Source organism: Ipomoea nil, unplaced genomic scaffold (assembly GCF_001879475.1).
Source record: "Ipomoea nil cultivar Tokyo-kokei standard unplaced genomic scaffold, Asagao_1.1 scaffold1833, whole genome shotgun sequence".
In the NCBI taxonomy this organism is placed as follows: Eukaryota; Viridiplantae; Streptophyta; class Magnoliopsida; order Solanales; family Convolvulaceae; genus Ipomoea; species Ipomoea nil.
In genome coordinates this window covers 1108716-1180804 of record NW_017618261.1, presented here as the reverse complement: position 1 = coordinate 1180804, position 72089 = coordinate 1108716, and the positions used below count along the sequence as shown (strand labels likewise).

Here is a 72089-nt window from a genome sequence, read left to right as displayed (position 1 = left end):
TTGTCAAAGGACGGCCGGCGGGAGGAAGAAGAAGAATGAGAAGAGGAAGACATTACTTACAGATTGAAGCTGAGGCTGGGAAGGCGATGAAAGGAGCAGAAGCTTGGTAGGAGAATTAAAAAGGAAAAATGGAAGGAAAAAGCCTTTTAAAGGGAGAAAGAAGTCCAAAAGGCTGCCACGCGGCGCCTCCGTAGTGGAGGAATCGGAGGCGACAAGACGTCGAAGGGATGCCGCATTTAATGCCTCGATGGGCGGAACGACGGTTCAGGCCTAGGGCTAGCCTGCAAGCGGCGCGTCTACCCTAGGCCAAGGCTGAGTGACGATGACCCGGCCTGCCAGACCAAAGGCCCATCAGGGCAAAAGGTATGGGGGCCCATCCAGATCACGCTAGAAGTTTCTAGAAGTGACCCGGCCGGGTCCGGCCAAATAAAGAGGCCCGGACAAGCTTCAGGTTGCAAGATCGGCCGACAAAATTCGCCGAGTCCCCCACCCACGGGACTTAGTCGGACAGAGTTTACAAGTCGGCCATAACGACCAAGAGCCGGCCAAAGGAACACGTAAAAACCAGGGACCGAAGAGTAAAAACAAGATTTTATTCCATAAAGACAGGGGTACAAGGCCGAGGACTCGGCTATAGGCATTACACAGAAAAGACAGGCCTAGGGCTTAACTTCCTCCTCCTCCGCGTGACGCGCCGGCTCCGGACCTTCCAAATAGTAGCGGGGGCGGAAAGGCAACGGACTCGGCTCAGGCTCGGGCTCGGGCAGTTCCTCCAGATACACAGCAGGCTTCCCATCTACGACCATCTGCAGGGGCCTCTCCAGAGCACTCGGTGACATGGCCACGCCAAAAAGCGGAGGAGCCTCCCAGTCTAGGTCCCCCTCTGGCTCTGGATCTTCTACCATGGGCACCATCTCGTCCTCCTCCGGTTCCACGACCATCGGATCAAGCATGTCAGGAGGCACCACGATGGGATCAGAAGCGGAGTCGCCCACCAGGTACCCTCCGCTAGCCGCCCTCTTCCGCTGGAGCTCCTCTTGCCGGGCATGCTCCTTGTTACGGATGGACCAACGACGATCACCGTCCCTGAAACTCATAGCTTGAGGTTTTTGAGGTGTAAAATGGTGAGAAAACACAGAGCTACCAAAAGCCCTTATATAGAGCCTCGAGGGAGCAACGACCGAGGCGCAAATCACGGAGGGAATCGTAACTGACATAACTGAGCCGGATTGGATGGGCAGCGTGAATCTCTGTCAGAGATTAATCCTATCCAATTAGCTCGGGAAGGGTGAGATTCGCACACTAAACTGAAAAAGCCTGGCTCGCCCTGGGAAGCGGGACTTACAGGTGTCAAGCGGAAGGAGGACTCGACGCCGCAGCCGACTCCTCGACAACTGAGACGGACGAGTGCACTAAATATACTGGAAAAGATGAAAACTGGAGGCCGAAAATATTTTATTATAAAATAAAGAAGGTGCAGGTTACAAGGAGCTTATTACAAAGTAAGCGAGTGCTCCTAACAGAACTACCCCTCTCTAGAGAATCCGGCCGACCCCAGTTCACACAGATCACTCACTCGGCGAGGAGGAGCCGCTTCCAAAGAACCCTCCTGATGGTCCAGGAGAGGGTGGGCAAAGCGAGTCCCAGAACGCCGGCATGAGTGGCGGCACAACCAGCTCTTCATCGTCCGGGTACATGACCTGATAACGAGCAAAGTCTTCCTCGTTCATTAGCCCGGTAACCGGACCGTCCAAGTCGTCCAGAGGAATAGAAAAGGTCATACGAAAGGTCAGCTGCTCTGGGACAGGCACGTTAACAACGGTCCCGCCTGGGGAAGTTACTCGAGCAGACCCCGGAGGGGGAGAAGGGCGAGAAGTCGGAACGACTTCCCGACGAGCAGGAGCCGGCGGATGAAGAGCCATAGAGGCAGCGCCAGCAGGTGATCTCCGTGGAGTCGGACGGGGAGCCTTCCTTTTAGGCTCCCTCTCAGGCCGAGCCCGTTTCAAAGGCAAAGGGCGCCGGGGCGATCCAAAATCAATCTGCTTCCCTTTCAGTGGTGAGCGACCCATGAGGAATTAGTAAGTTAAGAGAGGAACGGCCAAGGTCATTTATAGGTGCCAGGCCAGGCCAAGGAGATCAGAACGGTCCCGCGAGATCCGGGAGATAGCGAATAATCTGGGCCAATCCTGAGTCATTCAAGGCACGGATTCGGTGAGCAGGAGATGGTTACTACTTTTCCAAACCCAGGTTGGGGGACCGGGTACGGAAAAGTGAGGGACTAGTTGATGGGGTGAGAACCCCGGCCCAAGAAAAGAGGCCCAGGTTCGAAGAAGGAGGCCCAGTTCAGGGACCAGAAGAGCGACCCAATGCCAAACGGGGACGAGGAGTCGGCCCAGGCCCGGCCCAGGAGGGGGCTCGGTCCAGAAAAGCCGTTGGGGGAGTCTTCAACGCAGTTAAGACAAGGAGCCGTTGAGGCATTAAAGGCCGGACTCGGTCCGCCAGTTACTAGCCAAAGAGAGCCGTTGGCAGAGTCTGTAACGTTGCCCAACGGCTCGGCGCATTGAGTGTACCCTTTAAGTCGGCCATCATGAGCCTTTAAGACAGTAGAGGAGGAGCCACTATAAAGGGGGCTCCTCCACCATTGTATAGGGCAGATTCCAGAACCCGGAGAGGGAATAAACAAATACTATTAAGCATCATATTTTACTAAGACTCAAACCCTTTTGTGAAAGGTGTATCCTCCAGCTTAAGGTTGTGTTGGACCTCCTTGGGCCCGAAAACCCAAAAACCATCAACTATATATAAAAACAAAATCCAGCAATTTTAACTTCCCGCCTAATTCCTAAAAAATCTCTCTTCCTAATAAAATATATTGATTTCTACTTTCGTATTCGTACAATAATTCTGGGTTAAAATTCTATTGTAAGATCATAAAATAATGTAATACAATTCCTATTTTAATCAATCTATCTATCTATACATCTATACTATATATAAAAACAAAATCCTGCAATTTTAACTTCCCGCCCAATTCCTAAAAAGTCTCTCTGCCTAATAAAATATATTGATTTCTACTTTCCTATTCGTACAATAATTATGGGTTAAAATTCTATTCTAAATCATAAAATAATGTAATACAATTCCTATTGTAATCTATCTATCTATACATCTATACTATATATAAAAACAATATCCTGCAATTTAAACTCTCCGCCCAATTCCTAAAAAATCTCTCTTCTAATAAAATATATTGATTTCTACTTTCCTATTCGTGCAATAATTCTGGGTTAAAATTTTATTCTAAAATCAAAAAATAATGTAATACAATTCCTATTGTAATCTATCTATCTATCTATCTATCTATCTATCTATCTATCTATACATCTATCTATACTATATATAAAAACAAAATCCTACAATTTTAACTTCCCGCCCAATTCCTAAAAAATTTCTCTTCCTGATAAAATATATTGATATCTACTTTCCTATTCGTACAATAATTCTGGGTTAAAAACAAAAATAACATATATACATTTTAGGTTAATATTTCCCAAACCCCCCTAATAATAAATAATAATTTTTTTATCGCCCCGCTGGCCGCGACTAGGAAGTCCGGAATCGGCCTCCTCCGCTTCTGCTTCGCTGGCTTAACCGGCGATTAATTTAATTTAATTTTTTTAATTTTTTTTATAGGTTGTAAAGTATCAAAAGTTCGGCAAGGCATAACTTTTGATTCGGTTGTCCGTTTTGGACAAATGTTTTTTTGAAATCGCGTATTTTTTTGAGATCTATCCACTGCAAACTGTTATAGGCGGTTTGACCAACTAATTTTTTTAAAAAAATGCTTTATTAAATAGTTTCTAATAAAAAACTATGAGAACCTTATGTTTTATTAATGAATTTTTATAATTTTTAATTAAAAAATGTCCTGTGTATTACGCTTTACATTAACGAGTAAACCCCCCTTAACAATCCCCGGTGGTCAGGAGCAATGCAGATCCTTTGCCTCGCCCAAGATCAGAACGAGCTTGCCGGCGGACCACTGCCGTCCCATTTAATAATCTCTCTTTATAATTGGTTAAATTATTTAATTATGAGAAATTAGGGAATAATTAATGATGGTATTAGAAACCCTAGAAGAATATAGAATTGAAGAATATTTAATTATTGTTATATTATTATTGTGGCTCACGGTATACAATTCAAGAATATTTAATTATGGTTATATTATTATTGTGCCTCACGGCCATTGTATACTAACAGAACTTGAAAAGAAACTAATAATAATAATAATATAATAATATAAGTGGTAATAATAATATCTAGAAGTAATTAAGTGTTAATAATAATAGTAAGAATATTAACGTAAGAATTAAATTTGGAATTTTCAGAAGATAAGCGACCTCTGGTGAAATTAACTCTTAAATAATTATATATCAATTTAAATATTTTTAAAATATTACAACAATTTCATTACGTGCATCGCACGGGTGAAAATACTAGTATATATATAAAAAAATTATTGGCTAAAAATGAATCTGATATTACTAATTAACTGAAAATATAAAAGGATAACTAATTAAGTGATATTCTACCATTATATATTTTCACCCAGGTAACCCGTCTTGATGGATTGAAAGTGTTAGCTCTAGACGAAGATGAACAAGATTGTGTTGTCACTACCAATGTCGTCTACAAAGAGGTTTCAATAATGTGTAAATATAATCGGTGATATTAAGTTTTTTTTAAAATGAAAAAAAATGCTATATATCTTGACAAAAAATATATATATCTTGTTAGAATAATTATTAATGTTGGTATTCTATTGGCTCATAAATATTTATTTATATTTAATAATGAGATAGTTCTATGATTGGCCAGTTAAGGATAATAGCAGTTCCAACTCCTTATCAGATAATAACCTCTCAGGTTGATGGAACCGAGAGATAATGTTTTTACCATTATTCTGATTCTCTGGTCCTCTCCCCAACCTTCAGAAAAATAAAACTAAAGTCTCTCTCCATCAGAGTTTTTAAAGAAATGAATGTTGAAGGTCTGGAGGGAGAAACCAAGTCTCTAGTTCAAGCATTCACGGGACAACACCGGAACCAGGTATGTTCACTGAATGCCAATTGAATACAGTATGTGAAATCATGTGTTCTGAAGATCTGGTATTTTAGGATTAACTTACATGTGGTATCAAGAGCCAAGTTGTAGAACATATGTTTTTCCATATATTATGATGAAAGGTTGTATGTACGTTCTTTTGATGGCATGAAGCATAAAGATTATTGTAACTGTGGTTTACTTCGTTTATATATGTATGTATGTACTGTTGATTTATTTGCATATGTATGCACTGGTTTGGTAATCAAAGATTTGCCGCATGGTTTCGTAATGATTTACAATAACTTCGTAAAATGTTGATGGCATGAATTGAGTTTGTTTATTAACTTTTGCGTATGTATGTATGTATTGTTTATTATATAGTTCTTAAAATATTACAACAATTTCATTACGTGCATCGCACGGGTGAAAATACTAGTATATATATAAAAAAATTATTGGCTAAAAATGAATCTGATATTACTAATTAACTGAAAATGTAAAAGGATAACTAATTAAGTGATATTCTACCATTATATATTTTCACCCAGGTAACCCGTCTTGATGGATTGAAAGTGTTAGCTCTAGACGAAGATGAACAAGATTGTGTTGTCACTACCAATGTCGTCTACAAAGAGGTTTCAATAATGTGTAAATATAATCGGTGATATTAAGTTTTTTTTTTTAAATGAAAAAAATGCTATATATCTTGACAAAAAATATATATATCTTCCATACAAGTGAATAAGGATAGCAATTCATTTCTATAACTGAGTTGTTAGATAACGAGCACATTTGCCTAATTTATGAAAATACTAAACAATGATAAATAAAATCTTCAAAATATAGCACCGCATGCGTACATCTAAATATAGCTATTAATTTGAGCAATTATTTGCACAAATTCAAGCAATGATAACATCAAAATATAGAGTTAATACCCAAATTTGTCCTCGACTATAGTGGTTTTTCTCAATTTCATCCTAAATGACTTTGGTGACCTAATATAGTCCCAGACTTTTGTGTTTCGCTCAATTTAGTCCTCCGTTTGTTATTCCGTCAAATTGGTGTTAAATAAAGAGACAATTCAATAATATCAATGATTCAATATTGACATCTCTTTACTTTCAACCTGCGAAGTGAGAAATCCCTCTTTCTTGTACGAATTACACTCAGAATTACTCTCAGGCCTACAAATCAAATTTTATATTCGTAGGTTTAGGAGTGATTCTGGGAGTAATTCGTTTTAAAAAAAATGAATTTTACACTTTACATGTCTATGAGTAAAGAGATGTCAATATTAAAATTACTGAATTACCTATTTATTTAACAACAAATAGACGGATTAACAAATGAGAGACTAAATTGAGTAAAAACACAAAAGTCTAGGACTAAATTGAGTAAAAACACAAAAGTCTGGGACAATACTAAAACACCAAAGTCGTTTAGGACAAAATTGAGAAAAACCACTATAGTCGAGGACTATTTTGGGTATTAACTCTCAAAATATATAAACGATCCAAATCATATCTTTAATTGTACTATAATATATTTGATATTCTAATTTAAAAAATTATATATTGATTCATATATTATTAATATATTACAACAAATCCATTCCGTGCATCGCACGGGTGCAAATACTAGTTTCAAATAAAACCATATTAAAAAGTAAACTTGATTTTATCTTTAATAATTGAGAACTAATATAATTTAAATTTAAGTTGACGATAATAATCTTACATTTAACACTCACTTAACAGAAAAATTAACGGATGACTATTTATGATAAAAAATGAAAGTCGAGGTATGTGTTTTGATCGAATTGAAAATCAAAGACTAAAAGAAGTAGTACTACCTAATAGTCAAAGGACCATTTGTGGTATTAACACTTTCATAATCAATTTATTAACTTTAAAAAAGATCCAAATTACATGTAATGATATATTTATACGTTTGTTAAATATTACATATACTTTAAAATAATAGTGAATATTATATATATTTATACCATTGATCGTGTTTATACTGTGTCGCATATTAGTTAAAAATTAAAATGTCTTAGTAATTAGTTTAGGAAGAATTTCATTTTTAGTCATTTGACCCATTGTCACACTTAATTATGTTTAACTAAAAAGAGTAACTCAATTAGGAAATGAGCTTCTTGATTGTCGCATTTAATTATGTTTAATAAAAAAGGATAGCTCAAGTGAAAATTGAACTTCTTCATAGAGACAATCTCAAAAATAAATCCCTCAAAGCATAAAATTGGACGGAGATAAGCACAGAACACCTTATGATTTATACTAAAAAATATTTAATTATATTTTGTAAATTGTCACATTTGATTATTTATTTAAATATGACTAAAATGTAATTTAATTTGCTACCATGTATAGTTGCTTCAGTGCCAACTTCAAGTTCAGCAAACCTCATTTGTCCTGCATGTTAGAAATTGAGTGGAATAAAATGAACAGGAGAAATTGCTGGACTTCAACCGCCACAATGTATAGGCTGCAACATCTTCATAAATCATAATATTCTTGTTTTTCTACACTTGCGTATAAGAATTTTGTCAATATTAAATGAGAGCATGAATGATTATTATAGTGTAGGTAGATAATAGACGCCAAAAACAATACAAAACAAAAAAAAAAAACAAAAAAAAAAAACAAAAAACAAAAAAAAAAAACAAAAAAAAAAACCAAAAAAAAACAAAAAACAAAAACAAAAACAAAAAAAAACAAAAAACAAAAAACAAAAACAAAAAAAAAAAAACAAAAAACAAAAAACAAAAAAACAAAAAAACAAAAAACAAAAAACAAAAACAAAAAAAAAAAACAAAAAAACAAAAAAAAAAATAAATAAAACAACAACAAAAAAAAAAACTATGAATTTCCCTTTAGGATGACCTTCATGGCAACTCAGATTTGTTTGGATGGATGTGCTTCATTCCCATTTAAGAGTACCAGTCTTTACAGGTTCTTCAATTTTCATTGGTACACAGACCAATTTGCTGTCTTCTTACATGCTACAAAAAAACCAGACCTCACTTGCTTGCCAACTGCTCTACACCAAATCAGCAACACCTATCAGTTTCAACAAGTATATTAGATAATAGCCCTGCTTAAAAACCAAAATGCAGAAATTAATAGAGAAACAGAAGATCTATTCTAAGCACAGTAGCACACTAAAGGCTCCAGGATTTTAGGTAAAAAACCATAGACTGAAACATGCATCAATCCTGCCCTATGAACCAAAATTTACAACAGCTATACTTTTGGGGTGACGAGGGGAACCCGCAGCCATGACCCGAGGGGTGTGCACTGGGTAAACTCTGCCTTGTGACTCTAGCCGGCAAAGGATCACAAGAAGATAAACCAGCCTAGGTTGCCCATAGCTGACCGGCTCAAACCAAGAGGTTGTGTAATATCTTGTATAAACTTGTCTCTAAAATTCTTGCCAACTGGATTAAGCCTCTTCTTAATCATCTTGTGTCTGAATCCCAAACTGCCTTTGTCCCTGGTAGATTGATAACTTAACTGATAATGTTTGGTTGCGTATGAAATTAATCATTATTTGAATAAGAAGAGACAGGGGAACATCGGGTTTGTGAGGGTCAAACTAGATATGAGCAAGGCATATGACAGGGTCAGCTGAGAGTCGTGCTTAGCAGAATGGGTTTTTCAGGGCATGTGATTAAGTTAATCTGGGAGTTGGTTTCTACTATTGAGTATAGAATTATTTTGGAAGGGAGGGAAGTTGGGTGTATCTCTCCGAGGAGAGGGCTACGTCAAGGGGATCCAATTTCTCCTTATCTTTTTATCCTTGTGTTGGAAGCCTTTCATTCTATGATTCAGAGGAAAGTAAGAGAGGGGATGATTCATGGTGTTTCTATTGCTAGGGGAGCCCCTGTGATTACAAACCTCTTCTTTGCGGATGATTGTTATATGTTTTGTAGAGCTTCTACTTCTGAAAGTCTTGTGCTTAGAAATGTTATTGATACTTCCGCAGAGGCTTCGGGGCAGACTGTGAATTACTCAAAATCCACACTTACTTTTAGTAAAAATGTTGTTGGGGACATTAGAGGGGCTTTGGGAATGAGTGGGAATTATATTGGATTGGCTTCCTTGATTAGTAGGAATAAGAGGGAGATATTGGGTTTTATAAAGGACAAAGTGTTGGGAAGAACCAAAAGTTGGACAAACAAATTCCTTTCTAGAGCGGGGAGGGAAATTCTTTTCTTCTTACAAATGTCATCCAACGTATTCTTAATTCCTTTGGAAATGGGGAGAGAGATTGAATGGTTTTTGGTGGGGTTGTGAGGGTGATTAGATGGAAAGGGTGGGAAGCACTATGTGTTCCTAAACAATGGGGTGGGATGAGTTTTAGAAGGATTCGTGATTTTAATGTGGCTTTATTGGGTAAACAAGCATGGAGGACAATCCAAAGTTTATAAAGCTAGATACTTTCCAAGAAATTATTTTTATATGTATACTTTTCTTATATGCTAAAAACATCTGGCACCCTCATTGCTCTATATACCTTGCACTCTTCAAATCGAGGATGAAGACTCAAATTGAGCAATGAGGTCCAAGTAAAAGCAGAGTAAATAATAATAGTTTCTGCTCTAATTCATGGCACAGTAAATCAAGTACATTTCACAAATAAATTGCAATATCTATAATTGTTCCTAAAACCCTAGAGACATTACATTTCAGAAAGAAAGCAAAACTCGTACCTAAAAGTAGAATGAATTTATTAGCAGGACACCCAATTCTTGTGAGTACTGATGAGAGCCGAGAGAAGCCCGGCGGAGGACAATAGAAGCTTCCCAGAAACCAATCCCTTGCCATCTTGAATATCATCAACAGCCATTAAAGCATCGGCGAAATCTTGCACAATCGAAAGCCTCTTCATCAGCTTCTTCTCTCTCAATTTTCTTAGCTTCTCCCCATCCTCTAGACGCGCAACACCACCCACCGCCGCGATCTCAATACTCGAAACCACACCCGCCTCGTCCTCGCCAATCTTCTGTAGTTCCTTCACCTTCAAGATCACACTGCCTATGTACCCGATCAGCTCACACCAGGCGCTAATTCTCTGCAATTGACTCAAATGTTTCTTGTCGATGAGCCCCGCTTTGCCCAGCCAAACAAACTGTTCGACGAAATAGTATGCCCCCTCACCGCCGTAGACGACGAGGCCGAGTAACAAATGCGCGACGGAAGTGAAGGGGGACAGGCCACGAAAGGCGTTGACGACTTGTACGAACTTCCCAAGGCGGAAGGCTTTGCGGCTGACCCCGACGCTGGATTCGAAAGATTTAAGGCGGTCGGTCAGGGGAAGATTGGAAGGGAGGACGGAAGATGCGAGGATGAATTTGGCGGCATAGCGGGAGATTTTGAGCAGCTTGTCGACGCCGTCTCGCTTGGCTAGGTAGGCTTCGAGGTGGATGAAGAAGTCCCGGTTCTTGGGAATCGAAGTCGACGGGATATTGAGAGCTGAAGATTTGGGGTCCATGGAGTTTTCTTGATCGATGTGGAAAATGGAAATGGCCTTTCCATTTGTAGTTCTCTCCGTTTTGCGTGCCAATTTTATATCGCAAACGTTTATACGCAACTAGCAGTAGCACTATCTGACTTTTTTTTTTTTTTTTTTTTTTTTTTTAGGGTACAATGTGAAAACATATATGATCTATATTTTATATCGCAAACGTTTATGCGCAACTAGCAGTAGCACTATCTGATTTATTTATTTATTTTTTTTTATAGATGGTGTAAATAGAAAAGTGCTATTTACACCATATTCATTAAATGTAGTCAAACATTAATATTTATTATTCATTTTTTTAACAATCAAATTATTAATTAAAAAAAAATAAAAATGAACCCATCACCTTCTTCGGTGAGAAGGCGAGGGGCTGCCTTCTCACCGGAGAAGACAACTGGACTGCCTTCTCTCGTAAAAAGGCAATTGGGCTGCCTTCTCTGTTAAGAAGGCATCCCAGTGGGTCGCCTTCTCACCGGATATTAGGACTCTATGTATTTGAGTTTGATTATGATTCTCTATCTCAGTCTCTCTGAGATTTCCTTCTTATGTATACCTGAAATCTGTACATTGTATTATTCATTCAATACACAACTCTATTAGCTCTCATCTGGTACCAGTTAAACTAGGGTTTTCTTTACAATGACTGACGGATCTGTTAATTCCTCTTAATAGACCATCTCTAATGCTCATATCTCTTCCGCTACGTCAATGGTTAATTCTTTATCCACCGCTCACCACTTCATCAGCATTAAGTTGACCTACAAGAACTACCTATTTTGGAGAGCCCAGGTTGTTCCTTTTCTTGATGGTCACGATCTTCTTGGATTTGTTAATGGAACGAATCCATGTCCTCCAGCCACCCAAACCGGCGTCAGCGATGATACGGCAACTACGCAGCTCAATCCGTCGCATCGTGCGTGGGTCCGGCAGGACCAAGACTTATTGTCCATGTTGATGTCATCCTTCTCCGATGAGGTCATGCCTCTGGCCATCGGCCACCGCACCAGCCTGGCTGTCTGGACTGTTGTGGTTGGTGCACTCGCGTCGTCTTCCCGCTCCCGGGGTCTCAATCTACTCAGAAAATTGCAGACACTCGATCAAGGAGACATGTCTGCGACTGACTACATCGGCAAGGCTAGGGTTTTAGTGGAGGAGCTCGCTCTCACCGGCCGCCCTATGACACTCGAAGAACAAAATCTTTACGTTCTTCACGGGTTACGCCCAGAGTTCAGGGGTCTCGTATCGTCTCTCAACATACGCGGCCAGCCTATTACTCTCTAAGAGCTTGCAGATCTCTTGGGCGCGGAGGAATTTATGACGTGCGGTGGTTCTGGAGGTGGCTCGCCGGCCGCTTTCACGACGCAAAAGGGCAGCCAAAAGGGCCGCGGTTCTGGGCGGGATAACGGTGGCCATGGTTCCAGCCAGAGCAGCGGTCAAAACAGCGACCAAACCGGCCAGCCGCGTGGTGGTGGCGGCAGCCGCAGGCGTGGTGGCGGTCGCCGTGGTGGAGGACGGAATGGCAACTGGCAACCCAAGTGTCAACATTGTCATGTGTTAAGTGACTTAGGTCACAGTGTCACACTGCTTCCACATGCCATCTTTGGTGTGACAAAGATCCTCATGCTAATGTCATATATCAAGAAACTCCTTCGGGTCCTCAAGATTCCACACTTGGCTTCCAAATATAGGTGCCACCAATCATGTCATTCCGGACATGGCTGCTCTCTCCTTCTCGGAGGACTACAATAGTAATGACACATTACGTGTTGGTAATGGTATGAGATTACCTATTAGTCGTATTGGTCATGTTACCTTTAATTTCCCATCTAGATCTTTTCAGTAGTCTAATATCCTTCATGTTCCTAGTTTGTCTACATCTCTATTTTTTGTTCAAAAATTTGCATCAGATAATAAGGTGTTCTTTGAGTTTCACCCATCTTTTTTTTGTTGTGAAGGATATCAACACCAAGGAAATTCTTCTACGGGGTAATAGTTCTGGGGGGCTTTACAAGCTTCCCATTCTGAGTTCGTCACCAACTGCGTTTCTTTCTGCTAGAGCCTCAGCATCTGTATGGCATGATCGTCTTGGTCATCCTCATCAACGAGTTCTCAGTCAAATTCTTTCGTCTTGTTCGGTTAGTGGGTTTAGCAGTAATATTCATTGTTCTTCCGGTCTATGTAATGCATCTCAATTAGGGAAATCTACACGGTTTCCCTTACCACGTGTTGAGTCCTCTAGTTCGTGTGTCCTTAATTTAATTTACACAGACATTTGGGGACCTGCTCCCATTCTTTCTACTAATGGATATCGTTATTTCATTATCTTTGTTGATGACTACTCTCGTTATACTTGGTACTTTCCTATGTCACAAAAGTGTGATCTCTATGCTATCTTTGATAACTTTTGGGCTATGGTTGAACGTTCATTCAATCGCAAAATTAAATCCATTCAGTCTGATCTAGGAGCTGAATATAAAACGTTACACACCACCTTGGCTCAGTTAAGCATTCTTCATAGACAATCATGTGCGTATACTCATGAACAGAATGGTCGTGTCGAAAGAAAGCATAGACATATTGTTGAAACTCGTCCAGCTCTCTTAAGTCGTGCCTCCATTCCTTCTAAGTTTTGGGATTATACTTTTGAGACTGCGATTTATTTAATTAATAAAATTCCATCCGATGTGACACATAAATCCAGTCCTCATCTTCTATTGCATAAATCCCCCCCCCCCCCATCCTATTCTTTTCTTCGTGTCTTTGGTTGTCTATGCTATCCTTATTTGCATCCCTACAATCGTCATAAGATGTCTTACAGGTCCTCTCTATGTGTCTTCTTAGGCTATCCTGAGTCATTTAGGGGGTATAGGTGCATGGACCTTCAGACTAACAAGGTATATATATGCAGGCATGTTCGGTTTGATGAGAATGTTTTTCTTTTTGGCAAGACAGTTTTGCAGGCACCACTAGTTCAAACGACTCAACCATGGGCTGAGTCTATTCTTGTTCCAGCTTCATCATCCGTCTCGGCTCAACCGGTCTCGCCTGTTTCCGGTCCTGGCCAACAGCGAATCTAGCCAGCCAGAATCGCTGAATCGGCCCAGGATGGGCCCTCGGCGGACACCGAACCTACTGCCGCTCAACGACGCCGTGGCCGGCCGAGAGGTCGGTCGTCGCGCCCCATGGTTCAGACTCAATCCATGGCTACTCGAAGTCACGCTGATGGTCCTCTCTTGGTTCTATCAGCCCAGGTTTGCCCCCACTGAACCTACTTGTTATACACAGGCTGTTAAACATGATGAATGGCGCAATGCTATGGATGATGAATTTAATGCGCTCCTTCAGAATGAAAACTAGTATCTTGTCCCATCTCAGTCTAATATGAATAATATTGGGTGTAAATGGGTTTTTCGCACCAAAAGGGAAGCTGATGGGACAATCGATCGATACAAAGCAAGATTGGTAGCAAAAGGATTTAATCAGGTACCCGGTCAAGATTTTTTTGACACCTTCTGTAACACCCCGTGTTACGGCCTTTAATCCTGGATTAATTATTTAATTAATTCCGTTAATAATAATTAAAAAGGATTTAATTTGGTTAGGATTCCCTTTAAGTTAATGTGATCCACCATGGATCGTGGACCCTTGCCTAAACTAGAGTCTTAAGCCCATTAAGAATAAAACGGAGTAAACTTTTTACTAGTCAGATTCTAATTAGGAATTCCAGACCTATTAGGAATAAAGATAGTAGGCCTTTATTACTCAGATTCTAATTAGGAATCCTAGACCTATATACCTGTTAGGAATAGAATGTAGATCTTTACTATTCAGACTCTGATTAGCAGGGGCGGAGCCAGAGGGGGGGCAGCTGCCCCCCCTCACCCCACACCCACCCCCACCCCATATATAGTCTTTGTATAATTGTATGTATATATGTATATATAATACATGTTTTAGTATTAGTATAAAAAAACTACTAAATATTAATAAGAAGTGAGTTAGAGTAGTTAGTAGAGCATGTGTTTGAAAATATAATAAAGGTCAAGGGTTCACATCTTGGTATTAACATTTAATTTTTAATAGCTTTTTGTGTATTTAACACACACACACACACACACACACACACACACACACACATATATATATATATATTATATAACATTCTTTTATATTAATAATGAGATGTATAATTTATAATGTGTTGTCGATTCAAATTATTTTATCAAATTAATTATGTTTCATATTTTGTTATGAATATTTTTATAAAGTTTCGATGTGTTTTATTTTTCGTCCATATCCAACAATATTTATAACTATATTTCTTAGGTAAATAATGAGATGTATAATTTATAATGTGTTTTCTATTCAAATTAATTATGTTTCATATTTTGTTATGAATATTTTTATAAAGTTTTGATGTGTTTTATTTTTCGTCAATATCCAACAATATTTACAACTATATTTCTTAGGTAATTTATTTATTTATTTTGAAACTATCTCTTTTGTTTTAATGTTTCGCCTTTACTGGAAAAATTTTCTGAATCTATTTGTACTTTTTCCGCCCCCCCTCAACTGAATTTCTGGCTCAGTCCCTGCTGATTAGGATTTCTAACTCTATAAATAGGGGATTAGAAAGCAATTAGAACCCTTACCACCCATAGTTATATTACACGAAATTATTCCCAAGAGATTCCCCACCACCAAGCCTAGGGAGATCAATCGGGTGGAAATCTTAGGGAAGAACCTTAATAGTCAAGGGAGGATTAATTAAGGCTAAGAGGTAACCCATGTCTCTACAAAACCTATTTTCCTTGCTATATCTTATTCATTGACCCCTTTGATATATGATTCTGTGTTTGAGTCTTGATAGAGCTTTGCCTAGGGTTTATATTGTGTTTATGTGATAATCTTGATGTTCTTGATATTATGACTGCTTATATGAATAATCTTGTATTTTGATTATGTCTAGTGCCCTAGGGTTATATCCAATTTCGTATTGTGATGTTCTTGGTATATTTGGGTGGGATTATGCATGATCGGGTGTTGAGTCTAGCCTAGGACTTGTGGTTAGGACCTTGCATATAGATTTCTTGATATTCTTGTGGTTCTGGATGCTCCTGGACCGTTATATGATTTAGGTTTGGTTTTGGTATGTTTAGGGATCGTGTTAGAACGTATTTGGTGTGATTCTTGGTTTAAATCTGTTAATTGAATACGTGGTGTTGTCATTATGTGTTTGAATGTGTTTGCACATGGTTTCGGGTTCCACGAAAGATCCCGGGACCGAAAGTTGCCTGTGTATCAGTGGGGGTAGGTGGGGGGGGGGGGGTTGACCACCCGCTGCCCGGGACGCTATTCCAGCGGGCAGCTGGAGGGCGGTGGTCTGCCCGCCGGCCACCCGCTGGAATGGCGAGTAGCCGCCGGTGGGTGGCGACCACCCGCCACCTACCCGCTGGAAAGTTGGTGTAGTTCGTGATGTTATTCCCCGTGTTCCGTTGAGTCCCGTTGTATCCCGTTTGTCGTGTATGAGTCTCGTTTGGTGTTTTAGGTGTCGCTCTAGGAATTTATGTGTAATACGTGTCGTTGTGGATTATGTCTTGATTGTTATTTGATTATGTGTTGAATGATTGAATGTTGATGAGTATCGTGGTTGTAACACCCCCGATTTCCACGACATTTTAAAAGCTTAAATATGTAAGGCAAGGTAACTAACAGATATCATAAAACGTAAACGACAGCGGAAGACTTTAATTTAAAACGTGAAAACAGGAAGTGCTATGCCACATCCACCTCAATGTGGATACACAGGCAAGTCTAAAACCAACATACTATCTTGTTCAACATAACCACGGCACACAGGCCCAAAACACTATCTACAAAGTCTAAAGGAGCTACAGTACAACCAATAGCTAGCGCACTCGCCATAAGCTACTCAGGACCTGTAAAGCAACATAAAGAAAGGGGACGACGCCCGGTCAACGAATATTGCTGGTAACCCATTAATACGCGTTAAGTAGCATACATAGATAGTATAATTCAAAATCATTTTCAAAACGGGATACAGTATATATTAGTTCAAAAGTCATAGAGAGAAGTCAACTGCAAAGACTCTGTTTCATTCTCAAAAGAACAAGGGAAATCAACATCCCAAGACAACGTCAAGACAAGAACAACAACAGTAAACAAATACAACTTGAGGTGTATTCTACTGATCACAAAGTAGAATACCACTCGACATGCTCAACAGAAAAGAAACACATACACACATTGGCAACTACATGCCACAGTGACACTTCATGTCACAAGAATACACTTTCCAGTTCCAAGTTCCAACCTTATGCCCTGTTCCAACCTTATGGCTACCCCCGGCCTTATTATGGTTCCAACCTTTACCTCCGAGTGCCACCCTGTACTTCCAAGTCCAACCTTTTGCCTCTGGGAACTGTCGTTCCCCCTCTAACAACCGCCAAACAATACCGCCTAACGCTCAGTACACGAGGGTACAGTGCAATATCATGTCACAAAACCGCCAAACTCATGAGCAAAGCTCAAATAACAAACCACCAAACTCAATTCATGGCCACCACGAGGACCACATCTGTACCTTGGTGATTAATGTCCCATACCATTAACCGTGCAATCAAGGTACAGCCAATACACACATTTTCATCACGGTAATCAATCAATGGATCACAACAAATATATGAAACCATACTCAATCAAGGAAGGATTACAATTCGACACCAACGATGGTCAACACAAGTTGGCACTCCAATAGGAAAGAACAAACCACACACACTAGCATTTCAACATCAAACTAGCATGCTTATCAAACGGGTAAACCAAACATAGTTCCGTAGAACATACAAGACTCATCATGGTTCAACGAATCACAAAATTGAACACTTAGCACGATTCAAGACACCAAATCCTACATGGATTCCTAACATACCGTTCTAGACATACGAAACATCAAGAAGACACTCAAATAGCCCAATAAAACAACATCGGGAGGTTAAAACATCAATTACCGAGTCAAAAGAATCACGGGGAACAAATCCCCGAACAACCACCAACATGTACCCCGCGGGTGGGGCCACGGGTGGACCTCCACCCGTGGTTCCGCCCGCGGGTACCTTGGCCCACGAGGTGTGTACCCCGCGGGTGGGGCGGCGGGTAGGCCACTGCCCGCCGTTCCACCCGCGGGTACGCCCTGTACCACCAAAATAATCCCTTCGGGGATTTTCAACAACAAGTCCAAATTCAAGTCCAAAACACCCAAAATCTCACACAATACAACAATATGACTTGAATCCAAGAAATAGCCAAGCAATGGCATACAAGAACCCTAATAACAAGCTCTAGATATGCATTACCACAAGACAATGCATCAAAACTCACATTTCATAACAAAAATCACAAGTAGAAGTCAAGAAATCATCATATAGGTAAGAAAATAGATTTTGTAAAGCATGGGTTACCTTTGTAGCCTAAACCTTCACTTTTCATACCCCAAAAGCTTCTCTTAAGGTTCTCCTTCAACTTCATAAACACACCAAAAGACACAAAGATTCCATCTTTAGAAAAAAACACCTAAAAAGATACTCCCTCCGTCCCGAATTGGTTGTCTCATTTGCTTTTTGCACGCTTTTTAAGGAATTAAAGTAAATGTTATGTATTTTCCAATTATGCCCTTCACTTTTTCACTTTTGAGAATAAAAGCAAAAGTCATAAGGGTAATTTGGGAAAAAGTAGAATGATGGTGATGTTCAATTTTGGAAAGAGGACAACATTTTGGGACAAACTAAAAAGGAAAGTAAGACATGCAAAATGGGACAGAGGGAGTACTAAAAACACTAAGGGACCAAGGATCTTCTTACCCTCCCTTATGCTCAAGCTTAAGAAAGTATGAATCTTGGAGACCAACTTGTAGAATCTAGGATTGCCCAAAACTTGGCTTGAAGAAGAAGCTAACAATTTTCTAGAGAGAAGGTGGAGCTCTTGTGTTTAGGGTGTTAAGGAAATGAAATGAAGGATGATGTTAAGTTAGCTTGGGGCACAAACATAAGGTAAAAAGACTTCTTTGCCCTTACTAAAGTGGGAAGAGTAAGGAGACAAGGGAACAATTCATAAAGCATAGAGTACAACTCTTTGACTTGGATTGACTAGTCAATTTCTAGTCCTCCGACTATTGAATTTTCAGGATTTTAGGAATAAATTACCAATTAAGCTAGGATTAATTATCTAATTAATCTTTAAATAGATTTTGGATTTACGGGGTGTCACAGTGGTCATTGCGCAATGGCCAGTGTGACTGATGATGATGATGATGAGATTGTGATTGGTGAAAATGAATTGTTGGCGGTTGGCACCACTTGTGCCCGGTCATTGTACTAAAGGTACAGGCCGTAGCGGTGACTGTGCTGAAGGCACACACCCACCTTCGACTAGCTTGTCGTTGAGCATGGGTCAGGTTATAAGTGCTGCGGTGTCATGTTAGAGCTATATGCGCTAACCCCTTGATAGTGGCACTAGAGGTGCGGATCATTGAATGGCACTGCGGCACCATCTTGATATGTTAGTGGTTGAAAGGTGGTTTGTCGGTGGGGGCATGTAGTTGCCCGGAGGCATAAGGGGTGGTGATATAAGGGTGGCCTGGAGGTATAGGTTGGAACTGATATAAGGACGGAGGGGAGCTACAAGGTTGGAACTTGGTATAAGGTTGGAGGATGAATTGTGTGATTTGATGACTACTTGCTAATTGATTGCCTTGAATGCCTTCGTTGCCTCTAATTGTTATTTATATGCTTACCTGCTCGTTATGTCTTGTATTGGTTCTTAGGATGCATGTTAGTCTTTATGATTATTCTATACTGTTGAGTCTGTTAACGTGTCTTGAGTCTTGATCTTGGATTTAAATTAGTGTCTCGTAAGTATATACGTATTTCAGTTTCAAAATTAGTTTCTTATATCTACCTATATTGTACTTAACGTGTTAGAGTGGGTTACCAACATTATTCGCTGACGGTTGTTACACCGAATGTTTTCAGGGACCGTTGAGTAGCTTCGGAGCGCGCTAGTTGGATTCGTGGACTTAGTTTAGATAGTTCTAGCCTTGATGAGATGGCCTGCGTGCCTTGATTTGTACTTAGGTATCAATTGTGGTTTATGCTTTGTTAGATAGTTTAGCCTGTGCATGAGTTCTCTAGCTCAAATGTGGCATAGCACTCTGACTATTATGATTAGCTTATGCTCTGTTTGAGAATAATAATAGATTAGCCTTTTTTATAGGTTTTAAATATCTTAAAATTTAGGGGTGTTACACCTTCAGCCCAGTGGTCAAACCGACTACTATCAGGTTACTTCTATCTTTGGCTATATCCTCTGGTTGGGTTATCAAAGAGCTTGATGTGCATAATTCTTTCTTGAATGGGTCTTTATCTAAGACTGTCTATATGAAGCAACCACCGGGATACATTGATAAACAATTTTCCAATCATGTTTGTCTGTTGAAACGTTCCCTATATGGATTACAACAAGCACCCAGAGCTTGGTTTAATCACTTACATACCTTCTTGATAGCAACAGGTTTTAAAGCTTCAAAAACAGATGTATCTTTGTTTTACTACTCATAGGGTTCAGGTTTTATTTATGTTCTTGTTTATGTTGATGATATTCTTGTAATGGGCAATGATCAAGGTCTTTTCAGCTCCCTTCTAACTGCTCTATCATCTGCATCTGAGACTTTCTTCTTATATATACCTGTAATCTGTACATTGCATTATTCATTCAATACACAACTCTATTAGCTCTCATCCTGGAGAAGGAGAGTTTTACTGTTTTTTTTTAATGCCTAATTATTTGTGCAATATTTTTTTAAAATTTTTATTTTCAATACATATTTTTTTAAAAGTTTCTATATTCACAACTATATTCACAACAAATTAAATTAATTTACAACTATATTCACTAAATTGATTAATACTATAATTTTCTCTCTTGACATTGAACAAAGAGATTGTTATTTAGTCAATTTAGAAATTATATCTAATTTAAATGAGTCCTAATGACCTAGCAAGCAATAACAAATTGGCTTAAAATACAAATAGCAACACCCATAGAAATAAATAACAATTCAATTCTACCTATCTTTTTATACTCTAAATACAATTATTTGCTTAATTCACAACTATATTCACAACAAATTAAATTAATTTACAACTATATTCACTAAATTGATTAATACTATAATTTTCTCTCTTGACATGAAATAAAGAGATTGTTATTTAGTCAATTGAGAAATTATATCTAATTTAAATGAGTCTTAATTACCTAGCAAGCAAGAACAAACTGGCTTAAAATACAAATAGCAACACCCATAGAAATAAATAATAATTCATTAACAATTCAATTCTACCTATCTTTATATACTGTAAATACAATTATTTGCTTAATTCACAACTATATTCTCAACAAATTAAATTAATTTACAACTGTATTCACTAAATTGATTAATACTATAATTTTATATCTTGACATGGAACAAAGATATTGTTATTTAGTTAATTGAGAAATTATATCTAATTTAAATGAGTCCTAATTACCTAATAAGCAAGAACAAACTGACTTAAAATACAAATAGCAATACCCATAAAAATAAATAACAATTCATTAACAATTCAAATAACAATCTTAAAATTTAGGGGTTCACAATTAAATTTCGGCCTTAGCATCTGGGATGAATAATAATGCTACATCTATTGCACCCATTGCTTTGCCCAGAATCAATCCCATGGGGGCTCATAATTTTGGCCCAATTAATTGTGCGGGGCTTAATTTAATTGGGGGGCTTGAGTCGGCAAATTATGCTGTGCATCTGTATACACCATGCATGGTGCATACGGATGCAAAAACGACGTCGTTTTAATAAAACGCGCGTTTCCCCTTAAAAAAAAAATCAGGTTCGATTCCCAGCAAGTCAGCAACAACATATGAACTAAAATTCCATAATCAATGACCTATAATTCCATAATCTAATCTATGAACTAAAAATTCCAGAATGAATGAACTAAAATTCCATAATCTATAAACTAAAATTTCAGAATCGATGAACTACAATTCCATAATCGATGAACTATAATTCCATAATCAATGAACTATAATTACATAATCTATGAACTAAAATTTCAAAATGAATGAACAATATAATGTTGTTGCTGGGAATCAAACCTGAATTTTTTTTAAAGGGGAGACGCGCGTTTTTTAATAAAACGACGTCGTTTTGGCATCCGTATGCACCATGCATGGTGCATACGGATGCACAGCATAACGATTGGCTTGAGTCTAATCCTCTATTATAATAAAGCCAAACATTTTTGGTAAATAATTTTTTTTTTTTTGTTTTTCCGCCCATATGAAATGATGACGTCTATGTACAAGCCCATATTATTTTACCTTTTTTTTTTTTTTTTTTTTTTTTCTTTTTTTTTTTAAATATACACTTCTTTATGTCTGACAGACATTTAACTACTCCATTGAATTTCCAATAGTACTTGCTACTGTTAACTGATAATAAAAATATACAACGGTTGAAAGGTACATCAGATACATTGGTTTCTGAACTTTACTTGCAGCAGAAGTAGGCATGGTGTTCAAGAAGTACATAAATTTGAAACTACATTTTGGGGGGAAACTATCTATAAATAGCACATATTCGATACATGGTGAAACCCCAGATTTGCATTGTAGCTCCTCTATCTTATGACGCAGCTGTTCAAGAAACAAAGGTGATACTTTCCTTTCTATCATTTTAAACCATCTCTATCTCATAGAACTGTATAGGCTTCACGTATGAACTTCATCCATTTTTAATATTATGGAATGAGATTTTTATAAATGTTTATATGTTTCTCATTTTCTAGGGGTTTGAAAAAAAAAAAATTCTACGGAAAGTTGTAAAGTACATTACAAAATGAATAAAAAGTAAAAAACAAATAACATTCAGGAAAAATGGACATTTTCAACTCTAGATTGAGAGATTTTTCTTTTTTAATAATTTTCATATAAAGCCTAAGAAATTTGCATGTTAAAAAAAAAGAATAAATCTACTATAAATTATAAATTTAAAAAAATTGAACCAAAAGAAATTGTATTCAAATAAATAAAAAAAAAATATTAAAAAAAAATATAGAACATTAAGTTTGGTATTAAAAGAAGAAACAAAAATTCTTTGATATCTAAATACATAACGAAGCAAGAATAGATAACACAAAAGATAGGTCAGCCAACAGCCTGCTCAAATCAGTTGGATTCGTCAACACAAAAGACGGTATTCAATTGTCTTTTGTACACCAGGATAAGAACATAAAGTATTACTGGCTTATGAAATCCTACTTGCCACACAAAAATCACATACGAATGAGACCAAGGTGGAGTAAATAAATTTGAACTTTGCCTTTAATAAAATTAGGTGAGGAAGTGTTTGTTCAGCCTTCCCTTCAATATATACTATACTAATAAGAGCCCAAAAGAGTTAGGCCTATAATACTATACTAATAAGAGCCCAAAAGAGTTAGGCCTATAATGGGTAGAAAAAATGGCGGTCAAATTTTTTAATCAAATGAATGGCTCAGATTGATCAAATTTTAATTTTTTCTTGAGATTTCCTAATTTATCCTTAATGAATATGATTATCCGTTAACTTTTCCGTTAAATATTATCTCTTCCGTTAATTTCTGTTAGTTCACCGTTAACTTACTCATTAATTTTAATAATAAAGGTCTTAGGTTCGAACCTCATCCCAATCAAAGTTGGCATAATTAGTACTCTATTTTACTCTAACTATGCATTTCTTTAATACATATGCATTTCTTTAATTTAGAATTATGTGTCTACAATGCCTTTATTCAAAAAAAAAAATTATTCATTATCAATAAATTAAATAAGAGAAATAATTTCATTATTTATATTGTCTTTATTTTTGTCCAATATAAAAATTCTTTACATTCAAGTTATCAATTGATTATATTCGCTACACTGTCCCTACTCCCTACAATTTATTCAAAAAAAAAAAAATTATTCATTATCAATAAATTAATTAAGAGAAATAATTTCATTAGTTATATTGTCGTTATTTTTCTCCAATGTAAAAATTCTTTACATTCAAATTCATCAATTGATTATATTCACTACATTGTCTATTATCATTTTTGTGCACTATTTTTTAATTAAATATCAAAGTTATAATACAAAATAATGCTATATATTTATTTACCAAGTATTTTATTAATACCATGAAAAATTAATAAAGACAATCATATTAACTACTCGAGGGATTTGTTGCCAAATAGAGTATTCAAATCACACAACAAATTGAAGTGATAAACTACATCGCAATGTCCTTGTTTGACAATCAGCAGTTAATGGTTAGCAAATTTGACCAGCGAATTATATCAACGATGGGTAAAAAGATATTTTAAAAAATTAGCTGTTTAGATTAACATGTAAAATGACCTAAGGGTATACATATATTTCATAATAATAATAATAATAATAATAATAATAATAATAATAATAATAATAATAATTTTTTATAATAATAATAATAATAATAATAATAATAATAATTTAATAAAAAAAACAAATAAAACATATGGGGAGTCGAACGTTCGGCTCCCCTTAGTTTTGTCACTTTTTTTACATCGGTGGAAAAAGTGGCATGGGAGCCTTAATGCTCCAATTTAAAAATTAAGCTTGCCCATCCGTTGATTGGCAAGTAATGAGTCAACAAAACTGGCTCTTGTTATTCAAGGAGTCGAAATGGCTCTACAGTAATTTTTATTTTATTTATTTTTTATTTTTTTAATATAGAGGTGTTTTGGGAAAATCATTCTAAAAAACGTTAAGTGAAAATATGGTAAATTGCAATGTTTGTATTTTCAGTGGTTTGGAACAAATTGTTGCTTCAAATAGTTAAATAACCAAACACTTTAGCATTTTGATCTTTGGGTTACATCTTACCAATCGTCAAATATCTTTGGGTTACATTATAATTAAAAAATTTACTACATCTAAATTCCTTAAACTATGAATTTCTATATCTATAATAATTTATTCAACAATAATGGTTGAACTAAATGAACACTGAGCAAAACACCTAAAGGACTGGTACTGTGATCTTGTATATATGTGCATTCATTAAATATATTAGAACTCTTTGCAACAAAAATACTGGTTACTATTTAAAAAAAGTTTAGTAACAATTATAATGAATCTCTTATATTACATTGCATTCATATACTATGAGTTACATATTTAAATAAACCAATTTGACATTAAATTACTTATGTATGAACTTCTCATATAATCTTGCATTGATATACTTTCAAATATTTATTTAATTATAAACATTGGGTAGAAAAATGATTGTCAAATTATTAAATCAAATTAATGGTTCAGATTGTTCAGATTTTAATTTTTCCTTGAGATTTCCTAATTTATCCTTAATTATATGATTATCCATAAACTTTTCCGTTAAATACCGTTAGTCTAATTCTAATATTAAAGTCTAATATAGAATTATAACTACACCATTAATCTAATTCTAATATTAAAGTCTAAATAGAACTCTAACCACAAATCCTACTACCAGAATTTCCTCAAACAATATTAGTATATATTTAATATTTTATGCCATAATTTTTATTTACTCTCTCTTATGTCCCGTATTTGGTTTCAACCATACCCATACAATTATTTGATTGACAATTATAATCGATCAATCTTGACTATATTATCTTGCACTTGTAAACTTAGAATTACCTAGCTATTTAAATACGCAAATTCAATATTCAATTATCTATGCATGAACAATTCCAATATAATCTTGCCTTACTTTAAAGTACTTATTAAAAAAAAAATATTGGGCATTATCCCAATCGCGTAATGCGCGTAAAAAATTAGTTATTTAACAAAAAGACAGATAACTTCACATGCACCTTCAAAAAAAAAATCCATGTTATTATCTTAGAAGAATGCCAGTAGCAACCCATATGAATTTGAAAAATTGTAAAGTGTATTATAAAATTAATAAAAAAAATTAAAAAAATTAAAAAACAAATAACAATTAGGAAAAAAAATGGACATACATTCAACTTTAGATCTAATTTTTCAGATGAATACTGTAAAATTTGCATGTTAAAAAATAGTATAAACATAATAAATCTACTATAAATGAAAATCTTAAAAAAATGAACAAAAAGAAATTATATTAGAAAAAAATATTAATGATCGAAAAAAAATAGAACATACACACGGTTTTAGATCGAAAGTTTTCTCTTATTTTATTAATTTTTTCAGCGATGGACCTGTGAGATTTGCATGTAAAAAAATTTAGTCAAAAATTAAATAAATAGCTTATACATTAAAAACCTTTTAAAAAAAAAAAAAAAGTGAACATAAAGAATTTCGGCTTTACCTATTTGTTTAGATCCGATTTGTTTCACTGCTTTTGTTCATATTTCCAGATATAGTCCCATAATGAAGGAGGGAGACGTAAGGCAAACCTGTAGAATCAGGAGAATGGTAGTTTATGTTGATAATAGGCGATGCAGAAGAGAAGAAAGAAGAAGCGCCGCGGAAGAGAAGAAAGAAGAGTGGTAAAGTAGAGCTGCAGTTGGGACGAAAGAAGAGTGGGGAGTTTATATGTTGGGTGTCGGGTTTGGGTTAGTTGGGTCGAGTTGGTTTGGGCCAGATTTTTTGTTGGGCTGTATTTAAATATATTGTTGTAATAGACTTGAATAAGAATGATGCCTGATAATTTGTTTTCTCAAATTTTATAATTTGGATTATAACATTTATCATTTTGTATATTTAATTTATTTTTTTCATTTATAAAATTATTATTATTATTTTTTTTTTGTAATAATGTGTGTTTAGCATTATATAAAATTTATAAATAAACAATTATTTATAAAATGTTTAAGTTTATCATAATTTAATTAAATTATGTTTTAATTTGTTTGGAAGGTCAATAACAAACATTATTCAAGTAGTTAAAATATTAATGAGTTTCTCTAACATTAATGTTATGTAATATAGCGGCGAGTATTCCAATTTGTCATGTAGCATAAGTTTATATATATTTTATAAACTTTATCCGTGCATCGCACGGATGTAATACTAGTAATATTAGTAGCAATACCAATTTTACTAGACCCATCTCTCTAAACCCACAAGTTGGGCCCAATGCAATTAATTCTTGGCAATCCTTTGCTAATGTTTCTTCTGCTCCCCTTGGCCGTGGGCTTAATGCCAATGCTAATATTGGGGAAGTGGGCTCTCTTTCTAGGCCCATTTCCACCAATACTAGTATTATTTCGGATGGCCCCTCCCCCCTTATAATAATGTTGCTTACAGTGGGCCAAGTGAGTCCATAATTGGTTTTAGTTCCAACATGGACTCACGGCCCACTGTTCTGCTTAATACAAACCAGGCCGAGACCTCTCGGCCCTCTTTTGCCAATGGAGGCGTCTCGCACAGCAGGCCACGAGACGGGCCAGGCCCAGCTGCTCCCCGATCAGGTATGCCTTCATCTTTCGCTAATTTATTTCGGGGCCCTCATTTGCCTAGTGCGAATTTAAATACTAGTCACATCCCGGTGCCTGTAATTTCTGAAAAGATTATTGAAACACACCGGGGTGAGGTTTGTATCACTTTTGAGGACCACGAAGTAAGCCAAATGAATCAATTGGAAAATAATTTACTTGTTGGAAAATTTTTCCATGGTCGCCCTTTACTTTCTGTGATTCGGAAATTTTTTACCAAAAATTTTGTGCTTAAGGGTACACTTGAAATTGGTCTTGTGGACCCGAGGCATATCTTTCTCACTTTCTCTAATTCCCTTGATTGCATTGATATTCTTACTAAGGGACAAATTTTATTTGATGGAAAATGCCCGATGAGATTGTTTAGGTGGACCCCTGATTTTGATGTACGGTATGAGACTTCATTAGCTCCAGTCTGGGTTTCTTTACCCAATCTTAAAGCTAATTGTTTTTCTATACCGTGCCTCAAACAGATTGTGAAGCCCATTGGGCTTTTTTTGCATGTGGACGCTGCTACGGCCAAGTTCTCTAGGCCGCATGTAGCAAAGGTCAAAGTGGAGCTGGACTTGTTATTGCCCCTCAAGCACAGAATATTTATTCGCCTGGGTAGTAACCGTCCGGGGAGGGAGGACTGTGGATTTTGGCAGTCTATTGAGTATGAGAAAATCCCTCCCTATTGTTCTGCTTGCTTTAAGCAAGGTCATCTTGCGAGTGACTGCAGGGTTGGGGGGGCGCGGGTGGACCCCACTCGGGATGTCCCACGACCTTCCTCGACTGCTCCGGTCGCTCCTCCTGTTGTTTCTTTGCACCCTCCTGTATGTACCTCCAGTGTTGCCATACCTAGTAGTGTTGTTCCCCCTGCTCCTGCCACGGCAGCTGCAGGCTCGGCTCATGCTAATGTTGGTGTGGTTCGCGCAACTCAGGGAATGACCAGGAATCAGCGTAAGCAGTACAACCGCAGGATGAGACTAGCTAAAGGGAAAGCCCTTGTGGTTGACCCTGATCCTGGACCTGCTCGGGACCATGTTGCGGAGTCTTATGATGTTGTTTATGACAACTCGGCCTTTGCGCCTGTTGTTGTGGACAACTCATTCGCCACTTTGCAGCATGTCCAGACTATCGCGCTACATCCGGAAGACCATCTTCCCCCCATTCCGGAGGGGAATGAGCAACCCTTGACTCCGGTGTCTACAGCGCCCGCATCAGGTATCGTTTTCTTTTACTCCCGTCTCGCATCTTACTTTTCCTGCTGTCTCTCTTGAGATTGGGACTCCTCCCTGTTCCCCACCGAGTGATACCCTTTGGTTAGCTGCGGCTGCTGATGATAGCACTCCGGAGACCACTTCGGTTTTTCCATGGGATCCTCCTGGGGATAGGGATAAGTCCTGGTATGATGGTGATGTCCCTCCAGCTAGCCATATAGTGAGTCCTTGGGCGTCGGGTTTTGCTTCTGACCCTGATGGCCCTATGGCTCCACGTATGGCTATGCCGATGGGACGCTCTTCTGCTTCTGCTGATCTAGGGGGCAACCCCCGTCTTCGTTTTCCTGCCCCTTCTGTTTCTTCATGAGATTCCTTGTTTGGAACGTACGAGGGGTTGCCTCGCAGGGATCCTTTCATCGGATCCGTGTGTTGCTTAGATCATATTCACCATCTATCTTATGCTTACTCGAGCCTTTTAGTTCTCCTGATCGGCTTGGGTATTTTCAGCTTCGTTTTAGTTTTGATCACTCTTTATCTTATTGTAATAATAAAATCTGGCTTTTTTGGAATAATGATCTTTCGGTGAGTATTGAGGGTGTTAGGAATATATTGTAATAGTTTTTGATATGTCAAATTGTATTTTAGAATCCCCAATTTTATTTGTTAAGTCCAGGCGTGTCATAGACCATGAAAGGAAAATTAACAAATATGAAGAAAGGGAAAAATACGAAGAAGAAGATGTATGCGTATGATATGTATACTAAAATAAGCCCACACGCCCAACTCAAAGAAGAAGTCATACTGATGAATCTCATACGAAGAAACGAGAAGCAAACCAAAATTCATGAAGTTATCTCGAAGATCAAGCATCTATGGAAAGAAAGAAGTACATCAAAAGGAATGCTATAATAATCAATAATCTGTACAGCCGAGATGGATGAAAGCTTGATGTATAAGCTGCAAGGTCTCAAGTTTGAAACTCACTCCTTATAATTTTATAAAAGAAGTTTCGAAATTAATTCAAGTAATTCGAAACTAAGAAGGAGATGAAGTAGGAGCTGAGGTTTCAAAAGAGGTTTCGAAATCAATTCAAGTGAAGTTGGAGTAGAGGTTTCGAAATCAATTAAATAATAGAACTTGGAGACAAGGTAAGAGCAACGGTTGGAGCTGAGGTTCCAAAACTAAGAAGGAGATGAAGTAGGAGCTGAGGTTTCAAAAGAGGTTTCGAAATCAATTCAAGTGAAGTTGGAGTAGAGGTTTCGAAATCAATTAAATAATAGAACTTGGAGACAAGGTAAGAGCAGCGGTTGGAGCTGAGGTTCCAAAAGAGGATTCGAGACTAAATTGGAGCAGAGGTTTCAAGATCAGTTTCGAAATCAATTAAATAATAGAGATTGGAGATGAATTCGAGACTAAATTAAGATCAGTTTCGAAATCAATTAAATAATAGAGATTGGAGATGAATTCGAGACTAAATTGAGGGATTTAAATAATAGAGATTGGAGATGAATTCGAGACTAAATTGAGAGATTGGAGATGAATTCGAGACTAAATTGGAGCAGACAAGGTAAGAGCAGCGGTTGGAGCTGCGAGACTAAATTGGAGCAGACAAGGTAAGAGCAGCGGTTGGAGCTGAGGTTCCAAAAGAGGATTCGAGACTAAATTGGAGCAGAGGTTTCAAGATCAGTTTCGAAATCAATTAAATAATAGAGATTGGAGATAAATTCGAGACTAAATTGGAGCAGAGGTTTCAAGATCAGTTTCGAAATCAATTAAATAATAGAGATTGGAGATGAAGTTAGAGATAGAGATTGGAGATGAAGTTAGAGATGCGGTTTGCAAAGTCAAGTCTTCATAAGTCAAGTCAATATGAAGTATAGCTGAAGTTGGAGAAGAAGTTCCAAAGCCACATATAGTTGGGGGTAGCCATAAGGTTGGAACCGGGCATAAGGAAGGATTATTGAATTCGTGATGTGTGATGTCACGAAGGCATGTGTTGCCGATGTGTGTTTCTCTATTTGTGACGAGTGATGTCACGAAGGCATGTGTTGCCAACGTGTGTCTCTTTATTATCTTGTTGAGCATGTCGGGTGAAGACCAACCTGCGCCCAGCCTGGCGCGTGCAAGCAGCGCGCGTTAATTACTCACTTGTCTATTTTTTGTTTTTAAAAAATCCAGCTTCTGTTTTGTTTTTTTTTCTCCATTTTTTATTTCCTCTCATTTTCTCTTTCCTAATCATGTTGGGTTCAGATTCCAGGCAGGGCACCCGGGAGGGCGACACGTGGTTGCTACGTGGGCGACATGCCGGACGGCCGGACTTGTGTCTCCGGCTCCACGGCTATAAATACCCGCGATAGCAATAGTTTGGGGGACTTTTGGACGATCGATAAGTTGTTGTTAGAGAATCCCGACCGCAGTCAGTCGGTACTCAGAACAGCCATTTAGATTGTACTTAGGGCCGATTCCATACAGTCTAATCATACGTGGGAAATAGTGGATTTACCCAAGGGTTGTAAACCCATAGGCTGTAAATGGATTTTCAAGAGGAAATTGAGAGAAATGTATATAGTTAATATGCTTGAGAGTATATAGCTATATGCTTGTGATATATAGCTAATATGCTTGAGAGTTATAGCTAATATGCTTGAGAGTATTAATGCATGTTTGGATATTTTCATGCGTAAGGTTTTGGGGCATTTTGAAGCTATATGCTTCAAAACTACACTTAACGTGCTTGGAATATGCACTTAACGTGCTTGGAATATGCACTTTACGTGCTTGGAATATGCTCGCCCATTCTGAAAATATGCTCTGGAATGACAAGTGCAAATTACCATATTTTCAAGATTCAAATATCCTTGTAGAAATAACCTTCTATAAAAATGTTTAGAAGCCATCCTTCACCACGCGTGGCCTTCGAGCGTGGGAGCAGAACTCAACCACACCGGCCTCGGGGAGATTTTTCATCCTTCACCTTGTATTTGGCCTTTTTTGTTTTTGCGAAAACGTGCTCAGAATGGTTTTTGTTTTGCGCAGAAACATTTACTGACGACCGCCACATATAGTAAGAGCTGAAGTTGGAGATGAAGTTCCAAAGCTATATATAGTAAGAGCTGAAGTTGGAGATTAAGTTTCAATCAAGGATTGAATTCTCACCATCAAAATGAGACCCAGATCAAGAGATCTCATTGCCAAAACACTTCATCAGTAGCCCTACAAGAGAGAATAAAATACACAGAAGATGAAAGTCCCAGAAGGCGCATGATCTACATCATAATTATTTTAAGAGCCCTTCACATGAAGACAGATCTACATCAGAAATATTTTAAGTCTCTTCACATGGACCACATGCTAGACAACGGCCAAAAACATCAGAGATATCATTTTTAATATGATCTTCTGAGAAAGCTACAGATCCTCTGCAAAAGTCTACAAGAATTCAAATCTGAGATTTGGAATTCAAATTTGAGATCTACAATTCAAATTTGAGATTGTCTTTTTCCAACGGACAACTTCTCAAAACCAGCTATAAAAGGATGAAGAATGAAGCAGATCAAAGCACTTCCAATACTTCGAACAAGAAGAATACACGAATCCAGTCTGCTTGAAAAAGCTTACAAGTGAGAATATATTCAAGTGAGAAAAACACTCAGAGAGCTCAAAGAGAAAATCTTCAAGAGTGTTTAATTCTTCATCATTGAGAGACTTGCTGCATATTGAAGATCCATTCAAGAAGTCTCAAAGTTGGAAGCCAGTGAAACTTGTTTTTCTACAAACAAGTGAAGTAGCAGTGTTGGAGAACACTGGACGTGATTAGTGCGGGCTTTGTGATCAAAGCACTAGATCACGGGATACGTCGAAGACGGGGGGAAAGTAGCACGGAGTTGTGAAATTCTGGATTGTCACACGGAGCTGTGAGATCCGAAACAGCAGTGTTGGAGAACACTGGGCGTGATTGGTGTGGGCTTGGTGATCAAAGCACCAGATCACGGGATACGTCGACTGGATCGTGGAAGACGGGGGGAAAGTAGCACGGAGCTGTGAAATCCTGGAAAGTAGCACGGAGCTGTGAAATCCGAAGCAGCAGTGTTGGAGGCACTGGGCGTGATTAGTGTGGGCTTAGTGATCAAAGCACTAGATCACGGAAATTCATTGTATCTAGGAACCAAGAAGTGGTGGATATAGTGAATTGCTCTTGGACGATAAGAGCAAGTGGAGTAGGAGGATTACATCACCTCCGAACCACTATAAATTGCCTTGTGTCATTTACTGCTTATCACGTTGATATACTTGACACAATCACACAACTCGTATTTATTTATTCCGCTGCGTATAAGACTCTAACGATCTAGTTAAGAGTTTTGATATCTCTGTTGCCTTAGCAATTGTTGCATTCGCGAAAAAGGTTAAAAGTCTATTCACCCCCCTCTAGACTTTTACCACACCCCCTTTGGGACCAACAGAGGGCCAGTCTGATCAGTGTATCTCAGTGGCTTGCGCCCTCTCTATTGTGCCGTCCCCCTTTTGGATTTCCTTTGTTTATGCTAAGACCAAAGAACGCCATCGGGTACCTTTATGGGATGAGTTGCAGTCTATTTCGACTAGGCTTCCTGGAGGTGTTCCTTGGTCTGTTGCGGGGGATTTTAATTGTTTACTTAGCGTGGATGAGAAAAAGGGTGGTTTGCCGTATCCTCATCGGCGGACCACGCCTTTCTGGGACTGTGTTAGTACGTGTGACTTGATTGACACGACTTTTTATGGCTCCTGTTTCACCTGGTAGAATGGGAGGCGTAAGGAGGCGGCCATCTGGATGCGCTTGGATCGGTGTCTTTATACTTAGGTATGGGAATCGATTTTCAAAACATCTGTTCGGCATTTGTCAAAAGCCACGTCCGACCACAGTCCCCTGCTGATCTCTTGTGATTTATTGAGTGCACAGGTGGTTTCGAAGCATTTCGTTTTTCTGAATGTGTGGGTAAAGCATGGCGATTTTCAGCGGGTGGTGCGTGATAGCTGGTTAGCCCCGGTTTCTGGTGCTCCTATTAGAGCTGTCAAAACGGGCCAGCCCGGCCCATATGGGCTGGCCCGTCACGAGTTGTCAGAAAACGGGCCCGTCCCGACCCGTTTTCCAATACGGGTTGGGAAACTTGGCCCAACCCGTATACGACGGGCTGGCGGGCTAAACGGGCCAGCCCGCCAGCCCGTTTATTTTTTTTTAAAATTAATTTTTTAATTGTTATAAATATTTGTGTATGATAAGAATTGAACCTTTGACCTCTCATGTAAATAATCAAGCTTTATTCCACTTGAACAACCTATAACTTTTGAAATAAAATTATGTATAAATATAAATAAATATATATGAAAAGTACACATAGTCACATATACCCACGTGTAACTATAATTAACTTATAGAGTTTATAAAATATATAAAATAAATACACTTTATGTTAACTATATAATTATATTAATATTTACATAAAATTATAATTAATCATATAAATAAAGCTTGTAAACATAATATGATTAATTTAACTATATATAATTGAGTTTATAATTATTTATCCGTTATATATATATATATATATATATATATATATATATATATATATATATATATATATATATATATATAATGCTAGTTCATTAAATGTCAACCAATAAAATGATTCATGAATTATACAAATATATAATATATAATTATGAAACATAATGTATGTAATTAGGAAAACATATAATACATGTTCATATGTTGTATGGTTATATATTTATATAAATAATTTACAATTGAGTCTCCGTACAACTACTCATGTACAGGCGTACAGCCGGTATAGCTGTGGTATATGTCTAAATAGTTGAGCAATATATGTTTATGTACCAAGGATATCTATATTGATACTTGTTTTATTTTATACCGTAAATCAGTAATGAACCTCAGCTCGCTTAACTATTTAAAGTTATGACTTTTGTTGTGTAAATGAATTTCTAGCATCATAATTTCATTATATACATTCAAAAAAAAATATACATTCTTGAACAAAATTATATTCTACGTACTACAGTTGAAACATGCTTTCTAGTAAAGCCGATTATTTATATAAATAATTAAATATAATTAAATATATAACCATACAACATATGAACAATAAGTATAATTAGTTTAATCGGTTAGATGTTTGTAGTAGAAGTGAATTAAATTGAGAGGTTATAGGTTCAAGTTTTGCCATAAACAAATATTTTACACTTAAACTAAAATATATTAAAAAAAAAAAAATTAATAATGGCTAAACGGGCCAACCCGTGTAACCCACGGGTTGGCCCGTTTGGACCCGTGTAACAGCCGGGTTACATGGGCCGGGCCCCTTCCGGGCCGGGTTTAAAATTGCATGACCCAACCCGTCGTAAAAACGGGTTAAACGGGCCCAACCCGACGGGTTGGGCCCGTTTTGACAGCTCTAGCTCCTATGTATGTCCTGGCCACTAAATTGAACAGACTTGCTAAAACCCTCAGTGTTTAGAGGAAAGAGGTATTTGGAAACATTTTTGCCCGCTTGAAAGAATATGAGGACCGAGTACAAACCCTTGAGAGTGCCCTCCAGCAACACCCTGATGATGATCACGTTTTATTGGAATATAAGGAAGGGGTTGCTCTTTTACAAAAGCAAGTCATGATTGAGGAGGAGTTTTGGCAACAGAAGCCGCGCATCACCGAGGTACAAAAGGGTGAGAGGAACTCTCATTACTTTCACTCTCTTGTCAAAGAGCGCAGGCAGAAACTCTTCATACACAGAGTTAGAGATGATACGGGCCAGTGGATTGAGGATAGGGAAGGTATTGCCGCTCAGGCAGTATCTTTCTTTGAGCGCATGTTTACTGCCGAGATTGGGGGCTTTGATACTGCTTTACTTGATTGTATTCCGCAGTTGGTTACTGAGGCCGACAATGATTTGCTGACTGTGGTACCAGAGGAAGAAGAGATCAAGGTTGTTGTGTTTCAGATGAGTTCAGTTAGTGCCGCCGGTCCAGGCAGTTTCTCGGGGTCTTTTACAAGGGTTGTTGGGATATTGTTGGTGCTGACGTGGTACTGATGGTACAGAGTTATTTTTCGGACAGAGAGTTCACCAGGGCTATCACACATACATCCATCGTCTTGCTTCCGAAGAAGCCGAACCCTGAAACTTGTGCAGATTATAGGCCGATCAGCTTGTGTAATTTCAGCAGCAAAATAGTCACCAAGCTGATGGTGGTTAGATTGGGTACGGTTTTTCCCCGACTTCTGTCACCGCATCAGAGTGGTTTTGTGGCCGACAGATTGATTACTGATAACATCCTTCTTGCATCAGAAATGTGCCACGGATTACAGGTTCAGAAGCGTGATGTTGTGCTTAAGTTAGACATGGCTAAAGCATACGATCACGTTTCTTGGATTTTCTTGACCTCGGTGATGCGCCGCCTCGGTTTTTCAGAGATCTGGATTGATTTGGTCTTCCGGCCAGTGTCCAATGTTTGGTAGTCGGTGATTGTTAATGGCATAAAAGAGGGTTTCTTTACATCGACTCGGGGACTGCGACAGGGCGATCCTTTATCGCTTAGTTTGTTCATCATTGCGGCTGAGGTTCTTTCAGTTTACTTGGCCCATGTTTACGAGGATCCTGCAGTCCCCCGTTTCACTCAGCCACCTGGCACCCCACACATCCACCACTTGGCATATGCAGATGATATCATTATATTCAGTACAGCCAGACAGGGTGCCATTAATACTGTTATTTCGGCCCTCAAGGAGTATGAGTCTATCTCAGGACAGTTGGTCAGTTTACAGAAGAGTGCTTTCTATATGCATCCTTGTACTCCTGATAGAGTGCTACAACGCGTACGCAGGGCGACCCGTTGTATCCACTGTTCCTTCCCCTTTACATATCTTGGTTGCCCTGTGTACGTGGGGCGGAAGAAGTGCATCTACTTTAGCCCTACAGTTGATAAGGTGAAGGCCAAGTGCTTGAGTTGGGAACGGCGAGTCCTGTCAAAAGGCGGGAAAGCCACTCTGATTAGATTTGTGCTTCAGGCGATACCTTTGCATCTTTTTGCCGCTTGGCCCCGCCCAAGCAGGTGATCCGGGACCTTGAGCGATGTTTTGCTAGTTTCTTCTAGAGACAGTCTAGTGGGTCCCAGTATCACTGGAGTTCGTAGGGAAGAATCTCGCTCTCCCCAAAAAGGAGGGCGGGGTTGGTTTCTTGGATTTGGACCTGATGGTGTGTGCTGCTAGTGCGAAGCTGTGGTGTACTTTTCGCACTGAGTATACGCTATGGACAGACTTTATGCGGGCAAAGTATTGTAGTCGGGTTCACCCGGTTGCAAAACTTGTCCAGACTTCTGACTCTCATACCTGGAAGCAGATGTTGGCTGTTCGTGATGAGGCTGAGCGTGCTATAGGCTGGCGGTTGTTCCATGGCCGGGTTAATTTCATGTGGGACAACTGGTCGGGTCTCGGTCCGCTTGGCAGACTTTATCCTTTCCCGGGGGTCTCCTACTCTCGTGAGCCGCTTCTGGATTACGTTACTGATGGTGCCCTGGACTTATTTGATCATGCTGACTTGGCTCTGGCCAGGTTACAGGCGGACTTGTCCCGTCTCGGGCAGGGACCGCGAGATATTCCTATTTGGCGCCCGGCATCTGATGGTATGTTTTCTTTCGCTACGACGAAGTCCTTTTTGCGACCTGCTAGGCTTGTTGACCTGGATCCCTTCCTTGCTAAGTGTTGGCATAAGCACTTCCCTTTCAAGGTGTCCTTCTTGGCTTGGAGAGTGTTCCGGGGTCGCTTGCCTACGGACGACGTCCTATCTCGTTTCGGCCATGTGGTCATTTCGAGGTGTTGGTATTGTCCGGCTCCTGCTTTTGATTCCATTGCCCATATTTTTTACTCAGGAGATACAACACGCGCTGTATGGCATCATGTGTTTGCGTCCCTTGGCCTCCAGTCACTACATAGGAGTCTACGGACTTTGATCGCTAGCTGGGGGCGGAGTGGTACGCATACCCCTCTACGTTCTTTTGTTCTTTGCAGGCTGCCATATCTGGTGCTTTGGGAGCTATGGAAACACCGCAATGGGTGCTTACACGGTCGGGATACCCCAAGTGTTGCACGAGTTATGTTTGGGGTAGCTCGGGGCGTGGTTGAGTGCCTGTTTAGGCGGTAGCCGGGTCAGCATATCCTCCTGCCTAATTGGCGGATGATCGTGTCTTACCTGGAGGCACATGTGCCTCGCCGAGTGGTCCGTGTTGTTCGTTGGTCCCCCCTTCTTCTGGTTCTCTCAAGATTAATCTTGCTCTTTCGGCTTCAGAAGGGGGGGCGGCTGCCTTGGTCCGCAACCAGGGTGGCGGGCTTTGCTACGGAGTCACCTGGTCTAGGCTGGAGGAGTCTATCCGAGGTCTTTTCCGGATTCTCTTATCTTGTCTGACTTGGTGCCTGGACGGAGGTCATCAGGTTCTTGTGGTGGAGACCTCTATCCGTGATTTGGAGGCTTACTTTGATGATGCATCCACCACGCTTTGGTATATGGATGACGTGGTCTCTCGGATGCGTTTCCTCTGTTCCTGCGGCTCTATCACTTTCATGTTATGCTCTTCCCAGGCGGATCTCCCGACTCAGGCTCTTGCAGATTGGGTCCTCGATAAACCTGGGGAGACTACATTTGCTACACTTGCTGCCTTACCACCTAGGATGTGCGCTCTCCTTATCCATGATGACGTGTCCTACGTTTTCTCCGACTTTGCGGATTCGCCTTGAGGGCGGTGCTTGCTTGCTTCTTACTTTAGTTTTATTTTATTTTATTTTATTTTATTTTTTTGTGACTAGTTTTTCTCTTCTTGTATGCTGGGCTATTTGAGTATCTGGCTTAGTTAGCTTGGGGCGTAAGGGGCTTCTAGTATTGGGGGTTTCTTTTTCTGCTTTGTGTTCTCTTTTCCTGTTCTGCTTCTACGTGTAGCTGTGTGATTTGCGGGATTTGATTCTTGTGTTTCATGCATAGCGTACACTCTGAGGTGGGAGTGCTCCTATAGTCTTGCTTGTATATATTTGCTTGATATGGTGCTTGGTGAATTATGGCTGGTTGTTTCTATAATGGGATTGGGAGGATGTGAGGTGGGCTTCTGATGCTTAGCATATATGCTATTGCTTTTGTGGATGGCTATACAGGCTCCCCGGGTTAAAATGCATTACGCTATACCGTGCGAGCTGGCCTGACGCTTAAGGGTGGCATATATGTTTGCACCAGTGGTTAGGGAGCCATCGCTTGGGACTTTGGGCCGTTGAAGCCCTCTGCGATAAAATGCAGAGCTCTGTACGTACGAGGGTGGCTTGGGTTCCAAGGGTGGGTGGAGGTGAGCACCATTGCTCATGTGAAGGACTATTCACGGTTCCCCCGGATAAAAATGCAGAGATCTGTACCGGAGGGGATCTGTCCAACGCATGAGGGTGGTTTGGGTTGGCGGCCGGTTTCATTGCTCCTGTGGATGGTCACATAGGTTCCCTCGGATAAAAATGCAGATCTCTGTACCGCGGGGGACCGACCTGACGCTTGAGGGTGGAACTGGTCCGTCATGGCTTTTGGAGCATCGTTCCCACCTTTTGTGTAGGGCATGACGCCCAGGAATTGTCCAGCTTTCATACGGTTATAGGTGGTTTGCAGTATGGGTGTTGGGCCCACTTTGTTGTTTAGAGCTTATCTCTTCTACTTGTTCGCCTTTCGGCCACCTTGCTTTATTTTCTTTCATTTGTAGCCTTGGTCACTTTTGGGCATTGGCAAGACTTTTGTTTTGTTTATAATAATAATAAGACATCTTTTTTTTTTTTTTTTTTTTTTTTTAAAAAAAAAGAAAAAAAGAATAACAACTTAAAATACCTCATAATGTCCTTGACTTTGATTTTGGTCATTGTAACTAAGTAACTGGCTTTTATTCTGATTATCGTAACAAAAAAAAAATCTTCTATCCACCATCCATGGCTTATAGATTGTAACACCCTCGATTTTACCATATTTTTAAAACTTAAATGCAAGAGATAAGCAATCTAATCATCCATTAAACATTAAGCGGAAGCAAGTCTAAACGGGGGTATTATGCCACATCTTACAGTACTAAAGATGCACAGGCGGGAAAACTAAACAGTATAAAAAAGTCAATAAGAGTCAAGGCACACAGGCCGCTCAAAAGACTCATAGGCCATCAACAAAACGTCTAGACAAGGTGACTAAGCTATCTAACGCTCCAAGTCTAGCGCACTCGGGCATCTACTCAAAACCTGTAGAACAAGGAAAACATAACATTGGGATGACACCCGGTCAGCGAATATTGCTGGTAACCCACCAACACGCGTTAAATAGCATATATAGATAAGTATAAATCAAAACCATTTCGAAACGGAATACAGTATATAACATTTTAAAACCAAGCGAGGAAACATCAATAGACTCATCAATCACTCACAACAAAGGTCAAAGACCATCAACAAGAATTCCCCCCCCCCCCCCCCCCCCAAGATAATCAAGAGAACAGTACAACAGTAAGGACAATGAGAATAACGAGACCTAGCTAAGCTAAGTCATTTACCAAGGAGTCATCACATCGACTCGGATCATAACAGATCAGATTAGTGTGGAGTTACCAAAACACTCAAAGCGTAGCAAGGCAGAACCTCACCGCAGTGAAGCCTAGTGCACGGTGCTTACCACGCAACCGTCACCACCACCCATCCAACGGAACCTCACTTACCAACACAACAACGGAACTAGCAAGGCAGGATCTTCACCGCAGCGAAGCCTAGCGCACGGTGCTTTCCACACACCGTCACCACCGCCCATCCAGCGGGACCCTACTTACAACACAACAACAACCTAGCAAGGCAAGGTCTTCACCGCAGCGAAGCCTAGCGCACGGTGCTTTCCGCACACCGTCGCCACCGCCCATCCAGCGGAACCTTACTTACTCACACTACAACAATATCGTAAGGCAGGATCTTCATCGCAGCGAAGCCTAGCACACGGTGCTTTCGACACACCGTCGCCACCGCCCATCCAGCGGAAGGCTCATCAAGAGCTCAATCAAGGAAGCAACAACGTAGTACAACACATGTACAAGATCATATCAAGGAACTCATTCAAGAGGTTTCAATGAAAAGCATGAAACGATACTCAACAACAACAATGGACTTCAATCCAACATCAACATGATTGGCAACACAAGTTGCCAATCCTCATCAAGAAGGAACAAACCACACATACTAGCATAAACGACATCAACACTAGCATGCACATCAAACGGGTAAACCAAAATGGTTCCAACGAATCACAAGGTCGGACCATTAGCACGATTCAAGACGCCAAATCCTAACATGGATTCCTAAAACATCGTTCTAGACAAACAAAACATCAAGAAGACTCACAAAAACTCAATAATTCAACAACGGGAGGTCAAAACATCAAATACCAAGAAGAAAGGATCACGAGGAACAAATCCCCGCAATCCCCACATATGTTTCCCGCGGGTGGGGCCATGGGTGGACCTCTACCCGCGGTTCCACCCGTGGGATACGTCCTGCCCCAAAAATCAGCATTCGCGGTTTTGAACTTTTAAGGCCAAATTCAAGTCCAAATGACCCCAAATCTTCCACACAACAAAGATATGACTTGAACTTATGAATAACTCATAAAATGGCATCCAAGAACCCTAAAATACAAGCTCTAAACATGCATTATCACAAGATCATGCATCAATGACTCAAACACATCAAGAATATCACATAGAAGCCAACAATCATTATTATCAAGTGAATATAGGTTTTGTGTAACATGAGTTACCTCTTGTAGACCAAGAACATCTTCTTCAACCTCAAAGCAAGACCAAAGATTCTCTATATCAACCTAGCACTTCACCCACCACTAGATCTTCTACAAACTCCTAAAACCCACAAGGTAGAAGAAAGATTTAGAGAAAAGATGGAGGAATCTTGTAAGGAAAAGGTAGGGAAGGATAGATCTTACCATTCCTAGCCTTGTAGTGTTGGAAAGTTGGAATCTTGGTGGAAGACTATGCAAAGCTTGGAAGTTCTCTTTTTGACTTGGAGAGCAAGCTAGGATTCTTTTAGAGAGAGGTTGGAGAGTTTTAAGAACTTTGGCTAGCATGGAATGAAGACAAGAGGTATTGCTAGGGAAACATGAGCATATGTAAATAGTGAAAAGACCAAGTTACCCTTACTAAGGTTTGGATGAATAAGGGATTGAGGTACAACACACAAGGCACAAGGTACACCAAGAAGACTAGTCAATTTCTAGTCCTTCGACTATGAAATTTCAGGATTTTAGGAAGAAGTTACCAAGGAAGGCTAGGATTAATTCCTTAATTAATCCCAATTAGCATTTAGATTTACGGGGTGTCACATAGATTGTGTGATACATATACATAACGCACACACCCACATATATATAGAGTCATATGAGTCCAATTTGTATTCTCTGCCGTCCAAATTACCAGTAGTTTCATCTCACAAATATCAATATTGACTAAAAATTATGGAGTAAAAGACATTTTTGGTCCTAGACTTATAGTGGCTTGGACAATTTTAATCCTTTATAAAAAAATTGCCATTTTATGGACAGAGTTATTGTGGCGAGGACATTTTTGGTCCCCCGTCTATATTTTTGTTAGATAACCGTCTGAGAGAGGGGTAATTACGTCAATTTAGGCTATCTCCTTCTATCTATTATATCTATGTGTGTTTTGTTTTCTTCTCGGTCATAATTCGAAGGAGTCGGAGAGTCCAAGTTGCAGTAAAGGCATGGTTGTTGGCAGAGCATTTCGTAGTGCAAAACTACAAATAAATGAGGGTCAGAGTAAAGGCATGGTTGTGGGACCAAAATCATCCATCTCACAATAAAGAGATAACCTAAATTGACGTAATTGCCCCTCTCTCATACGGTTATCTAACAGAAATATAAACGGAGGACCAAAAATGTCCTCGCCACAATAACTCTGTCCATAAATGGCAAATTTTTTTATAAAGGACTAAAATTGTCCAAGCCACTATAAGTCTAGGACCAAAAATGTCTTTTACTCTAAAATTATGTATTGAAATTATAAACTTAAAAAAATATGTATTGACCAAGGTGGTGCAAATAGCAAAATGAACTCCCATTTGGCTATTTACACCACCTATGTAATTATTAAAAGTTTTCACCTTTTTAAAATTTTAAGATACTTTATACCCACTTTTGACTAAAGGGTGGTGCAAATAGCAACACCCATGTAAAAACATATATGATCTATATTTACAGTATATTATTAACCACCTTTCAGACTTCCTCCTTAAGACTTCAAGTAGTGTGGGTGGGTGCCAACAACTTATTGTAAATCTTTTTTTTTTTTAAATGAAATTACCCCATGTTTAGTTGAATTTTGTACTAATCCAATTAGTGAAGTAACTACCAACAGGGGCGGAGCCAAGATTAGATGATGCAGAATGCCAATTATGATTTAAGAGTAAATAATTAAATACATTAATATCCATTTAACATATTTCAACATACATTATTGCATTGTAAATCTACTAAAATCGAGTAGCATACTAATATTTTCTTCTTAGTACTATGCCTGCTTTTATATATATATATATATATATATATATATATATATATATATATATATATATATATATATATATATATATATATACATATATATATATACATATATATACATATATATATATATACATATATATACATATATATATATATATATATATATATATATATATATATATACACACACATATATGTATACACATATATATATGTATACACACACACACACACACACACACACACACACACACACACACACACACACACACACACACACACACACACACACACACATATATATATATATATATATATATATATATATATATATATATATATATATGAGTAGGCACTGTACTAAGAAGAAAATATTAGTATGCTACTCGATTTTAGTATAATTAGGTTCAAATGCGGTTAAATCTGAGCCATTGATCTTGGTTAAATCAACGTCCAGGATTACTAAAATTAAAAAATAAATGTCGTGGCAATTTGACAATTTTTGCATCTAGGTCAAATTTAAGGTGCGTGGATTTTGTGCTTAATGTGAGTCGTTGTTGAAACTTAAATGCATGGTTTTCCCTTTTAAGGTGCGTTGTTTTCCTTCTTAAGGTGCAAGATTTGTAAGTTTAAGGTGCGTCAGTTGTCTGAAACTTAAGGTGAGCCATTTTAAAACCTTGGGTGCGTGGTTTGTGTTCTTAAGGTGCTTTGTTGTATGCTTAAGGTGCGTGATTTGAGTTCTTAAGGTGCTTTGTTTGTGTGTTTAAGGTGCGTGGTTTGTATATTTAAGGTTTCTTAAGGTGCTTTGTTTGTGTGTTTAAGGTGCGTGATTTGTATACTTAAGGTGCGCCATGTTAATGCTTAAGGTGCATCAACCGCACAAGAAGCCTCCCCACACCTGAACCCTTCCTTATATATATATATATATATATATATATATATATATATATATATATATATATATATATATATATATATATATATATATAGACTTGCGTTCAAATGAGGACAAGTATATTATAGAGGACTGTGAGGACAGATGTAGTGTGTGCCATTAGCATGTATGTTGTGTGCATGGCCGAATGTAGTCGTGTGCCACAGTTTGTATGTCGCGTGCATACATTTGTTAATTAATAAAGCCTGGGTTCGAAACCTGATGCTTACATATATTCTTGTGTGCCATTATGTATTAAATTGTGTGCCTGATAGTAATTTGTTGTGTGCTCATTGTTTGTCCTCACAGTCCTCTATATATTGTTGTCCTCATTTGAACTCAACCCTCTATATATATATATATATATATATATATATATATATATATATATATATATATATATATATATATATATATATATATATAATCACCCTATGCTTTAGCTAATCTTAATTAATTTTTTGTTTCAAAGTAATATCTATCTTATATATCTAATTATTTTTTTATGTAATCACCTTCTTCTTCTTCTTTGACAGGGAAGACTAAAGCCGCAATAAATGCAGTTATTCATAAAATGTTGTTTGAAGAGAAATAAAAATATAAAATACCAGTAATTCATCAAAAGATTCCAAGCTTCAAAGATATATATATATATATATATATATATATATATATATATATATATATATATATATAAATGACTAGGTTACTACTTGAGGAATATAAAAATTGATATTGTAAAAAGCCTAGAAAATAGAAAACTTAGTCTGTAAGATTGATTGGGAGAAGCCAAATATTTTGAGGAGAGAGGATACAAAAATAAGTATTATACCAAAAAGAATGGAGGGGGGGGGGGGGGGGGGGGGGGATGACATGGTGGCTCCGCCCCTGACTACAAAGGTTTAAGTTCTACTCCTATTATTGATTTTATTTTATTTTTTTTTTTGTTTAAGTTGGTCAATTATAAACAATCTAAACTAGTTTACATCCTTGTAGTCTTTTACTGATTAAGATTACAATGCGAATTTTGTTTTGTTTTTTTTTTTTTTTGTTTAAGTTGGTCAATTATAAACAACCTAAACTAGTTTACATCCTTGTAGTCTTTTACTGATTAAGATTACAATGCGAACTTCGCCCAAAGTACACATCTGTGTATAGCATTTGTAGAGTTTCTCATAAATTAAAGTGAATTTTGTGCGGTGCTATGTAGATGTAGCTTACGAGCTTGGAGGTGGGTGGGTGCCCTTTGGTTTTTGCTTGCTCCAAGCTAATGGTGAGTTCGATGTTCTAGTTAACGGTCCACCACTAGGGCCTTGGATCTTCTTATGGTGGAGGCAATGGCATGCAGGGAGTATCTTACGTGGTTAAGAGGCAATGGTTGGAACAACGGTTCATGTCCAGGTAGATTGTTAAGTGTTTTCTCGGAGTATTTCAGGAAGCCTCAAGGACCACATCTACCATGAGTATATTTATCATGATTATGTCAATTTCTTAAACTCTTTAGAGTCTTGTTCTATTGTTTTTGTGTGCCAATCAGTGAATCAACTTGCTCACGCTCTCGCGAAAAGCAGTTGATTATAGGGATGAAAATTCCATGGCAATTTTAATCCGTCCCGCATGGATCGAGTTTTTTGGGTGATAGTGGGTGATGGGTCTGTGTAGCTCTTAAAAAACTAAACCCATGCTAGGTCGGATTGGATTCAGGTTTTATGTACAAAATCCGCTTAGAACTCCACCTGATCCACCATGTGTGTGTGTGTGTGTGTGTGTGTGTGTAGGGTAGGGTTCCAGTGAGAACATGTGCTTAGGTGAGAACATGAGAACACATCATGTGCGTCCATCTAATATTTTTTAATGGTATAGATTAGATTAAGTATGTGCGAACGTGCATTAAATGTGTGCAAACGCGATTAAGTGTGTTTGCACACATTTAATGCGCGTTCGCACACACTTAATCTAATCTATACCATTAAAAAATATTAGATGGATGCACATGATGTGTTCTCATGTTCTCACCTAAATACATGTTCTCACTGGAAAGTTACTATATATATATATATATATATATATATATATATATATATATATATATATATATATATATATATATATATATATATATAGAGTCAGGTTCCTGTGAGGTCAGGTCTTCCCGTGCGGCGAGAGCGGCATACACCATTAGGTATGCATAAATGCACCACACAGTGTTCGTAAATACAACATTATGTGTGGTGTATTTTTTTTTTTGTGTGGTGTATTTTTTGACATTTCATTCTGGTGTATTTTCGAACACTGTATGGTGCATTTATACATACCTAATGGTGTATGCCGCACTGACCGCACGGGAAGACCGGACCTCACAGGAACCAATATATATATATATATATATATATATATATATATATATATATATATTAAAGAACGGCTTTATATCTTGCCCCTTCGATCCTGGCATAGCCGAAGCGATTGCTTGCAAGGAAGTTCTCTTCTGGTTGAAATTCTTGCACTATGAGGATATCATGATTGAAATAAACGGCCTTCCATTGCGCTCTCACATAAATTTGACGTATAAGGGTCTCATTATTGATGAATGTAAACATTGTATTAGCTCATTTAGAAGTGCTTCTATTAGCTATGTCTATAGATCAGCAAATCATGTTGCTCATGCTTTTGCTCGGGCTTTTGATTCTTAGTCTAGTCTTGGGGTTGGGTTATCCTTGTAAGATTATGAACTGAACTGTTTATTGATGTAAATACAACCAGCTATTAATAGTATACAAAGGAGAGAAGATAGCAGGAAGTTACCAGGATGTTGTAACAACTAGTCTAACACAGCTATTCAACAGGAGCATAACTAGAACTAAACAGAGACAAAATAAGTCGCCACATATATTCTTAACATGCCCCCGCAAGATGGAGGATCCGTCGGAGACTCCAATCTTGGAACGGAACAAAAGGAACAACGAACGGCTCAACGGCTTCGTGAGAAAGTCAGCTAGCTGAGTTGACGAAGGAATGTGCTATACCACCAGTGAACCATTTGAAACCAAGTCACGAACAAAGAAATAATCGAGCGCTAGATGCTTCATACGCGAATGAAACATCGGATTCTTACACACATACGTAGCGCTAAGGTTTTCACAAAGCAAAACTGGAGGCTTCAACAGCTGCAACCGGAGCTCATGCAACAAATTCTTAACCCACAAGACTTCTGTAGCAGCATTCGCCAAGGCTCGGTACTCGGCTTCCTTAGACGAGTACGAAACTGATTTCTGACGAGTGGACTTCCATGAAATGAGTTTGGACCCAAGATACAATAGGTAAGCGGTAGTGGACCACCCACTGGACGAGTAGCCACCCCAATCAGCATCTATATACACACTTAGCGGCAGAGGTTGCCCAGCACGAAGGAACAACCCATGACACACTATACCCTTTAGGTAGCGTACCGTTTGGCAGCCTGCCAGTGCATCTCCGTAGGCATATGCATGAACTGTGAGAGACGATTAACTGCATTGGACATGTCAGGTATAGTAATGACCAAGTACTGTAGCAGGCCAAGGAGACGCCTAAACTGAGTTACATCTACTGTAGCACTACCAGATTGTGCAGGGAGCAATTTGACTGTAGTCGCGAGTGGTGTTGAAACAACCTTTGCACCATCCATCTTAAACCGAACCAGTATGTCCGTGATATATTGACTCTAAGATAGGAGCATGCCATTAGGTGTCGGAACTACTTCAACGCCCATAAAGTGATGCAAGGAACCAAGGTCCTTAAGAGTAAACCGAGCTAATAGAGTGTTAACAAACTTATCAAGCCATGCAACATCGTTCCCTATTAATATAATATCATCCACATACACCATGAAATAAACAATAACATTATTAGCTGAATAAACAAATAAAGACACATTTGCTTGAGACTTCAAAAACCCAAAACACAACAAGAACTGGGAAAGTTCCAAGTACCAAGCCTTGGGAGCCTGTTTAAGACCATATAAGGCTTTAGTCTGTTTGCAAACATGAGGTGGAAACGAAGGATCGACAAACCCTGGTGGATGCTCCATAAACACTTCCTCATGCAACGTTCCGTGAAGGAACGCGTTATTAATGTTTAACTGGCGCAAACCCCAGCAATTACTCAAAGCAATGGTCAGAACCACACGTATAATCACTAGTTTCATAACTGGACTATATGTCTCAAAATAATCCTGGCCAGCAGTCTGCAAGAACCCTTTAGCGACAAGCCGCACTTTAAACCGGTCAACAGACCCATCTGGTTTGCGCTTGACACGGAACACCCACGAGGAACCAGTTGCCACATTTTGTTACATTGGAGCGCTTCGAACTCCTTGTAACACCCCTAAATTTCAAGATATTTAAAACTTATAAAAAGAGGGCGAATCCATTGATTTAATCCCAAATAGAGCATACAACTATCCATAAGAGTCGGGGTGCTATGCCACACCTAGGTTCGAGAACCTAGGTGCACATGCTAAACTAACTAGGCATAAGAAATCTTCAAATCAATATTCAATACAATCCCAAGGCACGCAGGCCAACTGCTGAGCTAAGACTAAGTAAGCTAAGTCCAGGCTCTGACTAGCGCGCTCCGAAGCTAAAGCTCGTCATCTGAAAAACATTCGGTATAACAACCGACAGCGAATAATGCTGGTAACCCACTCCAACGCGTTAAGTAAAATATAGGTAGATATAAGAAACTCATTTTGAAACTGGAATACATATATACTTACGAGACTCTAGTTTAAATCCAAGATCAAGACTCAAGGCATATTAACAGACTCAATATCATAGATGAAACATAGACATTAACATGCGTCCTAAACATGCAATGCAAGACATAACAGGTAGATAATCATGCAAATAACGAGTAGGGGAAACTAAGGCATTCAATACAATCAATTAGAAAGTAGTCAACAAAGCACACAGTTCATCCTCCACCCTTATACAAAGTTCCAACCGTATAACTCCCCTCCGTCCTTATATCAGTTCCAAGCTATACCTCCAGGCCACCCTTATATCCCCATCCCTTATGCCTTCGGGCAACTACATGCCCCCACCAATGAACCCACCTTTCAACCACCAACATATCAAGATGGTGCCGCAGTGCCATTCAATGATCCGCACCTCTAGTGCCAATATCAAGGGGTTAGCGCATATAGTTATAACATGACACCGCAACACTTATAACCTGACCCATGCTCAACGGCGAGCAAATCTAAGGTGGGTGTGTGCCTTTAGCACAGTCACCGCTATGACCTCTACCTTTAGTACAACGACTGGGCACAAGTGGTGCCAACCGCCAACAATTTATTTTCCACTAATCACAATCTCATCATCACATTATCATCATCATCAATCACACTGGCCATTGCGCAATAACCACGATACTCATCATCATCCAATCAATCAACACATAAACACATAACAAGCGAGACACAACAACGATGACATGTATCACACATAAAATCCTAGAACGATGCCTAAAACACCAAACGAGACTCATATACGACAAACGGGGTACAACGGGACACGGGAAAACATCAAACGGGGAAAAACACCACGAACCACGCCAGGATTCCAGCGGGTAGGTGGCGGGTGGAGGACCACCCGCCAGCCACCCGCCGGCGGCCGGTTACTATTCCAGCGGGTGGCTGGCAGGCAAACCACTGCCCGCTGGAACAGTATTGCGGGCAGCGGGTGGTCAGTCCCCCCACCTACCCCCACTGATACACAGTCAACTTTTGGGTTCCGGGATCCCTCGTGGAACCCGAAACCATGTCCAAAAACATTCAAACACATAACGACAATACTACGTATTCAAGTAACGGAATTAAACCATGAATCACACCAAATATACCCTAACTCGATTCCTAATCATGCCAAGACTTAACATAAATCACATAACGATCCAGGGACATCTGGAATCACAAGAACATCAAGAAATCTATATGAAAGTCCTAAACACAAGTCCTAGGCTAGACTCAACACCCGATCATGCAAAATCCCACCCAAATATACCAAGAATATCATAATACAAAATCCACGATATAACCCTAGGGCTCTAGACATAATCAAAATACAAGATCATTCATATAATTTATCATAGTATCAAGAACATCAAGATTATCACATAAACATCAAGATTATCACATAAGCATCAAGATTACCACATAAACACAATATAAACCCTAGGTAAAGCTCTATCAAGACTCAAGCACAGAATCATATATCAAAGGAGCCAATGAATAAGATATAGCACGGAAAATAGGTTTTGTCGAGACATGGGTTACCTCTTAGCCTTAATCAATATCCTTGGCTACTAAGGTTCTTTCTCTAAGATCTTCTTTCCGTGGATTCTCCTACGTTTTGATGGCAGGGGGAATTCCTCTGTAGGTTTCTCTTTGGGAATATCTCGTGTGGTAGAATTAATTGTGGTAGGGTTTCTAAATGTTTCCTAAGTCCCTATATATAGATTTAGGAGTCCTAACTAGGGTCTGAATAGTAAGGATCCACTTATCCTATTTCTTATAGGATTAAGGATTTGGTTTAAGGACAAGGGTCCATGATCCATGGTGGGCCACATCAATTAATTAAAGGGAATCCTAACCAAATTAAATCCTTTCTAATTATTATTAACGGAATCAATTAAATAATTAATCCGGGTTAGAGGCCGTAACACGGGGTGTTACACTCATCCATTTTCAAGAAAGCTCAATATAAAATATTCGATTTGTAGAAAACTTCAACGGCACTTGGATCGTAAATTCGAGGTCGAATCTCTCTAAAGAGGGAGGGAATGTTGCGAATACATGAGCCATCCATGATTGAGTTGTTAATAAATTATGGTGCTATTATAATTTTAAATTAATTAGTTTTTACGAAATTATTATATTAATTATTTAGTTAGTTAATTTGGAATTTAAATATACTGTTTTTTGTTAGTTAGTATTAAATTAGATTTAGGAGTTTTTTTTTTTTTTTTTTTTTTTTTTTTTTTTTTTTTTATTTATCTTAGGTTTCTTTATTATTTGTTATTCATGTTTATCATGATTAGTTTGTTAGAATTTCTAGTTATCTTGGAAAGTGTCCAACGAAACTAGGATTCTACAACTATAAATACAGTTGTCTTATATGAATAAAAACAGAGTTGAGAATTTTTGAATTAGAAAACTGAGTGTTTTCTGGAACTCGGAATGAGTTCGGCTGTGAGTTGGTCATGGCAAACCTGACTTATCAAGTGTAAAACCTCACTTCTGGCGTCATCCCAAATCCTACGTATCACCTTATAACCCGGTGTGGCCGAGAACTTATCAAAACCCAAAAATTAACCCTTTTCCAAACCTAAATTAAACCTTTTAATCAGATTTCACCTAGCCTAATAAACTATTCTAAAATATTATTTTAGTCAGAGTGTGAAGAGAAGATCGGCCAACGAGGTTCACATCAGACTTGCTTGCCGTTGAGCATGAGTCAGGTTATAAGTGCTGCGGTGTCATGTTAGAGCTATATGCGCTAACCCCTTGATATTGGCACTAGAGGTGCGGATCATTGAATGGCACTGCAACACCATCTTGATATGTTGTGGTTGAAAGGTGGGTTCGTCGGTAGGGGCATGTAGTTGCCCGGAGGCATACGGGGTGGGGATATAAGGGTGGCCTGGAGGTATAGGTTGGAACTGATATAAGGACGGAGGGGAGTTATACGGTTGGAACTTGGTATAAGGGTGGAGGATGAACTGTGTGTTTTGTTGACTACTTGCTAATTGATTGTATTGAATGCCTTAGTTTCCCATACTCGTTATTTGCATGATTATCTACCTGTTATCTCTTGCATTGCATGTTTAGGACGCATGTTAATTTCTATGGTTATTATATGATATTGAGTTTGTTAATATGCCTTGAGTCTTGATTTTGGATTTAAACTAGAGTCTCGTAAGTATATATGTATTCCAGTTTCAAAATGAGTTTCTTATATTTACCTATATTGTACTTAACGCGTTGGAGTGGGTTACCAGCATTATTCGCTGACGGTTGTTATACCGAATGTTTTTCAGGTGACGAGTTTTAGCTTCGGAGCGCGCTAGTCAGAGCCTTGGACTTAGCTTAGTTAGTCTTAGTTCAGTAGTTGGCCTGCGTGCCTTGGGATTGTATTGAATATTGATTTGAGGATTTCTTATGCCTAGTTAGTTTAGCCTGTGTACCTAGGTTCTCGAACCTAGATGTGACATAGCACCTCGACTCTTATGGATAGTTGTATGCTCTATTTGGGATTAAATCAATGGATTCACCCCCTTTTTATAAGTTTTAAATATCTTGAAATTTAGGGGTGTTACAGTTGGTATCAGAGCCTAAGTTCAACCCTAGGACAATGCCTTTAGGATAAAACTTTGGGACATTAAGCTTGAACTCTAGGCACCTACATACTTGGGATGTTAAGAGTTAGACTTTAAGGATCTAAGTTACATCTAGGATAGTACTCCAAGTTGGAGACCTTAAGATGCTTAGCCGTAAACTCTAAGTATTTAAATACTTTGGACTTAGGGGTCTTTGGATGCGCGGCGAGGCTGTGAGTTTATCTATCATTATGTGCCTAACTTCTCCTCACTCTATCATGTGCTTAGTTTAAAAGATTCCCTATACTTACAGCATCAAGGTAAGGATTCGAACCCCTAACTTACCGTTACAATCAACATTGGCCCTGTAGAACACCAGAATGGCGCTAACAAGAAGCCAGTCCAGGACTCCTGAACCCTCTGCCCACGAATCACTAGTTCAGAACCTACAGCAACTAACTCAGGCCGCCCACACACTAAGCAACGCTATCCTCCACAACAATAACCAACCATCACCACCCCCACCAAACGGAAATTCAGATGTAACTCGCCAAGTCTCGAACCATCGCCCGCCTATCTTCTCAGGAGAAGAAGACCCCACATTCCTCGAAGAATGGATCTGAACCTTCGACAAGATCTTCGAGGTAGTAGAATGCCAGGAGGGACGTTGGGTAGAGATAACCTCCTTCTACTTTGGACACGAGGCCGATCTTTGGTGGGTTCACGAAGGACCTGCTTGTAGGCAAGAACCAGGGTTCAACTGGGAGTCCCTAAAAGTGCGACTACGGGGACGGTTTTACCCCACACACATAAGGGCAGCCATGTACGAGGAATTCCTCCACCTGAGACAAGGGATGTCCACTGTCATGGAATACCACAAACGATTTCTCGAGCTAGCTCGTTTCGCGCCTGAGTTGGTGCCTACGGAAACGACCAAGATAGTGAAATTTGTGACGGGCCTCAACGAGGCTTACACCAGCGCCGCCAACCTCTATCGGATCCAACTTCTGCAATGAGGAGTTCAGGAACAGATCCGCAAGAGGAATACCGGAAGCGGGGGACCGCCTGTGAAAAGAGCAAGGAACGACTCTAACACAAGGACGATTAACCCATCTAATCAAGGATCGTCTATGAGGAACAACGAAACCAACGAGGGACCATTTTTTTGTCGGAGGTGCAATAAAGATCATAGGGGCAAGTCCTGTCTTGGAAACACCTTGCGGTGCTTCTACTGCGGGGGAGAAGGACATAAGGCCTTCCAGTGCACTCGACCCCCGAGCACAAACCCTGCAATCATGGGCCAACAAGGGAGCGCGAATAACCGAGGGAATTACAGGTAATGCGAACCTGGTTGGCCCGATCTTCTCTTCACACTCCAATTACAAAAAATATTGTAGGATGGTTTATTCGGTTGGGTGAATTTGAATTGAAGGTTTGATTTAGGTTGGGAAAAATGGCTAATTTTTGGATTTTTATGAGTCCTCGACCACACCAGGTTATAAGGTGATACGTAGGATAAGAATGACGCTACAAGTGGGGTTTTACACTTGATAAGTCAGGTTTGCCATGACCAACTCACAGCCGAACTCATTCCAAGTTCCAGAAAACACTCAGTTTTCTAATTCAAAAATTCTCAACTCTATATTTCATTTAGAACAAATTGCACTTTTGGTCCTGTGACTATTAGGGAACTGATAATTTGAGTACGTGACTTTCAAAACTCTCAATTTAAACCTTTAACTACGCAATTATTAGCAGATTTGGTCCTGCTGACCAATTTTGGCTGGAAAAATGTAATTCTTTTAAAATTATTTATTTATAAGGGCAAAATGGTCATTTAACGTCATTTCTTCTTCTTCTTCTTCTTGCATCTGTGTAATTCACTCCCTGGATCAGATCATCAGCGGAATCGGGTTTCCCATGATAACCCGGCACAAATGGCAACCCTAGATTCAACGCTAATCCAGAATTGAACAACATCTTGAAATTAGAACTTTGAAAATCGCAACTAAGAATGCAATCCATAACACAATTACATATGAAACAAACAAGAAATCAAGAACTCAATCTTATAATTCCTCTACTTTCTCAGTGGAAATGCATTGTGATTTTCATAAAACAAAAATTTTCATTTGTGCTCTAAGAATCCGAACAGGAAACTAAAGCAACTAGAGAAGTAATTACCAAGATAATCAATAGTGATTCGTCCATTGGAGAAGCGGCCAGTAGGTTGGCGAGTGTCGAAATCCCGTCCGTAAGGAAGCCTATCGGCCCGAGCGAAGTTGCCGAGAAAAGTGTGGTTTCCACAGTCGACGGAGGAGTCTCCGATCACGGACAAAGCCGGAACCAGCGGCGGAGAAGAAGAATAAATGACGTTAAATGACCATTTTGCCCTTATAAATAAATAATTTTAAAAGAATTACATTTTTTCGGCCAAAATTGGCCGGCAGGACCAAATATGCTAATAATTGCGTAGTTAAAGGTTTAAATTGAGAGTTTTGAAAGTCACGTACTCAAATTATCAGTACCCTAATAGTCACAGGACCAAAAGTGCAATTTGTTCTTTCATTTAGAATGCAATGACCTTAAATAGCCATTAACAACCAAATTACAACCACATGAATGAGATAGTTATTACGAATAGGATAAACTAATCCTAACTAACCAACTAAGATAAACATTAATAATAATATAATACTAACAAATTTAAATCTAAGATAATTTTAAGATAATCATCCTAATTAAATAATAAAACTAATTCTAAAATATTCTAATATTCTAACAATTAATTGTTGATTCCCATGCCCACAACATTCCCTCTCCCTTTAGAGAGATTCGACCTCGAATCTACGATCCAAGTGCCGTTGAAGGTTGCTACAAATAGAATATTTTCTATTGAGCTTTCTTGAAAATATGGGTTGTCGTCAATGGGGTTGTTTTTCCTGCAATCTTCTTGTGCATGCAATGTAAACAAATCTTTCAATATTGTCACTTTTTCATACTTTTTTTTTTTGCACAACTCACTTCAATTCAACAGGAATACACGAGAAATTTGATGCAAAGTATCTAGAAATTTAAATCACATCAGAAACAACAATTAACAAAAAAAAAAAAACAACCAGAAACTGACCCAACTTGTTGAATTTTCTGGAAAATATTGGTATTGAATTTTGAGACCAAAATTTCCAGATATCAACTTTAATAGGATTAAGACATGCACAAAAAAGTTCAGAGCAAAACAATGAAAGAAACTATTTTTTCTAATTTTTCAAAGTCGATCACGCAAAACTGCGAAATTCAGAAAAATTTGAGAAATTTCTGGGAACAGATGGTAACGAATTTTCACTAAATTTTTTCCTAGATTTCAAGTTCAACAAGAGTATGAAATGCAGAAAAAAATTTAGAAAAACAAGACACAAGAAACTATTTGTTTCGTATTTTCAAAGTTTACTGCGCAAAACTGCGAATTTTTGACAAACTATATTTTTTCTACTCAAAATAATGTTTCGAGATGGATTATAACTTCTTGGAGCGTGAGAAAAACCTAGGCTCTGATACCAAACTGATACGGATCCCTCGGGGATGAATTCGAGATTCAATACTCTAAAAATCCGAAGTTGGCCCGATCTTTTCCTCACAAAACGGCAACAACAAGAAATAAGGTTTGGGGTTTAGGAGATGATATTTGGCTGATGTAGGGGCTGGTTAAGGGATTATTTTTGGTGTTTTTAATAAGGATATTTATTTGAGATTTAGTTTGTTAGGTTTATTTTATCATTTGTATTTATCTTAGTTTGTTAAAGATTTATTTTGTATTTATCTATTTTTAGTTTGTTGAGATTTTAGTTATCTTGGGATTATAGTCCTGAATTACTAAAACTCTACATCTATAAATAGGGGGACAAATTATGAATAAATAGATTCGAGATGAATATTTTAGAATGAAAACTAAGATAGTTTTCTGGAACTCGGGATGAGTTCAGCCATGAGTGATTCATGGCGTTCCTGACTTATCAAGTGTGAAACCCCACTTGTGGCGTCAAGTCATTCTCGTATCGCTCTATAACCGAGCGTGGGCGAGAATCAATTCGAAAACCACAAAAACAAACCCTTACCCAACCTAAAATTAAACCTTCAAATCAATTTCACCCAGCCAAATAAACCATTCTATGATATTCTTTGTAATTTGAGTGTGAAGAGAAGATCGGGGCAACCAGGTTCGCATCAAAGTCTAAGGTGGGTGTGTGCCTTTAGCACAGTCACCGGTATGGCATGTACCTTTAGTACAATGACCGGGCACAAGTGGTGCCAACCGCCAACAATTTATTTTTCACCAATCACAATCTCATCATCACATCATCATCAGTCACACTAGCCATTGCGCAATGACCACGATACTCATCATCATCCAATCAATCAACACATAATCACATAACAAGCAAGACACAACAACGGTGACACGTATCACACATAAAATCCTAGAACGATGCCTAAAACACCAAACGAGACTCATATATGACAAACGAGGTACAACGGGACACGAGGAAATATCAAACGGGAAAAAACACCACGAACCACGCCGGGATTCTAGCGGGTAGGTGGCGGGTGGAGGACCACCCGCCAGCCACCCGCCGGCGGTCGGTTACTATTCCAGCGGGTGGCCGGCGGGCAGACCACCGCCCGCCGGCTGCCCGCTGGAACAATATTGCGGGCAGCGGGTAGGTGGCGGGTAGTCAGTCCCCCTACCTACCCCCCACTGATACACAGGAAACTTTTGAGTTCTGGGATCCCTCGTGGAACCCGAAACCATGTCCAAACACATTCAAACACATAACGACAACACCACGTATTCAAGTAACGAAATTAAACCAAGAAACACACCAAATATACCCTAACTCGATTCCTAAACATGCCAAGACTTAACATAAATCACATAACGACCCATGGACATCAGGAATCACAAGAACATCAAGAAATCTATATGCAAAGTCCTAAACACAAGTCCTAGGCTAGACTCAACACCCGATCATGCAAAATCCCACCCAAATATACCAAGAATATCATAATACAAAATCCACGATACAACCCTAGGGCTCTAGACATAATCAAAATACAAGATCATTCATATAATTTATCATAGTATCAAGAACATCAAGATTATCACATAAACATCAAGATTATCACATAAGCATCAAGATTACCACATAAACACAATATAAACCCTAGGTAAAGCTCTATCAAGACTCAAGCACAGAATCATATATCAAAGGAGCCAATGAATAAGATATAGCACGGAAAATCGGTTTTGTCGAGACATGGGTTACCTCTTAGCCTTAATCAATATCCTTGGCTACTAAGGTTCTTTCTCTAAGATCTTCTTTCCATAGATTCTACTACGTTTTGATGGCAGGGGGAATTCCTCTGTAGGTTTCTCTCTGGGAATATCTCGTGTGGTAGAATTAATTGTGGTAGGGTTTCTTTCCTAAGTCCCTATATATAGATTTAGGAGTCCTAACTAGGGTCTGAATAGTAAGGATCCACTTATCCTATTTCTTATAGGATTAAGGATTTGGTTTAAGGACAAGGGTCCATGATCCATGGTGGGCCACATCAATTAATTAAAGGGAATCCTAACCAAATTAAATCCTTTCTAATTATTATTAACGGAATCAATTAAATAATTAATCCGGGTTAGAGGCCGTAACACGGGGTGTTACACTCCTCATCCATTGCTTTCCTCCGCCAATGGTCTTTAAGAGTCTGGGCAACGTTAGAAGGTTCTAAAGCGGGAGGTAAGGGATGTGACGTGGCTTGGTTGATAACATAGTCAAAATACTTAGGATTGGGGCGATGCTCTCGGGTAGACTGACGTAGATTATGCTGCCGTTCCGAAATTTCGGACATAGTGACAGGCAAGGAGTCAGACACAGACTGGCTGGGATGTTGGCCACTTTCTGGAATGGTGGGTGACGAGCACCCACAAGGTGATGACGAACTGGACGCAGCCGACAGTGAACAATGGAGACGTCCAGATTGTTTTCGTTGGACTGTTTTGGAACTTGAGTTGGAACACCTACCGAAGCAGGTTGCGGGTAGTCGACTATGTTAGAGAGAGACGTAGCCAGAGAAGACGCAGAAGTTAGAGCAGGTGATTGAGTGGTTGAGGGACTGGTTACAGACTGTGTAGACATAGAAGATGACTTGAACACAATATTGCTTAATTTAGAACCATGCGAATCAGACTGTAGGCTGCTGGACGTTTGCTGCAAATCCCTATAAGGAAACACATGAGGCACAAATCTAACAAGCCTAGATACATAAATGCGATTAGAATTAAAGTCTAGACATTTATAACCGGATTGAGTGTTTGAGTAGCCAAGGAAGATACACAGATGTGACTTCGGCTGCATTTCTTGGTGTTATAGGGGCGCAACCAGGGGAAACATAGACAACCAAAGGGTTGTAACTTAACATACTTAGGCAGCTGATCAAACAGGATGTAAACCAGAGACTGATTACCTAAAACTGATGTAGGGAGCAGGTTAATGAGGTAGACGGCTGTCTGAAAGGCGTAGGTCCAGTACGGGACGATAGGGATGCGGATTGAAAAAAAGACAAGCCGGTTTCCACGACATGCTTGGCTCTGCGACACCAATGTGCTCAGGAGCGTTTGGTGGGGTGGTGAAATGAGAAATACAGTGAGTATTTAGAAACGGTCCAAGTTTTATGAATTCTTCCCCATTATCTGAGTAAATAGAAATAATTGAATGGTCAAAATATTTCTCCACTAACTGTTTGAATTGAGTAAATATTGTAAAAATATCCGACTTATGTTTCATGGGGTATAGCCAAATGTATTTTGAAAAGTGGTTTACAAAAATTACATAATAGTAAAACTCATCAATAGATTTCTCAGTAGGTCCCCACACATCAGTATAGATTAATTGAAGAGGTTTTGTGCTAACAAGGGTAGTTTTTGAGAAAGGCAATTTCTGGCTTTTATGCACACTGCGGGAAGAACAATAAAATTGTTGCAGAGACGACATAGAGACTGGAACATTACAGCGTTGCAACATAAGTTGCAACACCTTATTAGACGGATGGCCAAGTTGTTTGTGCCACTAAGACAAACGAGACAACTGCGTAGCATGAATTGTTGGGTGAGAAGCAACTGGTCCATAGTAGACACCATTAATGTTCGCCCCCCGTAGTAGTGAAACCCTCGTTCGAAGATCCTTGACAAGGATATGAATATAAAAAAAATTCAATAGACACACGATTAGTCTTGCATAGTTGGGATATACTCCCGCTGTCCCATTTTGCCTGTCCTGTTTACTATTCATTGGTCAATCCAACCCTTTCTTCATTGTTTATTTTCTTTAGTAATTTTTAATTATTTTTAAATTTGATTTTTTATGTTTAATAGTACTTTTAATGTAGTTTCTAAATATATAAATTTTATATACTAAAAATAAATTTAATATTATGAAAAATTTAAGTAAAAATAGCTTCAGTCAAGCCTCGTTAACCGAACCAGACAAACAAAATGGGACGGAGGTAGTAGAAACTAAGTTATTGTGTAACAGTGGGACACACAAGACATTGTCTAGAGTGAGAATAGTAGAGGGAGTAGGAATGATAGACTGGCCAACATGAGATATTTGTAAGGAATTACTGTCACCCAGACATATTTCATCTGAACCATTGTACTCGAAGAAAGTCTGCACAGGAGCGACGCACCACTATCAAACATTTAGGGAGGAGATGCCCCGGTCATCGAATTAGTTGTAGGAGACATAAAAGGTTGCACGAGAGGAACATTATGTTCCTTAAGAAACCTAGTTAGCTTGCGACACACCCTCGTTTCATGACCTGTAAGATGACAAAACTTACAAGCAATACTAGAGCGATTGTTACCCCATTGTTGCCAATTTTGTTGGTTGGTGCCGTAATGATTATTATTATTGTAGGCCCTCCGGTTGGAATTGGACTGCTGGTTGTGCTGTGGAGGTGGCGAAGTGCGTTGAGTAACATTGGCAGTAGCCAATAAAGACTGACGCATTTCATCTGCGTCCTTTAATTGGTGTTCATGGTCAGTTAGCACATTCGCCAAAAGAAATAGGTTTTTTCACGAATGCGGATAGCCGATATGATAGAGTTGTAATCCTTCCTTAACTGAGTCAATATGTAGATGGTTAGATCTTCATCAGATACGGGACACTGAGCCAACACCAGATCATCAGTTATGGCTTGTATGTCATTGAGGTAAGTAGTGATGGACCGAGGCCCTTGATTGCAGTATATTTTCAAACAAATAATACCCGAAGTATTGGGTAATCGATCCATAGGGAAGTGGGGTATTAAGCACTTGCTACTAAATTATTCATGTGAAGCTAATCCTAATGATTATGATGGAAGGTTGCAAAAATTAAATAAAGCAAAGCAAAATATCAGGGTTTTGAAAACAATAGAGAGAGAATGAGATTCCTGGGATTCAAGTGTTTAATCCCCTAGTGCCTATCTTAAGTGCAATATTAAAACTGGGTTCAAACTAGTGTGAGAATGCAATGATGGTATAGAGTTACTCCTGTAATCTCTAACCCTAGTGAATATCCACTGTGACAACCCAAAATTTAATTTTATAAATCTGATTTTAAGAGATTCCAAAATAGCCAATTTCACTCTATTAAAAATTTTTGAGATAAATTTGGTGTTTGAATAAATTATTTTGAGTTACATTTTAAATGAATTCAACACCGGAACTTATTTTAATTCAAAAATCCTAAATTCTCGGGTACATTGCGTATCAAGTTTTTGATCCGAAAGTCAATCTGAGTGAAACCGGGAGAAATCTAAACTAAATGGTTGTCTAGAAAGTATTTTTGGAAAAATGTATTTTTGACCCCAAAACTATTTAAAACTATGATTCTAGATCTTGGTCCATGAAGCTTGGTGAACCACTAGACTCCACCTCTCTTTGCCTAATACTTTTAGAAGCCAAGCCAAATTACCAACTTGCCCTCCACCAATCATTGTTGATTCACCTAGGGTTTAGAGCCCTATAAAATGAATAGTTTCCAGACTTCGCCTCTTGATTCTCTTCCTTGTCTTCCCTACCAAGAAGCTCTGCAAGAAAACCAAAGAAAATCATAGTAAGTTCTAAACCAAATCTCAGCAATTCACCCATTCTTATTCTAACTTCCATTTCTTAGCTTTCATCTCTGAGATTCTAGTCCTTAAGGTTGTTTTGTGGCTTGTTTGAGGTTCTAGGTGGTGAAGGGGGTAGTAGCTGACTTGGGAAGAAGGAGGAATCCCAACAAGAAGAAGAAACAACAAAGGTATAACCCCATGGACTCCCAGCTTAATTTTTGGCTCTGTGAAGCCTTTGTGAAATAGCTAGAAATGAGTAGAAATGCTAGAATGTTGTGTGTTTGAGCTATTGGATATCTTGTTGATGTTGTATGATGTGTTGTTGTTGATTTGGAGGTGGTTTATTGTCTGGTTTTGCTATACAGGTGAAGAAGGAGCCACTAGTGCCTCTCAGTGTGTACCAGTGGAAGTCATAGGCCTAGCCAACGGCCCACGAAGGGAGCCATTGGCTAGAGCCGTGGCTAGATGGCCCTAGGCCGCCGCTGGACGGCTCCAGGCGCCGAAGCTTCCCTAGCCCCGCCGCTAGGACCATTGTTGGCTACCTGTGCAGTGGTCGGGCCCTTGTGGCTCAGCTACGTGTCGTTTCAGACCGGGTGTCACGGGTCCTTGTTGCTCGGTACCTTGGGGCCGTCATGATGCAAGTTTGGTCTTTGATTTCGTTGAATTTGGATTAGAAATGAGCATGTTATGATAGAAATTGTGATGAAATGATTTACAGTAATGTTGTTATGAGTTCATCAGACTTGCACTTCCTATGGGATTTGCATGTTATTATCTTCCTGATGTTATTTTATTGTTAAATAGAGAAGCATGATCATTAAGTGTTTGAGTATTGTTAGAAAAACATGTCTAAAGTATGTAATTGATTCATAGAGAATATAGTCTGATTACATTTGTTGAAGTGTACAGAGCATGTTGTTTTGCAATCCTAGCATGATTAAGAGTTCACAGTAACATAAAGAATTGAAGCATGTTGTACAGTAAATTAGATTTCAAGCATATCATGTTTTATAAGTGCATAAAGGGCCAACGTGAGCCTAAGTATTATTTTCTAAAATTCATGAGCATGTGGTATGTCATTACCTTGTTGCATTGAGGTGTTGAGATGTGACATGCATAAGTTTGGTGCATGAGATATATATATATATATATATATATATATATATATATATATATATATTATCTATCCATATAAGTGAGGTTTTGGAGGACCCGTTGGGACTATGTCCTTTCGGATGATGTTGACCGGATATTGAGATCCGATGTTTTGTAACGCGGTGTATTCTCACGTTACGAGGTTGGAAACTCCCTGCCAGGCTTGGAATCCTGGTCAGGCGGTGTGCACGCTGAAAGTTCGATACCTGATTCCACAGAGTTGAGTATAGAACCAAGAGAGTGGTTCGGTAGACGAGACAGATATTAGGTCGGCTAGACGCCGTGCCCGGATAGGTTCGTTCACGATACGGTGAAGTTCCTACCTCGTCCATTTGTAAAGAAAGCGAGTCATGGCGACTCTAAGAAAGCGAGTCATTGCGACTCTAAGAAATGGAAGCAAGCGAGTCCTTGTGCTCTAAGAAACCTCCACTGGAAATACTCTATTTACAACGAGAGTATATGTATACTTATAGCATTTCATTGCATTTGAGTATAGTGTTGCACGAGATTGCATAATGAGAATGTTTGCACTAGATTGCATATTGAGAATGTTTGCACGAGATTGTATATTGAGTATTATTGCCTTAGATGCATATTGGAGTTTGATATTTCTAGTTTGCATGATGAGAACTTGATAGCATGAGATTGTTATGGAGTTGTTCTATAGAGTTGAGTTTTGCTATGTTAATTATGTGTTAGTATGATTATGTTGATAAGTTGTTTATTGATGAAGCATGCCTGTTGATATTATAGGTTGCGAGCATATAGAAAACTTGTGGTTTATCTTAAAGTTTGTTTAAGTGACTGAATTGCTTAATTTGAGAATGTGAACAAATGTTTTTCCAAAGTATATACTATAGTATTTTACAAGGTGGAGTGTGGTTATACTTAGATTCGTGCTAACGGGTGTTTTCTACTTGTCTACTTGTTGTTGTGCAAAATCCCTTTCTGGTGGGCCCAGCTCTTGAGAGTGCTCGAGTTAGACTAGTGTAGTTAGTTGATATGTAGTGTAAACTCTTTGATCTTTTATCGTTAATTTTGAGATTATGGATGTAGACACCTTTTGTTTTGTTGATTGATAGACACCGGGGTACTTTTCCCCAAGTTACTTTAGTGTAGCAAATTTCGGATGTTCGTTTGACTTGCTGTTTAGTTTTACCCTTAGCCTGTGCAATCACCGTGGGAAGGTGGTTGTGGCGGTGACAATCCCACTAAGGTTGTTAATTAAGTTTGATTTTCCGCTGCTTAGCTTATCTTAATTTGGTTTTAGAATTTTAATTAAGTTTAAGAAAAGTGGGGTGTTACATCCACTTCCATGATGTAAACACCCAATAATAATAAGAACAAGCATTCATAAATAATTCCTAACCACTACCATCTCCCGATGCGCAATAATCAAGAATTAAACTCCCTAACATATATGCCCTCTCCCAAGGTGCAAAAGTTAAGTGCAATTGTGTGAACTCTCAATTATGCCAAACTCCCGTTATGACATAAACAAAGCAATGAAACAAGTAATCCGGGCCCTGAACTATTAGCAACAACAATAATAAAAACAATTGCAACACAAGTTAAAAACCCAAATAATAATATATTAAAGAATATGAGAGCACATGCACATAGGTTCATAAACACTTTTTACCCAAGAATCTCTAATGGAATTTAGCCAAGCATGGCTAAATTATACATAGCCAAAGATAATAAAGAAGTTACAAATTATCCAAGAGAGTACAAGAATGAACCAGTCGATTTTCCCAAATCTCCCTAGCTTTCTTCTTGCTTCCCAAGACAACTTGTTGCTCTTGATTTCTCCTCTTTCTTGTCTCCAAAGGTCTCTGAATGTCCATTAGGGTTGAGGAAGGTGGGTTTTTATAGCTGGAACTAATCCCAGTAGAAATAGGATTTTTCTGCGCAAAAACGGGCCGAACCGCACCATGGCCGCATCGTCTGCTCGACGCGTCGAGCCAATGCCTTCAATTTCTCGAACGAGTACTGCCCGACTTCGACGCGTCGAGAGCAGGTTCCGACACGTCGAGTCCCGTGTTCAAATCCTCGGACATCCCATTGGAAATTTTGGACGCGTCGAGCCAAACTTGCTATGTACGCGTCTTTTGGTCCACTTTAACTCCAAACTTGTCCTTGAACTTCCATTGCTCTCAACCTTGACCTACAATGGTTCTAAAATACTAACAAACACCGTAAAACATTCAAAACAAGTGTGAACCACAACTAAATGATAGAACAAGTGAGAATGCAATTAAAATACCAAAATCATGAACTCAAGCCTAATAAATATACTCAAACTAATACTAGAAATATGCACAATTGTACTCACATCAACCCTTTCAGATTCTTTGTGAGCTTGGCCTTGAGGGATATGATACATCATCGAGAGGCACTAGCGTAACTAGCAACAAGACGTTGCCATGCATCATGGGCTGTCGTAGCCGAGGAGATGAGGGTTTGTATGGTGTTAGTGCAGCTTCCAAGAAGAGCATTGACAATAATTTGGTCTTGACGATATCAAATAAATGTTCTGGGTTGAAAGTAGTTTGAGCAGGATCAGCGAATTTGGCTGGTTCCTTGGTGGTACCATGAATATAGCCGAAGAGATTAAAACCAACAAGTGTGGCATGAACTTGACGTCGCCACACCGGGAAATTCGTGGGAGTGAGTTTAATAGGGAAGTTCGTAGGGGCATTTAATTGGATTATTGCATTTGTGGTTGTAGTAGTAGAAACCATTTAGGTAGAAGAGAAAAAAAAAACTTCGTAGGAGAAACTAGGCTCTTGATACCATGTAAGATTATGAACTGAACTATTTATTATTGTAAATACAACCAGCTATAAATAGTATACAAAGGAGAGAAGATAGCAGAATGTTGTAACAACTAGTCTAACAAAACTATTCAACAGGAGCATAACTAGAACTAAACAGGGACAAAATATGTCAGCCACATATATTCTTAACAATCCTCCCCCTGGTTGTATTCAACCTTACTTTGCTCCATTTTAATGCATTACACATTTTTATCGAAAAAATAAATTTTACTATTTTATTATGTTATTATGTGTAAGTACTTTAAATATTATCTTAAAAATAAGATAATAAGAGCATCCTCATCAGCTTTGAACTTTTCACGGTTTTTAAATGCCATTAGGAGAGAGAAAGAGAGATCATACGAGGGAGAGAGAATAAGGAAAAAGAAAAAAAAAACAAAAAACGGATGTCTGACGCCAAAAAAAAAAAAACATAGCAAGTCTAATGCGCTCGCGTCTTCAGCATTCGGAGAAAGGCAGAGACCTTTGTTTCCATTTCAACAACAATGTACCCCCTACAAAAGTCTTGAACTTGCATGAGAAAAAAACACCAAAAACCCCCATTTTCCATTAATGTTTAAACTCAAGCTTTGGTTTTTAGATCTGAAAAAACCACAAAAAATTCACAAATGTGGTTGCTCTAAGTGGTGGGTACTTATAGTGGACACCCGCACCCGGGGTGAGAGTGAATTTTAAAAAAGTTCACCCGATGCAGATCGAGGTGGAGATGGATGGAGAAAGTATAAGATGGGTCGAGTAGTGGATGTAGCCCTACTTGAGCTACACTCAACCCATTCAATCATTATTGTGTGGACCATACTATCAAATAATGTACATTCAGTACATAAATAATGTACTTTTATTATATGAAAAATAAATACTATATTCAGAAAAAGTACATTATTTGAGTACTGAAAGTATATTATTTTATATAATGTACATTCAGTACACGTATAATGTACTTTTAGTATATTAAAAATGTACTTTTTATTATGATTCACACAACACTGTGTGGATTACTTTGACGAACCCATTACCATCCCTATTTAACCCTCACGCTAGTCGCAATAGTTGGAATTCAGCCTCGGAGTATATTTCACATCTTATTTCTTAATAGAAGTTATGTTTTTTTCCTTAAAAAATCTCAAAGTGAATTTACTCCCTTATTTAATTTGAGTAAACGTGGATTAGATTGTTTGATACGACCGAAGATAACCAGGCCTGGGCTTTCTAAAATTCAAAACAGCCCATTGTAAATTCTAAGTCACATTTCTTGGCGTTCACATAATTAATCCCTACAACTACTACAGCTTCTAAAACCTGTTGTAGATTGTTAATCTTCAATAGTTGATCTTCGGTAAAATGATTGTTACGCAAAAATGATAGCACACACACACAGAGAGAGAGAGAGAGAGAGAGAGAGAGAAGTATAAACTAAGATTGAGAGCACTGAGGAAAAGTTACGGGAGATTCTCATTCATTTGCCAATTGAACAACATGATACAATATATATATATATATATTCCTATAAAATAGGAAAATAACAAACCACTAAACATAATGGCCATATACATAAATCTTCATAACACCCCCCTTGGACATTATCTTCATGTGATCATGCCTCGTTAAAAATCTTGGTAGAAAAACCCAGTGGGATAAACCTAATCAAGGAAAAGAGTACATGATATATGTATAATCGTGTGTTACACTAGTTGCCTCATTAAAAACCTTAGACTAAGAAAACCCAATGAGAAAAACTTAACTAAGGGAAAAAGAGTACAACCAAATGCCTTCAAGACTTAATCTTCAGGATTATGATGGCCTTCTGGACCAATTGATAAAGAACATCTAGAGGTTGTTGCTTCCCCTGAAGATGACAACCTTCCAAGTCTACGCATACCAATTATGTGAACGTATTTTTCAAAGGTGGATGTAGGCATGGACTTGGTGAACAGATCTGCCAGATTGTCACATGAGCGAAGCTTCTGAACAAGGATTTTGCCACTCTTCTGGAGTTCATGCGGATAAATTTTTTTTGGTGCATTTGTTCTATAAGGTTCCCTTTAACATACCCATTTCTCATCTGTGTAACACGTGCCGCATTGTCCTTGTACAAGATAGTGGGAATATCATCTTTGCTTTCTATACTGCATGATTTATTAATACGATGTATTAGGGACGTCAACCATACGCACTCTTGTGAATCCTCATATAGAGCAATAATCTTTGAGTGATTAGATGAGGTAGTAAATAGTGTTTGCTTGACAGATCTCCACGAAATAGTTGTACCTCCACAAAGGAAAGCATAACCAGTTTGAGATTTGGTATTATGGGGATCAGACATGTCGCCGGCATCTGAATAACCCATTAATGGAGTATCCTGGTTTTTCTCAAAATAGAGACCAAGTTCTTTTGTACCTTGGAGGTATCTGAGGATATGCTTTATCCCCTTCCAATGTCTTTGGGTTGGGGAGGCACTAAATCTAGCAAGTAAATTTACTACAAAAGTAATATCTAGTCGATGAGATGATGGCATCCAAAATCGATTAGTTTCAAAGAGATTACAGAGAGAGAGAGAGAGAGAGAGAGAGAGAGAGAGAGAGAGAGAGAGAGAGAGAGAGAGAGAGAGAGAGAGACCTATATGAGAGTTAGCACAAGACTCCCCTATTCTTTAGGCTAGAGTTAATATACTAAAGTACAACCACTAATATTAAAATATACAATATAAACTAGTAACATTATTATTACTACTGGGATTAGTTTCACAGAGATTAGTTTCACAGAGATTACAGTAAGTAGACCCCAGTGATCCTCGGCAGGAGAGTGCATAAATTGGCATAGCCTGTTAACCGAATAAGAAAGATCTGGGCGAGTAATAGTAAGATACTAGAGAGCCCCCACAATTTGACGGTACTGTGTGGGATTGTCAAAAGGATCTGGTGACGGTGTAGCCGGTTGTGTGACCGAAGCAGGAGTAGCCAAGGCTTTGCAGTCAGTCATACCTGCACGAGATAAGATATCATTCATATACTGCCGTTGAGAGAGAATAAACCCATCCCCGTTGGACAGTGTCTCGATACCCAAAAAAAAAACTCGGTGTACCCAGGTCCCTAATCTTGAATCTTGAGGAGAGGCGATGCAGTAACGAGTTAATCAAGTCTGGATCATTCTCCATCATAATGATGTCGTCGACGTATACAAGTAAGAATACCCAGGAGTCCCCAGCTGTGTAAAAGCGAGACATCAGTCTTGGACGCCAAGAAACCGTTGGATGTTAAGTACTCGTGTAACCTCTTAAACCAGGCGTGAGGTGCTTGTTTCAGGCCGTAGAGAGAATGTTGAAGGTGACAAACATGGTTCAGATGTGTGGGATCCTCGCAACCGGGTGGTTGCTTCATATACACAGTTTCAGCTAGGTGCCAATTCAGGAAGGCATTGTGGACATCTAGTTGCCGCATGGTCCACCTCACCGGACCGTAGTCGGTTTGACTACAGGACTGAATGTGTCAAAAAATCCTCACCGGCCACTTGGTTAAACCCCTTTGCAACTAAACGCGTCTTATAGCGCTCGATTGAGCCATCTGCTTTGCGTTTGGTGCGAAAAACCCATTTGCAGCCGATAATGTTCATATGTGGCGTAGCCGAAAATAGCTGCCACGTGTTGTTATGCAATAGGGCGTTGAATTCTTGATCCATTGTGTCCCGCCATTGCGGGTGACCCATGGCTTGAGAGTAAAAAGTTGGGTCGGTAGTTGTGTTAAGAGCATAGAATTGCTCGCCTGTGCCTTGAGTCTTGCGCCGAGTGCGCATTACATGCCCTCTTTCTTGAGTTGGACCCGTGGTCACACGAGTCTCGGCTGGAGCCGGAGGAGCCTCTATGGCCATATGACTTAGCTCCTGAGCTAAGGGCAACTCCATGTGTATCGGTGTAGGCTGAGTATTGACCACTACTGGCCCGGCACCCCAAGGTAACCTGTAATGAAGCCTGCATAGAAAAGGGGAAAGTAGACTCATCAAACCGGACATGACGACAGATAAAGATCTTTCCCGTGGTTAGGTCCATGCAGCGGTATCCCCTAAAGGAAACTGGGTAACCTAGGAAGACACACGGTGCAGACCGATATTCTATCTTGTGCCGATTGTATGGCCGAAGATAAGGATAACAACGGCACCCGAAAATACGGAAGAAGGTGTATGTGGGCTGTGTTTTATGTAGATGATAGTGTGGGCTTTCGAAGTGTATGGCAGAAGATGGTAGACAATTGATTAAGTGGGTTGCTGTTTCAAAGGCATAATCCCAATATTTTAGGGGGGTTGAACTTTCAGCAAGTAGTGCTAAGCCGGTTTCAACAATGTGTCTGTTCCGGCGCTCAACGCGTCCATTTTGTTCGTGTGTATAAGCGCATGATTGTCTGTGAGTGATGCCAAGAGATTCAAAAACCCTATGAAGACGACGGTATTCACCCCTTAAATCAGATTGGATGGCTTTGATAGAACGCGAAAACCGCTGTTCTACCATTGCCCGAAACAAATCAAAGATTTTATATATATCTGATTTTAACCTTAATGGGTAAAACCAGCAATAACGCGAATAATCGTCTACAAAAAGAACAAAGTAACGAAAATCGGAAGCACTAATAACAGGAGACGGACCCCAAATGTCCGTATATAACAAATCTAAAACATTATGGCTAGTGTTTGAAACCCTATCTAGAGGAAAACGCGCTGATTTCCCGAGTTGACACGCGGTACATAATTGTGACGAACCAGCTTTATTTGTAGCGACTAGACAATATTTTAGGACACACTGAAGAACTTGACTGTGTGGGTGACCAAGCCGTTGATGCCACACCACGGATGACGCACGGGAGGTAAGGAATGCACAATGAGCTTGTGGGACTAATAGCTTGTACAAACCACCAGAAGTGGACCCTTTAAGAAGAACCGCCTGGGTGTTGCAGTCCTTCACAATAAACAAATTTTTTGTGAAACTCGAAATAAACGTTATTTTCGTAAGTAAAACGGTACACTGACAGAAGTGGTGACGATAAGTTTGGAACGTGAAGTATGTTTGACATTTTTAAATTTTTAGATTTAGAAGGGATAACCGCATGTCCCACACGGGAAACATCCAAACCTGCGTCGTTGCCCACTTTGAGTACGTCCCCGCCGGTGTAGGCTTCGGAGTGATTCATCATCTGATCGTCCGGTGTCGCATGAGATGAAGCACCCGTGTCCGGATACCAAGCGTCCGTCATTGGCAGCGTGGGATTGTCGCCTGAAACCGCCATATTGGCGTGAGCAACCGAACAATCACTGTACCTTTTAAAACAATACACGGTCGTGTGACCGTGTGACCTGCAAATTTGGCAACGTGGATTTCCGTCGCGCCCTCGTCCTTGGCCGCCCCTGCCACGACCTTGCCGTCCATGACCACTGCCGTTTCTGCCGCCAGAATTCTGATCGCCGCCGGTTCTGCCTCAACCAGCGAAGAAGGCAGTCGGGGAGCCACCTGTACCGGAGGAGTCCGCCGTGAAGTTGTCAGAATGAATAAAGTCCTGTGCTTGCAGGAGGTCCGAAAGCTGCGACAAGGTGACCGGGGTGCCGAAAACTGTGAGCGAACTCGCCATCGACCGAAATTCTGGCCGGAGCCCTCAAAGGACATAAAGAATCTGCTCGTCCGGTGAAAGTGGTCTGCCGGCGAGGGAGAGGGCTTCGACTATCATCTGAGCCTTGCCTAGGTACTCGGCCGGTGATCCGTTGCCTTGCCGGAGGGTCTGAAACTGCCCAAGCAGACTCAAACAACGAACCCGTGTTGACGAAGCCAGCGCCGACGTGATGGACTCCCACACCTCCCTGGCGGTGTTCCGGCCAACAGCAAGATGCATTACTTAGTCGGAAAGAGACGAAATAAGTAGAGACAGGATCGACTGATCCTGTTGTACCCAAACGGTGTATGCGGGGTTCGGTGCAGTGGTGCTCATCGTCATGGTGGAGTCACCGGATTGCGGGGGGATGGTGATGGTCGTCGGTGGACACGGAAGATCGCCGTCAATGTAGCCAAGAAGGCCTTGGCCGCGGAGGAATGAGATTAGCTGGGTGCGCCAAAAGAGATAGTTCCTCATGGTGAGCTTCATGGATACGAAATGGTGTGCCGCCGTGAGAGGATTGGTGTTCGCCAGAGCGGGAAGGGTTGTGATGGTGACCGTACGTTCAGAGGAGTTCGACGACATCAGTGTTTTCGGGAAGGATTAAACAAAAAGCAGACCTATCGCAAATGATACCAGATGAGATGATGGCATTCAAAATCGATTAGTTTCACAGAGATTACAGAGAGAGAGAGTCCTATATGAGAGTTAGCACAAGACTCTTATTCTTTAGGCTAGAGTTAATAAAGTAAAGTACAACCACTAGTAACATTATTATTACTAACATGGTCAAGTGCAGTTAGCCAGATAGAGTAAAGCACCAATAACACTTAAATATGGGACTTCATGTCCTAGCACATCATCATCATACCCTTTAGGCCTAAATGGGTGTTTGTCCACTTCGAGGGACCGAACCACCATCGGAGTACT

The 72089-nt window shown here is 39.2% G+C and overlaps 2 protein-coding genes and 1 long non-coding RNA gene across 3 annotated transcripts; 1 reads left to right on the top strand and 2 right to left on the bottom strand.

Annotated features, from left to right (window-relative positions):
* Positions 1 to 8120: 8120 nt before the first annotated feature.
* On the bottom strand, positions 8121 to 10744 carry LOC109192701 (peroxisomal membrane protein 11A). Its single transcript, XM_019343405.1, has 2 exons — positions 9848 to 10744; positions 8121 to 8195 (listed from the first exon to the last, which is right to left on the bottom strand). The coding sequence occupies exon 1, from the start codon at positions 10627 to 10629 to the stop codon at positions 9868 to 9870; it is 762 nt and encodes a 253-aa protein (XP_019198950.1). The 5' UTR covers positions 10630 to 10744; the 3' UTR covers positions 8121 to 8195; positions 9848 to 9867.
* A 623-nt stretch (positions 10745 to 11367) lies between these two features.
* LOC109192718 lies at positions 11368 to 11940 on the top strand. The gene has a single exon (XM_019343420.1). It carries the CDS (start codon positions 11368 to 11370, stop codon positions 11938 to 11940), a length of 573 nt encoding a protein of 190 aa, XP_019198965.1.
* A 22914-nt stretch (positions 11941 to 34854) lies between these two features.
* Positions 34855 to 52597, bottom strand: LOC109192728. The gene is made up of 3 exons (XR_002056145.1): positions 52585 to 52597; positions 47270 to 47273; positions 34855 to 34924 (listed from the first exon to the last, which is right to left on the bottom strand). It is a non-coding gene; the product is annotated as an uncharacterized LOC109192728 (long non-coding RNA).
* Between the last annotated feature and the right edge of the window lie 19492 nt (positions 52598 to 72089).

Excerpts from the sequence above, each read along its gene's own strand:
- LOC109192701 (XM_019343405.1), bottom strand. The coding sequence starts at position 10,629 with ATGGACCCCAAATCTTCAGCTCTCAATATCCCGTCGACTTCGATTCCC.
- LOC109192718 (XM_019343420.1), top strand. The coding sequence starts at position 11,368 with ATGGTTAATTCTTTATCCACCGCTCACCACTTCATCAGCATTAAGTTG.